Here is a 51817-nt window from a genome sequence, read left to right on the forward strand (position 1 = left end):
ACCTGACATCATATCATCATCTGGAATCATCTACGGATGAAACATTCATATCTCACATCATATCATTGTTCGGAATCATTTATGGATATAACATACATACCTCACATCATATCATAATTCATCACACTAGTCATCATGACATATTTAATCAGTCGTAGTCATTCCTTATTTATCATCTCAAGAACATAATCAATGGCGTGTTAATTACTTAGCCTAAGATAATCGTTCTAGGCTACTCACATAATTCTCATAACTTTCACTAGTTTAGACATAGCATTTCTAGACATATTTATCACATACACATTCGTATTAACATTATTAGCGTAGGCATAATCCTTCTAGGCGTATCACATCATTCTCACATATTTTCTAGTCTAGGAATTTTACCTCCAGACATGCTTATAGCTCATACATAGCTTACATTATGCACTATCATTATTGAAGCATATATGCACCCTAGTTATTATGCTCCTATGCATAAAAGTTTTCCAGTCACCTTGATAATTCAAAGGTTCCTCAACCGAGCTTCAATCCTTAACCTCCAATCTTGTTTTTAGCTCACAAACTAGTCAAATAGCTTTAAATTTCCTTTAGGCACATCAAAACATTGCAAACCCATTAAATCCCAACTTTCGAAAAGCGCTAGCTTTTTTCAAAAATAGCCAAATCCTTAGCATATCAACAAGTAAACTTAAATCATTCAACAATGAGCTAATCCATACCTTAGAAGTGAGATTATGTATTGTTTACCCCAAATATTCAGCTAACTCAAGAGAGTAATTTTTCCACCAAAGTCGCATCAATTTGAGTCTATGTTATCAACCTTTCAAATTGAAAATCAATTGATCAAAGTGCTCAATCTTACCTCTAAAAGCATTCCTCAGCTCATATTTACTCCAAACAACTCTAAGTGCTTCAAAAATTCATTTTTAGAAGCTAGGGTTTGGTTTTAAAATGTGAAAGTGAAAACTCTCACTTTTAGCACTTCAAATCCATGATCTAGCATTAAAGTGTGAAGGTTTTGAATGAGGTGAAATGTGAGAGAAATCAGATGAAAGAATGAAGAAATAGGAGAAAATGAAGGATTTTTCGATTTTGGGGCTTTTAAACTTGATTATTGCTAACTTGGCACCTCAAGATCAACTATGGGAACTTGGTACTCAATCTTAGACCAAATTATTTACCTCAAATCTCATTTTTTTCCCTAAGATTGACTACAAGGGTTCAGTAAACGATCTTGGGCTAGTGTTATTAGTTACCCTTAATCTTTAGTTTGCAGATTCGATCCTTTTTGCGTTGGGATCGACTTTTGGGGTCTAAATTAGTAAAAATCGATTCGTTTGAAGCTTAAACTCATTCCAAATCTTCCCCACAACCTCCAATCATTCATGTTTCACTTAAATTCAACACAAAAGTCCATCATGCACACCAATTCTTATTCATGCCCTATGTCACATAGCATATCAATTAACATGGCATAATTTGCATACATATCATACTCATTTTAGTGCCAAACATATGTATTATATCATTCATGTACCAAGCATATGCATGACATCATTTTAGCTTTTACATACTCATACATTCTTTGACCATTTCTCTATGGACATAGGCATTCATTGAATTCTTAAACATATACACCAAAGGTTCAATTTAGCTCATCAATTGGTTTGGTTCACCTTACACAATTCATATAAAAAATGACGGGAGTTACAATTTCCCCTCCTTATAAAAATTCATCCTTGAATTTTGTTTAATTAAAGCATATCAAATCAAGGTTTAACTTTAAAACCATCATCAAACTAGGTTCTATAGGTTCACTCTAGTAGTCGAGCATAATCACAATATTCGGTATCCATAATTTGCTTACCTCGAAGTGTTTCATCAATACTAACTATATTTAATTCATACATCTCCCATCTCAATGGCACATGATTCACCCCTAAGGAGTATTCACATTTGTATACATTGTACTAGGCTCATCCTCAAAGTCGCATCAAAGTAATTATCCATAGGCAAATATTAGTTGCCAAGGCATCATAACAGTTTCAAATAATTTTCATCTGAGCCTATTCAAGGCTATGTTATGTCATACACAAATTAGATCATAATCTTTGAGTGGTCTTCCCTAGACATAGTCACATCATCGACCGGAGTAATCTCCCAATGGTTGGCATCACCTAAGGTAATCTCCCAACGAGTGGTATCACGAAACTGTAAGTGGGAATCATAGGCAGATTAAACCATAGCCCCTGCATGCACACACACATAGTCACAAGGTAACAGGATCCGCTCATCCTTAAATTAAATGAATGTCCAAAACTCATTCCTCGAACAAAACACATTTTCATAATGAAAGCATCATGCCTCTACATATCCATATGTCCACAACATAGTGACAATCACATGTATTGGTCCTCATTATTAATAAACTCATTAAAGTTCTACATATCTCAGAAATCAAGGTTTGTTGGCTATATATACATCAACCATTTCCTTGTGAAGGTAAATATGGCCTCCTAGCTGTTTATACATGTGTAATGTCACATTAAATCATGCACCAATATCCTGTCAACCAATTTGCAATCAATTCCCTAATTCCTAGTATCATTATCTAATTGATTTAATCGCACCATATCTAATAGCCAATATAATCACATATCACCTAAATGTCTAACAGCTCATGCTTTTCAATGACATTCACAAGCAAATACATATATTAACAAGTATATAAACCATTTATCAGCCTAGCTACATCCATCTAGGTAATCACATTCACATAGATACATACACAGTTCTCCAGTTTAGGCATGCTCATCTAGGCCTACATTCATAATATAGTACTAGTGCAGCACATATTCTATGCATTATGCACCACATGCATTTAATGAATCCCACTCATAAAACTAGGAGATTTCTAAACATGCTTCAAATTTGAGCCATAAATTAAAATCATGATCTCCCACTATTCAAAATCACTTTAGAATATGTCAATCACTGACAATAACAATCACAACTCAAATTTCAGTCAGGTCACTCATTTGAGGGTAACTAATCATCAAACTGCCATTTTGTGGCTCACATCTTTCATAGAATTCCAATTGAGGACTTAAACGATCAAACTCTTATCTTCAAAGCCACTCATAACTTCAACAATTCAATTTATGCTCAATAGCATTTCAACTCATTGGCCCCGGTGGACATTATTATCAAATCTCCCAAAGTGTCATTGTCTTTAATCTGAACCATACAAGACTAACTTAGCTACTTGCATTGATTATCCTTTAATTCATTGTGTGCATCATGACATCATTCATGCTTCCCCCACTGGTTAACCTATATACCTCATCAGTGTACATAGATGCCTCTAGGCCTTTCATATTGTGCTTTACATACATGCAGAGGCATTCTTAATCTCATTCTCAACCACTAACTGTAGCCATCAATTGAAAAATCCCTCAATGGAATAATTGCTTTCATATTATACACATGGGTTCATAACTTACACAATTCCAAAAATATGCTTACATACTCGGTAAGCTTCCAATAGTCCATGAATATGTATAGCACAATTTACAAATCTTGCCTTTCTTTGTTAGTACACACTTCACATTTTTTAAAAGCCAATATCGCTAAATCAGAATTTATATCAGGGACTTAACATATAACTAGTGCTCTTTAAGCATGTAGAATGCAATTCTTGTGCATTTCACATATTTTTTCTAAACTCCTTGACACAGAACATCGGCCATAAGTACGACTAGAAATTTTTTTAATTGTCTCTTCCAACTCACAAATCACAACACCAAATGCGATGGGTCACAATCCAACAATTGCCTTACTTATCAGGCATTGCACAAGTGTGGGGAACACTTTTCACGTTTTCATGTCTTGCCTCCACAGGCATATCAAGATCAAAACATCATTGGGTCGATACAAAGGAAAAAAATCATTACCTTAGATCAACATTCTCAAATTACCCTATGAAAGGTGTTCAAAGCCTGTATTCAAATCCATAACTTGTGGTCCAATGCCTAAAGCAGTGACCGTACTCTCTCTATCAAACACTATGTTGTATCATGTTACCTCAAACGCAACTTTACAGTGATAACACCACAATTCTAGGGTTCTACCCTTTGCGATAAATTGTAGCTCTCCTTATGGGCATATACTTTTATACTACCCGGCTGCTCATAAGCCACTCATGGCCATCCAAATATGGCCTCTTTATTATGCTTAACATTTTATTATCAAATATAGCTTCCACCTTAGTAATCCACCTCATCATTTAGGCTCACATATGATATTTCAATCAGAATCATTGATTAAACAAACCTCGGGAAGCTTATTCAAACAACATTGCCCATCAAACGTACTTAAAAGAGCGATCTTCCTTAGATAATGTCAAATATTTATTTCATCATAACAAATACGTCTAGTGATAAAACCACTTATGCCACATCAAAGTCATCATCCAGTGCCGAAGCCACTGATGAATATCAAAGTCACAAGGCAGGATTTTTCGCTCCACCAAACTCGTGTTTTACACGCCATCATTCTTCCATAAAGCCAGCACTTAATTTGCTGTGATAGGGCTAAACACGCAAGTCAAACATGCACACCAATTCTGATTCATGCTTTATGTCACATAGCATATCAATTAACATGGCATAATTTGCTTACATATCATACTCATCTTAGTGCCAAACATATGCACTATATCATTCATGTGCTAAGCATATGTAGAACATCATTTTAGCTTTTACATACACATACGTTCCTTCACCATCTCTCTATGGACATAGGCATTCCTTGAATTCTTAAACATATACACCAAAGGTTCAATTTAGCTCATCAATTGGCTTGGTTCACCTTACATTCATTTCAAAAATAGGGGGTGTTATAGGTATTTATCTTTATTGGTAATATCCTTTAAACACCATATTAAATTTATGCTTAATAATGGCTCACATTCATGCTTGAATGATGATAGATATGCTTTTTACTGTACTTATTTGTATATAAATTTGTGAATATATTGGCATGATTATTTGCATATTAAATTTATTTGATTACAGATAATTGCATGATTACTTGATTATTTAATTGAATGAATATGTGAAAATACTAGCATATAAAGTTTCACACATATCATTAAATCATATTCACATTATATATAGACTTATAAATGTTTTGTATTTGACTATGCCTATCTACATATATGCATATACAACTTAAACTAAAAAAATAATATGTCCACACCTTGCTTATAAGTGTACATCTAAATGTGGCATTCTTGGTTTATTGATTGATGATATACTCTTTATTAACTCACTTGAAAATATATGAAATGGAGATATATCTTGATTTGCTTATGATATATTATATATTTTATAATGCCTTGATTGAATATCTTACATGGAAATAAATCTTTGTTGAAAAAATCTACATGTGGCACTCTCGATGTAACATCCTTGATTTTGATATGGACTATGAGATATGTCAACTAAGCCATTTAAGGAGTTAATTTAAAATTTGATGTATGTAATTGAATGTTTAGGAATATGCCTATGTGTGCAAAGAATGACTTTGAAATTTATTGTGTATTTGAGGATTTTGATGATAAGCTGAATATGCTAAGTGTATAAAAGCATGCACCATGACGCCTGGGCAACTTGTTAGGAAAATGATTGATGAGTCTTAAAGTTTGGAGTTTAAATGGAGATGTGATTTTTTATTTGAATATATGTTCAAGAATCTTGAGTTCCAGGAATGATTTAAAGTGTTGGTTTGACTGAAATTGCATTGGAGACTAAAAAAAGTGAGTTTGAAGGCTTGGAAGAGTAAAGAAACTAAAATCTAAGTATGCTTTATCGATAGATACAAAATATAAGGCATGGGGAAAAACAAATTGAAAGAACATCTATCAACAGAAGCCGTGTAACTATCGATAGATGTTCACAAGAGGATAATATGAATGATGTTGGCTATAATCTATTCATAGACTTGCAGAATCTATTCATAGATAGCTACATGGGATGAATTGCATACAAATTGGGAAGCATCTATCAATAGACCTATGGAATTTATTGATAGATAGCTAAATGAGGAAAACATGAAAATGTCTAATGCACCATCTATCAATAGACTTGACAAATCTATTGACAGATGAAAAGTTAACGCCAAAAAGAATAGTGATCAATAGATGTTTTCCATCTATCAATAGATGTGTTAAAATGCAGAAATAAAAAAAAGGCCTCACTTTCTATCCTTTGGAAACCCTAAACCCAGACAAAATTTAATGTTCATTTGAAGTGGATCTGATCTTGCAAAATCATTATAAAGGTAACTTAAAACCTTTATACTAATTAAGTTTTGATTTAATCGGTTTATAACTTTCAAATCCATTTGGTCGAACTCTAATGATAATTTCCCCTTAAGTTGGCCGATTGATTGAGCTGGAGATTCAGGTTTATTTGGCATCAAAGGTAAGATTCCAACTACCCTAAACTTTAGAACCTAAGGAAAATGTGAATCGTGAAATGTGGATTGGGTAGTTGGAAATATATTAAGTTATAATTGTTGAAAATGTATTTAAGGATGAGAAATGATTATTATTTTGATTTGTTCAAGGGGGAAATGCAGCTTTTAGAGCATAATTGAGTCAAAGAACCATGTGAAGCAAGAAAAGCTCAATTTGGCTATTAGAGGAATGCCTACTGTCACTGTGAGTGGGCTTTATTGTTTGAACTAATGCATGTGATGCATAACACATTGTTAATGTGATGCCATGGTATTTGGATGCTATATACAAATGCCTAGATAGTTATACCTAGGCTAGTAAATTAATTATATGTGGATGTGTGTGTTCCTTAGTGCAGGTTACATGGTGGTATATGTTTGAAACCTAGACTAGAAGGTCTAGTTATGTGAATGATATGAGATTATGATACATGTCTAGGAGTAGTTTACTCAAGAGAAGCAGCCTCTTGGAGGATTATGAGTGTTTGATAGCTTGAATGATAAAAGTCATATACAAATGATATTTGGTTGGCTAGCATTTGAAGCTCATTGAGTGTGATCTTTGATGTGAAATGATATATATGTGATATCAATGGCATGATGGCCTTGATTGTGGATATGTGTTCTGTCTGATGTTGATTTGTTGGTGGTTGACTGGAGTCCTACCTTTATGACTATGTTCTCTGTCGGATGCTTTAGCTTTGAGCATGATTTGATTTGTTCTTCATTAGTTGCTTTGGCATCATGTGTGATTCGACACTCTAACAATTGCTTTAGTATTAAGCATGATATGAACTTTTTACCGATCACTTTGGTGCTGCGTGTGATTTGACTCTTCGTCAGCTACTTTAACGTTGGGTGTGATTTGACGTTTCGTCAGCTGCTTTAGTGCTGAGCGTGACTCTTCGCTAGTTGCTTTAGCATCGTGCATGATTTTACTCCATCAATTGGCCACTATATGTGATTTGATTAACTCTAGGGAGGACCACTCATTGATTGTGTTTCAATTGTGGTAATGAGTTGTGAATATCATGCTATAGGAATTGAATATATGATCATTGAGGAGTATATGACATATGATTGATACATAAAGGTAAACTTTGAGGTACGCTAAAATGAGTTTGATTTCGATATTGTTCCTAGAAATTGTGAGGTGCCTATGGAACTTAGTTTGATGTTAGTTTTTGAGGTAAACCTGATTTGATATGCGCTACCTATGGAGATGTAACAATATGGTTATGATTAGTAAGTTTGGAGAATAGCTTTTAAAGATGATCTTGATATACCTTTATTTCTAGAGATGTTTGTTAAAATAATTTTAACTGTATTAGGGACACATTATATTTTTATCTACACAGTTATATTCAAATTAATTATTCTTATTCACTAAGCATTAGATGACTCACCCCTTTATTTGTACCATGAGCAAATAAATAGGCCACAGGACTTGCGTGGCTAATGTCATGTCTAGATTGAAAAATTTTGGCATTTGGTAAGTTCCTTATCCAATGGGTCCAGTATGTAAAGATCATATCGAAATAGCTTCCGCTTCTAGTTTTGTTTTCCCAGCCATGTTTAACTTGGGATTTTTGTAGGCACAGTGCTGCCATTACTTGTATGAACCCATTTTGTTAACCAATGTTTGGCCTGTAAATGAAATATTTAAGTGTCATGTATGAACTATGTGCCAAAGGGCAACTTATATGTAATTGAATTTGAGTTATATTATGAACATATTAATGTGGAAACCTTTGGCTAACAATTGTGTGATTTGATTGGTTCACTAGTTTGAGAATTGCTTCGGTCTAACGAGCCTTGCTTGTTGGACTCATAAGCCGGTCATGGCTCTTGGGTTTGGTTCATGATATGAGCAACCTTCAGCTAGATGAGTTGCTTGGATCCCTACTCACTTATGAGATACAACCAAAACATGAGAGAGTAAAAGATGAAGCAGTTATAGCATAATCAAGCAAAAATCACATCACTTGCTATGAGTGAAGAAAACTAGGACATACCATATATGAATGTCCAAATGTCAAGCTCAGTTATCCAAAGATTTCAAAAAAAGGGTAATGGTAGCTACTTGGAGTGATGAGGATGAATCTCAAAGTGAAAAAGATGAGAAAGTTGCAAATCTTTGCTTTATGACTCTTAATGATCCCAAGAATGAAGACAATTATTTGAAATCAAGTTCACAAGAAAATGCATTGACATACTTTGATCTCAGGCCACATAACCTGCATTAAGGAGCATATTATGGACTTAGAAGCAAAAGAAGGAGATGTGATCTTTGGGGACAATTCAAAAGGCAAAGATGAAGAAAGTTATGCTATCATGCTTATGACCATAAAATTTATGGAAACAACCTCTAACAATAAGCAATCAATTTTGAAGCCTCTTCTATTCAATGGTGAAAACTACATCCATTGGAAAAACAAAATGAAGGCAATTGTTCAAGTGAATGACTGTTAGGTTTAAAGGATAATTCAAAATGGTTCCATTCAAGTTAACAAATAAAATGAGTGAGTAGGACACAAGTGACTTGTATGTGTGACAACTCAATGCCAAAGCCATGCATATCCTTTTCTCTACACTTGGAGAAAGAGAATACAATAAAGTATCTATGTGTGATAGTACCAAAGAAATATGGGAAAAATTAAAAGATTTGTATGGAGAAGAAAAAGAATTAGAAGAAGAAGATTGTGAGAGCAAATGTTCAATAAGTGACAAAAAAACTAGAGAAGAAAAGTCATGTAAAATCCAATTCTTAAACCAAGAATGGAAGGTAAACTCTTCAACTTGTGGATTATTTTCTTATTCATTTGAAGAATTGGAAGATGCTTTTAAATAACTTACTTGTGAGTTTGAGAAAACAAATTTGAGACACAAAGAAAAGATTTCAAATCTTAATGTTGAAAATGAGTTTTTGAACAATACAAAAAGTGATTCGAAAAATGAAAATAAAAGATTGAAAATATATTTTGAATTTTTCAAAAGAGTCTTGATATTTTAGAAAAAGAAGATGAAAAATTCAAAAATTCTTTTGATATTTGCAAAGAGAAAAATGATTGAGTAGACACCAAAAATTAAGTTCAAGAATAAATAAATTCTTATTTTTATTTATATTATTAAATGTATTCATAGATTATTTTATTGTTTTATGCATACATTCAAGAAATATCTACTTGCAGAACATTGCTAGCCTTCCAACACCGTGGCACCGACATTAAATGAAACAAAATTTTGACCCTCCAATCTTCTAGATCAAAGGGCCATTGAGAGGGGTATAAAAAAGGCTCTTTTTTAGGCAAAAAAGAGTTTAGAGATAGCAACAGCATAGTTTTAAAATGAGCCACTTTTTTAGGCAAAAAGAAAGCTTTCCCAAAGGAGAAAAGAAGAGGAAATCTTGAAGAGAAGCTTAACAAAGTTGCACCAAAAGAGTTTTCTCTCACTAGTTTTATTTCTCCCTTTCTAAATTGCCTTGTATGAATGCTTTATTTTGCTAAGATTTTGTCATGGGCTATGGAAATATTAGGCTAAACTTTCCTTTCTAGGATTATGGTGGAGATTAATGTATAGTTTGGATGCTTGATTGACTATTACTTACCTTTTTATGGAATATTAAATGTTTATTTAAATTTGAGTTTGTTTTCCATTTTATTGATTAATCACCAATAGGATTTTTTTTGGTTTTTAGATAAGACTTGACAAAATTAATCTAACATGACCATGGTTTGGATAGTATATGATCATTGCAATTAGGAATTAATTGTGTGATTTGTTAAAAGGGTAGACATACACTATTAACCATATACAGTAAATGATAGGACCTATACTTAAGAAACTTAGCTTAATTAATTAGCTATAGACATATAAGGAATTAAATTAAGTTTGATCATTGTATGATATCTCGACAGAGAATCATACATGCTTAAGGATCTTAGGCTAGCATTAGTTTTCCATAAAAGTAGGTAATTAGACAATCTTAAGTCTAAATGAAATATTAGTGTAAACCATAATCCTAAGTCTTCCTCCATCGTTTTTGAATCAATTTACTTGCATTTCTAGATTAATGTGTTTTTTACTTAGTCAAGTGAGTAGTTTTTATTAAGTATCAATAAACTAATACAACTCTTGGCAACCCAAGCGACAAGGAAGGTAGAATCCCATAAAGAAGTATAAATTGCTAAAAAGGACTTTGTGTGTTGAAAGTAAGAAGAAGGATCCAAAGAAACTTGGATACCAAAAATCCAATGAAGATGATTCTTGTAGGTAAGCTAAAGCAAGGAGAAGCAAAATCTTGGAGATTGAATGTTCCTTAGACACACAAAGGAAAATGGGTGACTTCCATACCAAAAGTCGTTTATATGTCCAATTGAGAATTGTGATTGCTTGTTATCATCTTGTTTTGATTGTAGTAACCTAGTTTGGCTTCCCAAATTATATGCTTTTCTTAAATGAGATTTTAGTTGTCTATTTTTGCTTGAATGCAAAAAGCAAAATTTGTTGTTGTCTCTCTTGAATTTTGTTGATAAATCTTGATTATGTAAAATTTATTTGATATGACACATGTTATAAATTACATGATCTTGAAAGTAGTAAGAGTCTTTGAGTCTAAAGATTGAGTATGTGCTTATATTGTGTCCTGAATGTGTTCCTTTAATGAGGTTGAAAGTCAATAATCCCTTGATATAATCTTAATGATAATGGAGGATTAATTTTGCTCATGTCTTGTGAAATGAATTTCATATTAATCTTGTGAAGAAAAATAATTTTGAGCATGATCTTGAATGAAAAACGATTGACGTTACTAATATTACAACAATAGGAGCTTATGAGTTTGATTTGCATTCCTATCTCTTTAGTAGTCTAAATAAGGAAATTTGAGATTGGAGAGTTGAATTTGTGATTTACTTGTTTCTAATATTTAGTAACCTTATGAACAACTTTGACCTAGTATTTAAGACTTGTTGAAAAGTTCAAATTAGTTAAAAATGAACTTGATGAGTTTTGTTTAAATAAAATTGGTAATTTTTTGAGAAACAATAAGCTTATATGAGTAGTGTTGGGCACTCATGAGCTTATAATGATTTAAGAATTGGAAAAGTTGATTTCATGATGAAAATACATCTTGATTTGTTCCAATTAAATGTGCGTGCCTACTTGCAAGCTTAAATGGTTACAAGGGTGCTATTTTCAATACATAAGTATGACACTTTACATATTGACCATCATAATGAAATTTGGAGTATATTCTTCTAACTATATGTGAGACGTGATAATATTTTGTTGATGATGAGCTAGAGACAATGATGTTGGAATCCTAATGAACTGTTTAAGTTCTTAATGAGCAATAAATTTGATAAGTTGAGGAAGAAACAAGTACCACTCATCCTAGAAAGGAGAAATTATGCAAGTCTTGAATACAAGAGAAATGATCAAAGACTTGGCATGAAAAGTGCTAGATGATACAGCATTCCAACAAGCGTCTCATCGAGGTTTGACAAAGATGAACAAGATGAGTTCTTTGATCAAAAGCTTCATAGGCCTATAATTAGGTCATTGCTTTACTTAACCACAAGTAAACTAAACATAAACCTTAGTTTAGGATTGATCAACATGCCTTAGTGTTGTGGGTTTAAATCTTATACGAATTTAAACAAACATGCAAGTGCACATGCCATGAACAAGTAATAAAGTGATAAGTACAAGTGTCGATCTCACGAGGAGTTGGCTTTAATTCTTCACTATGTACTAAAATTGGGTCAAGTTAACCTTATCCAAGCTAACCAAAATGTGGAAAATGATTAAAAACAAAAAAATTAATTAAGCTGATTAAAGAAATGCAAGGTAAAATAATCTAGAAGTAGTATTTTAAAATTCTAAGACTATGGTTTCATTCAACATTTCACTTGGATTGTTATTTCTCTAATTACTTAATTCAATGGGGGTTGATGCTAGTCTAGAATCCTAGTGCATGTAAAAACTTATGTCTAGGTATTTGTACAATTTTCTAAATTAATTAGGTCTCTATATGTCTATAAGATTCAATTAAACTAGATTCTTTAAGCACAATTTCTACTTAGAGTATATGTGGCATCTAGGCAAATGTCAACCTAGTTGTTAATCTTGGCACTTAATTTCTAAGTGATATGAACACATATTATCCAAACCTAGGTCTAATCTAAACTAACTTCGTCAAGTCTTATTTAGATACCACAACCATTCAATTGGTGATCAAGCAATCAATGGTCGTTAAATTCATATTTGAATAAACATTAACATAACTATTCAAAATAAGTTAAAAAGCAACAAATAATCCAAGTTATATATAGAAATCCACCAAAATCCTAGGCGAAAGCTATTTAGTTCATCATAGTTACTGCAAAGTTCAATAATTCTAGAAAATAAATAATTTCTACAGAAAAAGATCGAGAGAGAAAGGAAAACTAGTGAGAGAAATGATTTGTTGCAACTTTTGGAACCAAATCTCCTTGGATTTCTACCTTGTTTTCCTCTTGTAGAAAGCTTCCTTTTCTAGAAAATTTTCTCTACCTTCCAACCTCTGGGAACCAACTTTAAATGGTTTATTTATATCACATAGTAAATGCCTAGTAGAATAATTTGAGCATGTGCAGATTTTAATTCTTGTGTTGGTGTAGTGGTGCTGGGTGTCTAGCCCTAGGATCTTTGTCCTATGCATGTGGTGGTTGAGGGGTGGCCAACGCTGCGGCGTTGGGTGCTCTGTTTTCTATTCTATAGTCTATAGCAGTCTATCAGCTTCTAACACAATTTTGACCATGATTCGATTAGAACTAGATGAAGTGATAAGCATGACAGTTGTAGCCCTTCCTCTTAGCTTTCCAGTGGTTCAAGATTTACTGCAATCAAACTTTTGTAGCTTAAGTTTCACTCAAAACATTGCAGTATGTTTACGAGACACCTCAATCCATTTTGCTTGGTTCATCATCCATTAAGTTCTCTTGCACATAAAAACCTTCAATAACAATAGGACCAAGTCAATAATGGCTCAAATTGGGATTTTTAACATGAAATTAAATTAAAATCGCTTGAATTAAAATAACTAAACATACATGAAACTTATTAATGAAAAACATGAAAACTACCTGAATGCAACTAAAAAACACAAGGACTTAGCTCTTTTATGCCCAAAAATAGTGCTAGATATCTATATGATAGTATTATTACACACCAAAACTTAATATTTTACTAGTCCTTGAGCAAAACTTTAAAATAAAGAAAAGAAACATGAAAGGTGAAATCAATTAACTGCAAGTCTATTGCACCAAGTCAATGTTCAATTTTAATTTCCTCCTCAGTTAACTTATTTCCCTACTCAAAGCAAAGCATAAGTATTGCTCAAGTTTATATCTCAACTTAATTGAAAGCATGGGTTCAAATGGATTCCCATGTGTATGTATAGTTTCTTACAATGAATATCATGCCATTCAGATAGCTTTATGCTTGTACAAAATTCAAAGTAGTCATGAGTTTTATTTGTTTGCTTTTCATGTTTATCTCCATTAATGTAGACTAGCACTTACTCAAGGATCTTTAGGACTTGATCAAGCTTGTAATGTATGGCTACAATCAAGGTAGGATGTAGGAAAATATGTAGTTCAAATCACCCTAAGTGCATAATCATTCTAGGACCTATAATGAGCTTTATTTTTCACTTCTCTTAATCACCCTTTTCTCTTTTCTTCAACCTTTTTCCCTTATTAAACACTTTATTTTATTTTTTTATTTTTCATCATCATCTTCTTCTTCTACTTCTTTTCTTTTTTACTCACAATTAAACACTCCCAAACTTATTTCTTTTTATGTTACAAAGTGGGGTGAACAAAATTTTGGGTATTTTTCTCAAGAACTCCACCTTTTCTACCTTTTATCTTCATTGCTTACACTCTTTAAAATAATCTATGTACATGTCAATTAAAATTCTACTATACAATTATATATATTAAATAAATAATATATAAGCAAGGCAAATATCGATCCCATAGAGAATTGATCTAAAATTTTACTAAATACTAAAATTAGAATACTTTAATCTTATCCAAACAGTCAATATCAAATAACTAAATTAATTAACTAAAAATAATTAACCAAATTTTAAACTAAAAAAAAATCAAAATAATAAAAACTTGAGTAAATATCAAATCAAACAAGCCTAGGATTACAATATCCCTCACACTTCATCTAAATCTTACCTCTTTTCCTTAACTTATTTCAATAGCTTGAATTGCTAACCTAAAGTCTTAAATTATTTATAAGAGTCTCTGAACTTATCTTATAAAAATATCTATTTTAACCAAAACACTATATCCCTATGTGAATTGAAATTAAATCAAATTCATTAAGTTCAGGCTCTAATCTAGCTACATATAGCCTATAGGTATATCCCTATCCTATACACAAATCAATTAATATGATCATATGCTATTCCAATTTTAGTTTACTCTAAACTCCTTTTCCCAAATTTGTTTAGGTTTCTAGATCAATTTAATTAGTGGCCAAGTAATAAAAAGCATTAAAAACAAATTGGAATATACAATTCAAATCCCATTAAAGATAAGTAAAAAAGAGATTAAAAATTTAGATTACATGTAAGTTCAATTGCAATCCTAGAAAATGAAAATCAGCTACACATAATTGCAAAGATAAATAATATTATATAAAATTCAACCATTGATAGTAACAAGAAAAATAAAAGTTTAGGAAGAAAACAAAAGAAATATTGGCAGCCTTGCTCTCCAAGTTTCAGCCTCAACTTCTAACTTCTTGAATTTCCAAAAGTTGTCCAATCCAATGTCTTTTAAAAATATCCTATTTATACTAACAAGCTTCACCTATAAGTCCCTAAATTAACCTACTAATTCTAACTATTGGGCTTAATAGTGCAATGAGGGCTAAACATCAATTGTTAGTCTTAAATTGCCAATCCCACCATAATACACCTAGCCATTTTCTGATGTAATTTTCTTTATCTTCAAAGTAGAACTGAGCAAAGTGATTTCTCTTAGCTTTTTAATGGTCTAAGAATAGTAGCATTTGGAGCTCTGTAACGTGAGTTATGGTCAAAACACTAAAGTATATACAAACAAACTTCTGGGTCTTTCAACAGCTTACTTTCAAAAATTAAGCCAAATTTCCTTTAACCTATAAAAATATAAAACTAATAAATAATAACCAAATTAAAGAAAATAAATATAAAATTAAAATAACTCACTTAAAAATAAATTAATTATAAAAACAACTAAAAATAATTAAATTATAATTGAAATTTAAGGACTTAACTAATATTTAATAACAAAATTGGCATAAAATAATTCTATAAAATAGAATTATTAGTACATAGGAATGATAGGTGTTAAAGTGGAAGTTATTTAAAGGCTAAGGTTAATTAGCTATGTGTTTAACAAAGCAAAGGGAAAAAAAAAACCTAGAAAAGGGGTGACTAAGGATAATAGTATAGCAAGGTAGGCTTGTAAAGCTCAAACAATCAAAAGATGGCCTAAGTCATTTCCCTAACTAAGTGTAGCCTAGGATTTTGCCTCAAGAGAAACTAAAATAAATTCTAGAACTCAGAACTTTATTCAAAAATTACACTCATATAAACTTTCTCTGAATGTACACAATCATTCAAAGCAGGAAACATGTGCTCAAATTATGGGAAAATCACATTCTACAATAACACTTAGCGAATGAATTCAACATAATACTCAAACAATATTTACCTTCACTAAGAGCACGTGATAACAAGATAACTATTTTTCTTCATTGGATAAACGAACAAAGAAAATGATACAACTAGCTATAGCTAATTCTTTTTTTCACAAAAACATGCAACAACTTGAAAATTGATAATCTAACTAAACATCAATATTCAAAAACATTAAAGCTCAAGAAATAAAAAACAAAGTCTAAACATAAACTTTTCCCCCCAACCTTAAAACTAGCATTGTCCCTAATGTTACTAAAAGTAAAGAAGAGAATACTCCCCTGATCTAGTCTTCCTCCTTCTCATCATCATCAGTTATGGGATCCTCTAGCAAGGATCGAAAAGTGACCATATCCATCCCCATATGTAGCGTACAAGCCATCAACATCTGCTTTTTCACCTTCGTACACTTTACCTAGTGCGCCATTATTCATTTAAGACACTCCATTCTTTGTGGTATGGTAAGGTTCGTAGGGCGTGGTGGAAGTCGTGCTGTAGAAGATGAACTCACACTAGTCATAGATTGCTTGTGAACTAATGAATGATGCCAACATTTAAAAGAGTTCTCGAATGTAAAACTTCTGCATTTTTGGTCCATTGAACTTTGGCTTGCTTGCACAATGTGATGATGAGCGATGGGTACCAGAGACAATTCCTAATTGAACAAGTAGTGTAGACGATATTATTGAAAATTAATTGACCAACATTAATGGACTTTCTTAAAATGATGGCATAGAGCAACACTGCTCAATGCTTAGTGATGTCACTAACATGTTTAACCAAAAACATTTTGGCTATAATGAAGTGATACCAAACCTTGTAATTATTTTTCATCACAGTAGCCTTAAATGACAACGAAATCCTCTTAGATGTTTTCCATTATGTGCCTAGGTTGCAAAGCAGATTAATGACTTCATTGAGGTCCACATTTCCATCCAAATATTGACCATACTCATCATTTTCAATCTTTGACATGTCGTAGAATCAGTAGATGGTCTAACTATCAAAAGGTATTATTTTTTCTTTACAAAAAGCAACACCATCATCGTGCTCGAAGGCATTTGCATAAAATTTATGCATTACTAGTATAACTATCACCTCAGGTTGGGCACAAAAGTTTTCTCATTTTCTCTTCAATGATATTCAAACTATGCCTAGAATGAACAATATGCACAATGATGCTTCTTTTCGCCATTGGAAACTTTTGAATTAATGACAAAGTATGACACACAAATGCCTTAACTGACACAAATTTTGTTGAATCAAACCCCTTGCTGCTACTACCTATAGCCCTTTTGAGTGCCATAATAATTCAAACGCAAAATTCATCTTTAAACCACAAATTCTAATTACACCAAAAAATATCAACAATTATCTCAATTCTCCCTACCAACTGCTTCAACAATTTGAGTACCACCAAAAATCACCAAATCAACAAAATCAAAATAAAGCCCTTCAATTGAGCTCTTTTCACTATTATCAACTATCAAATTCTCAAAATCTACCGCATAGATCACCAAAACTTTAAGCACAATTAACACAATATCAAAAATATTGAAGACCCATCATTAATTACCAACAAAACTCTTCTAACATAATCAATTCTCTCAAAAACAAGAATTCTTGAAAGTGCTGGCATTGACTTAAAACAAATCTGCACTTTAATGGAAGAAAGTTGTTAAAACTCTTTAAATATTGTGTTTTTATGGAAGAACTTGAGTTTTTGGAAGTTTTTATGAGTGTGTTTGAGAGATTTTTGGTTTTGGTAGAAAGAGACTTGAAACATTTTAGCTAGGGTTTAACTAGGGGAAAAAGAGGAAGAGAAATGTTTTAAACAAGGGGAGGCCCCCCGAAACAGCAACATGGCTCTAAAGAGCCAATATCGCAATGCTATGCTCTCAAGTGCAAGGCCAAAATTTTATTTTTTCTTCAATGCCATGACACTAAACATACTCTTTTTTACTTCTTTTTTTTGCAATCTTCAAACCTTTGTTCCTTTCTTCAAACTCAATGGAAGAAAATGATAAAGGACCAACAAAAGAGGAAAATAACATAGAAAATCTAGTAAATAACATTAAATTAAAGGTTAGAAAATAAAAAACAAGAATTTAAGGAAACATAAAGAAAACTCTTAAGGAAAAATGACTAAGTGTGGAAAAACTTGGGTTGCCTCCTAAGAAGTGATTTCTTTATAGTCATTAGCCACACTCTTTTCAGGCTTAGTTAGAGGTTGGAAACATTGATGAATGAACATTGATGATCAATATCACTATCCCAATAATGCTTCAACCATTGCCCATTCACCTTAAACTTCTCATTGGTTAGACCATTAATAACTTCCATTGCACCATATGGAAACGCTCTTAAAACAAGAAAAGGTCCTGACTGCCTTGATTTTAACTTGCATGGAAATAGCTTCAATCAAGAGTTAAACAACACTACATATTGACTCAGCTCAAAACGATGCTCCAAAATTCTCCTATCATGCCATTTCTTAGTATTTCCTTGTAAATCTGGGTATTTTCATAATCATTCAACCTAAATTCATCCATTTTGTTAAGTTGAAGCAATCACTTTTGACCAGTCACTTCCAAATCAAAATTTAACTTTTTAACTACCTAATAAGCATTGTGTTCAAGCGCCACCAAAAGATGACATGGTTTTCCAAAAACTAATCGATAAGGAGACATACGTATTGGAGTTTTATAAGTAGTCTTATATGCCTAAAGTGCATCATCCAATCTCTTGGCCCAATCCTTCCTTGATGGAGACCAACTTTTTCCAAAATTCTCTTGATTTCACGATTGGAAACTTCACCTTGTCCATTTTTTTATAGATGATAGGTAGTCGCAACCTTATGTGCCACTCCATGTTTAGCAAGAATTGTTGAAAAATACTTATTGCAAAATGACTACCTTCATCACTCAATATTTCCAGTAGGGTGGCGAATTTAGTGAAAATGTTCTTTCTCAAAAAACTCAACACGAGTTTTACATCATTTGTAGGCAATGCCATGGCTTTTACCCATTTTGACACAAAATCAATAGCTAATAAGATGTATCGATTGTTGAAGGAAGAGATGAAAGGCCTGTGAAGTCTATGCCCCATACATCAAAGATCACTACTTCAAGGATATTGTTTAGTGGCATCTCATGGCTCTTTCAAATATTTCCCACTCATTGAGACCTATCATATTGAAAAGCAAAGTTGTGAGCATCTTTGTATAAAGTTGGCCAATAAAAACTTGATTGAAGCACTTTTGTTACTATTTTCTCCCTTCCAAAGTGTCCCATATGATTTAAAGAATGAGAATGCCTTAAAATGATTTCAACCTTTTCCTTCGAGCACACCTTCTTAAACTTTTGTCAACACATTGCTTAAACAAGAAAGGTACATCCCAAACATAATATCTAACATCATCAAGAAATTTATTTCTTTGATGAGAATTTAAATTAGGAGGGAGAAATTTACTTACAATGTAATTCACATAATCAGTATACCAAGGTAAGTTCTTTTGACCAACAAGTAATAATTGTTCATTAGGGAAATTCTCATTGATCAAACTCAAATCCTTACGTTGATTGTAGTTCTTCAGTCTAGATAAATAGTTTATTACTTGATTCTCTGTGCCTTTTTTGTCTCGAATTTTCAGATCTAACTCTTGTAGCAAAAAGATCCATCTTGTCAAACTTGACTTGGCATCTTTTTTGGTAATCAAATGCTTAATTTTAGAATTATCAATGTACATAATAACTTTAATGCCAACTAAGTAATAATGAAACTTATCAAATGCAAACATAACAGCTAACTATTCTTTTTCAGTGGTGGTGTAGTGCATTTGAGTTCAGTTAATGTATTGCTAACATAATATATAGAATGAAAAAACTTTACTTTTATTTGGCCTAACACTACACCTACTGCAAAGTCATTAGCATCCCATCAACTCAAAAGGAAGACTTCAGTCTAGAACTATAATGATAGGTGCATATATCAATATTTTTTCAATTCTAAAAATGCACCATGACATGCATCATCAAACTTAAAAGGGACATCTTTCTCTAAGAGATTGCACAAAGGTTTAGAAATCTTAGGAAAATCCTTAATGACCCTCTTATAGAACCCAACATATCCTAAGAAACTTCTAATACCTTTAATTGAAGTGGGTGGTGGAAGCTTGTCAATTGTCTCAATTTTTACCTTATCCACCTCTAACCCTTTGCTTGAAACTTTATGGCCAAGCACAATGCCTTTTTCCACAATGAAGTGGCATTTCTACCAATTTAGCGTGAGGTTTGTTTCTTCACATTTTTCGAGGACCCTAGCAAAATTGAAAAGACAATCAATAAAATTATTACCAAAAATAGAGAAATCATCCATAAATACCTTAAGACATTGTTCAATTATATCAAAAAAGATGGACATCCTACATCTTTGAAAAGTTGTAAATGCATTGCAAAGTACAAAACGCATCATCTTAAAGGTAAAAGTGCCATAAAGGCATGTGAAATTAGTGTTCTCTTAATCATCAATAGCTATTGCAATTTGATTGTAACTAGAATATCCATCCGAGAAACAATAAAACTTCTTACCAATTAGCTTGTCCAACATTTTATCAGTACAAGGGAGTGGGAGGTGATCTTTCCTTGTTGCTTGGTTGAGTTTTCAATAGTCGATACATACCCTCCAACTAGTCACCGTCCTTGTGAGGATAATCTCATTATTAGAGTTAGGAACCATAGGCATCCCACTTTTTTTCGAATTACATTGATTCAGGCTCACCTAAAAGCTATTCGAAATGGGGTAGATAAGACCTGTGTCTAGCCATTTGATAATCTCCCATTTTAACACCTCATTCATGATAGGGTTGATTTTTTTGGTACTTAGTGGAGGCTCAGTGATCTTCCTCCAATAGGATTTTATGCATGCAAATAGATGGGCTAATCCCCTCTATGTCAACAATAGTCCATCTTATGGCTCTTTTAGGTTGTCTCAATACTTTCAAAAATTTCTCCTTTTGCAAGTTAATGAGGTCAAAAAACAATAACTAGAAAAGTAAATGAAATACCAAGGAATGCATACCTTAAATGTGAAGGTAGAGGTTTAAGGTCCAATATGGAAGGCTCAGTAGTGGATGGCTTTGTTGGTGAAGATGAAGCAAAAAAATCCAATGATTCAAATGGTATCCTCAAGACACAAGGTAATGCATCTAAACAGTTCACATATTCCACAAAATCAACATCATCCCTCTCAAAGCTAGCAACTAGTGATGGCTCCCATGGGTCATGAAGTAATTCTCATCAAACACCTCATGAGTGACACTATTCACAATACTCACCACAAAGCATTCATCATGTTTATTGGGAAACTTTAAAGCTTTAAAAATATTGAAAGTTACCTTTTCGTCTTGCACTCTCAAGGTAAGCTCTTTTTTTCCATATTAATGAAAGCTCTAACAATTTGTAGAAAGGGTCTCCTAAGTATGAAATGTACCTCATGATCCTCCTCCATATCAAGAACAATGAAGTCAACCGAGAAAATGAATTTATGGACCTTCATAAATACATCTTCCATGATACCTTGACAATAACTGAGAAAACGACTAGCAAGTTGTAGTGTCAATGTGGTTGGCTTAATTTCCCCTAATCCCAACTTCTAATAGATTGACAATGGCATCAAATCAATACTAGCCCCCAAGTCATTCAAGGCCTTAGCAAAAAATAATACACCATAGTGCAAGGAATAGTAAAGCTACCTAGATTTTTGAGTTTCGGTGGAAGCTTCTTCTGAATAATAGCGTTGCACTCCTCAGTGAGTGCCACTATCCCATACTCACCCAATCTCCTATTCTTTGTCAAGATATTTTCTAAAAATTAACATACGAAGGCATATGCACCAACGCTTTAGCAAAAAAGATGTTGACGTGGAGCTCTTTGAATACCTTTAGAAATTTTTGAAATTAAGTGTCCAACTTTTACTTTTAAAAACATTAAGGAAATGGAAGAAGTGGGAGTGTTACCCGTACAGCCTTGACCTACACTTACTTGTCTAACTTTCCAACTTTTGATTCATTCTCAACTGGCTTCTATTGTGGCTTTTCTTGCTTACTATTACTACTAATTTCTTTCCCACTCTAAAGGGTTACTGTCATACAAGGTTCCTGACCTTCCCTCCTCGGATTAGGTTTAGTATTACTCAATAAGGTCCCTTGAGGCCTAATATTGATAGCATTAGCTAATTGCACCACTTGAGTCTCAAGATATTTCAATGAAGCTGCCTAACTATGAATAAAGGCATCTGTCTCAGCCATATATTGCATGAACAGCTCCTCCATAGATGATTTCTTTTTTAACACTAAGGGTCTAACTTTCCATGGAAAACTAAGAGGAAAACTCAATCTTAGAGCTGATAAAGACCCTTGATTGTTGTTATAAAGGAAGTTGGGGTGATTCCTCCATCTTAGATTATAAGTGTTTAAATAAGGGTTGTTTGGCTACCTATTTTCCACAAACTGAACAAACTTCGTACTCATAGGACATGATCACTAGAGTGCCCATAACCACAATAATTATAAGTAATAAAGGGACTCTATATTGAATGAACTCCAAAATAATCAAGTTTCTTAGTGAGAACAGTTGCCTAAGTGGTCGATGCATTAATAGCATCCAATTCATGAACACCAGCTACCTTCCCTAGCAAGGCCTTCTTAGAATGCCACCAATAGTTGTTCAATGCCATCTCTTCCAACAAGTCATAAGCAACATCAATTGACTTTGCATAAGAGCACCACCAACTACGATATCAATGGTAGTTTGAATTGGATTCAACAGCCTATTATAAAATGTTTGCACTTAAAGCCACTTAGGTAGACCACAGTCTGGGCATCTCTGAAGCAAGTCCTTGTACCTCTCCTATGCCTCATACAGTGGCTTAGAGTCTAATTGTGTGAAAGAAGTGATATCATTCCTTATCTTAGTTGTCTTGGCAAGGGGAATAACTTGGCTAGAAACTTATGTGCAATGCCATCCTAGGTAATGATGGAGCTGATGGGGAGAGAATTCAACCAAACCTTGGCCTTATCCTACAGTGAGAAAAGGAAACAGCCTTAATTGAATGGCATCATCAATAACTCTATTATGCTTAAAGGTGTCACAAATCTCCAAGAAGTGTGAAATGTGAGCATTCAGATCATCATTTGGGAGGCCTCCAAATTGCACATGCGTTTGGATCATTTGAATGAAGGTCGGGTTAATCTCAAAATTCTTGGCTTGAATTGTTGACCTCTGAACCCTCGGATAGAGTCCTTGAACCAAAGGAACCGCATAGTCTCTCAAAGATCGATTATCCACCGCTACATGCTCTTACACTTGCTATTCTTTAGGGTTTTCAGCCATTGTTTCAAATTGATCGAAGTCTTGGGAGTTTTGTCTTAGTAATCTCTAAAAAGTTTTCTCAATTTTTAGATTACATGGTACAAGTTCCAAACTTCGCACTCATCTCATACAATGACTTTACATACCTAAAAATAAAAAGAAACAAAACTTGAATTAAGACTAGCTTCAATTGGTACTAATATTATCAAAAGAATCTCAAAACAACTCCCTGGCAATGACACAAAAAACTTGTTGCGGGCTTAAATCCTATGCAAATTTAAACTAATATGCAAGTGCATGTGCTATGGACAAGTAATAAAGTGAAAAGTACAACTACCGATCCCACGAGAAATTAGCTTTAATTCTTCACTTGTACTAAAATTAGGTCAAGCTAACCTTATCCAAGCTAACCAAAGTGCGAAAAATGATTAAAACCAAACTAATTAATTAAGGTAATTAAAGAAATGCGAGGCAAAATAATTTGGAAGCAATATTTTAAAAGTCTAGGATTATGGTTTCATTCAACATTTCATTTGGATTGTTATTTCTTTAATTTCTTAATTCAATGAAGGTTAATGCTAGTCTAGAATCCTAATGCATGTACAAACTTATGTCAAGGTATTAGCACAATTGCCTAGATTAATTGAGTCTTTATATATCTATAGGATTTAATTAAACTAGGTTTTCTAAGTACAATTTCTGCTTAGACTATATATGGCATCTAGGAGTATGTCTACCCTAATTGTTAATCAAGGCAATAAATTTCTAAGTGATATGAACACGTATTATCTAAACCCAAGTCCAATCTAAACTAACTTTTTCAAGTCTCATTTGGATACCACAACCATTCAATGGTCGTTAAATTCATATTTGAATAAACATTAACTTGCTCATTCAAAATAAGTAAAAAGCAACAAATAATCCAAGTTATAAGTAGAAATCCACCAAAAGCCTAGATAAAAGCTATTTAGTTCATCATAGTTACAGCAAAGTGCAACACTACAAGAAAATAAATGATTTTTACAGCAAAAGATAGAGAAAGAAAGGAAACACTAGTAAGAAAAATGATTTGTTGCAACTTTTGGAACTAAATCTCCTTAGATTTCTCCCTTTTCTCTTTTTATAGAATGCTTCCTCGTTTAGAAAATTTTCTCTACCTTCCAACCTTCTGAGGCCCACCTAAAATGGCTTATTTATATCACACATTAAATGACTTAGCAGAACAATTAGAGCATGTGCAAATTTTAATTCCTGTGCTGGCATTGAGGTGTTGGGTGGCTAACATCACAGCACCAAGCTCTTTATCCTGCTCATGTGGTGGTTAAGGGGTGGCCATCGCCACAGCGCTAAAAGCTTTGGGGCCATGGTGCTAGGTGCTTTATTTTCTACTATGCAGTCTACAAAAGTCTTTTAGATTCCAATGCAATTTTGACCATGATTCAATCCAAATTGGGTAAAATGATACATGTAAAAGTTATAGCCTTTCTTCTCAGATTTCCAATGGTCCAACAATCATAGTGATCAAACTTTTGTAGCTTGAGTTGTGCTTAAAACATTGTAGCATGTTCAAGAGACACCTCAATCCATTTTGCTTGGTTCATCATCCATTGAGCTTTCTTGCACATAAAACCTTCAATAATAATAGGACCAAGTCAATGATGGCTCCAATTGGAATTTTTAACATGAAATTAAATTAAAATCACTTGAATTAAAATAATTAACCATGCATGAAACTTATTAATGAAAAGCATGGAAACTACCTAAATGCAACTTAAAAACATAAGGACTCAACTCTTTTTATGCCCAAAAATATAACCAGATAACTTTATATAATTAAGTTATCACTTAGATATATCTTGTTGCCTGATGTTGTCACATATTGATTGTTGAAATGAACTTGTATGCTTAATTGTTGCATTTGCATATCATTTCATGCATAAACATCCCCTAAACCAAAAAGAGATAAGTGTTAAACTTATACTCTCTCTCTAAGTGCACTATACACTTGTTTTGAAACAAAAACTTCAAATTTTCAAAGCTATTTGAATGCAATAATGGATCTCTTAATTCCATAGAATCAATTCTCATACAATACATTAGTCAATTTTAACTCCCTTAGCATTCAAGAATCGATGTTTGCAATCAAAGAATCAATTTTCAAATTTTTGAAAGGTTCAAGTCATAAACTTGATGCTTTAGAATCGATCTCTGCTCACACAAGAATCGATCTTTAAAGAAAGAGAATGCTTTTTATTGTTTTTCAAATACCTAAAATCGATCTTTCATCATACAAGAATCGATGCTTCAAAGATACAGGAAACCCTTAGAAGTTTTCAAAGTCTAGGAATCGATCTTTCCTCTATCACAAAATGATTCTAAGGATTCCAGAATATTTTTCAAAGTTTTGCAAGTCAAAAGATCAATGTCCTATACTCTTGAAGTCAATTCTTAAAGAATTGTAGGACCTTTAAAAGGGGTTAGGACACAGGAATCACTTTCAGAAACATCAAAAGTCGATTTTAAAAAATTTAAAAGCAAAATGCTTGAGCTTCATACTTTAAAAGGTGATTCTTCTTCACAAAAATACTACCCTCGACCTCCAAAATTACGATTCTTCTAAATCCTTTCTCCAAACACTTTGATTCTTTAAAAAGCAACCTTTGAGCATTAAAAGGGTTGAATCTTTTTACCAAAGTCTTTTATTTTCAAGGAGATAAATATGAATTTTCACTGTCATTTTGCAAAATGTAAAAACCCATTTTCTTGAGATAGAAAAAGTCAATTCAAAGTATAAAGCATTGATTCTCAAACCTTAAACTCTTGATTTTCCAACTCCAAATAGACTTCAGAGTCAATTCTTGATGCTTAAACCTTAGTCCATGGCTCTCAAATAATGAGAAAGGAAAAGGGAAGGGCACTAACAATTTCTTCAAAGGCCTAGAAAACTTAAACACCCAATCCATTCAACATCAACTTCCCAACCAAGGCCAATGATCAGGAATATGATGATGTTTATGTTAAAAGAACCGTAGTTCACGATAAGGTTATCAATTTAGACTAGTTTAAGAATGATCTCACATTCCCATACATTGAGAATCTGAGAAAGTTAGGATAGTATGACTATTTAAGTATGAGGAAACCTATTTATGAGAAATTGGTGAGAGTTTTTTACTCTAACACAACCAAAGTTTATAAAGGGGATGATGATTAAAGCATAATAAATCACAATAAGTCCTTCCTCACCTTTGTTGCTGGAAAGGAGTTGATCATCACACCTACATTGTTGTAAAAAGTACTGAGGTTGAAGCCCACAAACGAGAATGCAATCACTCACATGGTTGAGGAAAATACAATTTTTAAAGAAGAATTGCATGCTAAGTTCATGGTTTATCCTGTTACAACTCTTAAATTCCCAAATAGCTCTGCTAGGCTCAATGTGAATGGCAGAATCTTGGACTTGATAGTGACACACACACTTAAGGCATGTGGGTATAATCACTCATCGATGACAGTTGAGGATATGTGGTTTATGCACCACATCAAGAAGGGCACTCTAATTGATCTAGCTCAGTTTATATATAGAGACATGGAGACACTAGCCAAAGGACCAAGAAACAACTTAGTTTATGGAATGGCCATTTTTGAGATGCTGGAAATATGGAAAATTGAGACATCACTCAACAATGTTGTGATGTAAGACAAGGTTAAATATCTGGACCAATCATCCCTTAGCAGAATATAAATTGAGTATTTTGTTGTCAGCAATGAATGGACAAAGAAGGGTGTCCAACAAGGAGCTCAAGTGCAAGAAGAAGTAACACTAGAGCCAATGTCTGATGCTCAACCTTCAGAGCTTGCAACTTAACCTCCTTCTGCATTCAATGTGCCTCCATCACCATTAAATGTTCCTTTAGTAGTATATGTTCCACCTCCACCAGTTGAATAAGGACCGTGAGCACTACCGAGCATGGTGTATTATGGAGAAAATGGATATCAAGACTTATGTGCTTAGATGGACAATCAAAAGAAGTCATCTCAAGAAAAGATTATTGCAATTGACAAAAAGATTGAGGAAGTGGTAGTTGAATATGCTCTCACGTTTCAAAATATGTTTGATCACTACAGCTACATTCCTAACAAAATAAATGAAGCAATACTTAAGCTTCAAAAAGAAATGGTGACTCTTTCAGAAAATCAACTACAACTCTCCAAAAACTAAAAGATCTTAAATGAAAAACTTTAAAAGTAAGCCTCTACACCACCTTTATCACCATAAGCATAGCATTGGCATTCATACATACTCATAAAATATTTTGATTTATTTTGTAGGCTGCTATGTCTCATTGTATATGCTTAATGTTCAATGAAATTTCTCTTATGTCTTATCACTTGTGCGACTAATCTCCTTGTATTTTCCTTAAGCTTTAAATTTGTCTTCATACTCTATTTTTGAACTTTTTTTTGATATAACAAAAAAAGGGAAGAATATTTTGAGTCAATTTGCTAGTTTTCTTAATTCCCATAGTTGGATTTATACTGAATTTTCTCAAATCCTTTAAAGGTAAGCATAAATTCGAGAGGAGTTCTTCATGAGCAAATTTAGCTCTTAATGTCATATCAAATAAGGAAAGATTGTTAACTTTAAAATTGAGCTTAGTTTTGAAATGAAAAAATTCAAGGATCTAAATATGCTTTGAAACTAAGTAAAAATGATTTTAAGCTTCAAGAACAATCCTCAAAGAGTTTTGAATTTGTTTATGACAGGAAAAACCATTTGAACACTTTAAATCTCAGGTTCTAGCTATTAGAATCAACTTCTGATAATAAAGAATCAATTCTCTATAAAACAGAAAGCAATATTTCTTTTCTAGAATAGAAAAAATCAACTTCTTTGAAAAAAAATATCGATTCCTAAAGATATAGAAGCTACTAGAAGAATAAGAATCAATATTAGAATAAGTAAAGGTTGATTTCTAAGAAAGCAGAAACAACTTAAAAAGTCATTGAAGAACAAGAATCAACTTTAGTACCCGATTCCTAGAGTTGTAAAAAGAAAAATCAAAAACTTGGAGAAGAAAAAAAGATGGGACAAAAGGACAAGAACGGAGCGAGAAAAAGCAAATTTGAATTTTGATTTTGGTGCCCAATAAGAAAAAAGAATCGATATTGGAGAGGCAAAGGTTGATTCTCAAAAAATCAAAAAGCTGTCGACATTAGGGTGTGACGAAAAGAATCAATATCTCAAGCATGCAAAGATTAGTTCTTGAAAAACAAAAAGCTCTAGACCTAAAATGAGACAAAAAGAATCTATATCTCAAGCATGGAAAGATTGATTCTTAGAAAATAGAAAGGCTTAGGATATAAAAGAATTGATATCTCACATATCTATAGATTGATTCTTGAAGTCCAACTATCGAGATTCAAGTGGTCCTAACATTCAGTAATAAAATAAAACCGCTACCCTAATGGGCAAAAATCAAAAGGCACTATAAATACCTTTGTGAAGGACATCATTCAATGAAAGAAAATAGCAAGAAAATCATTTCAAGAGTAAAAGAAACCTGAGATTTTTAAAGAGCCTTCATCTCTCAATTTTTATTTTTCTAAAATATTCTTATCCTTTTATGCTTAATTGAGCTCATCAGCCTTTTAAGATCTTAAGCTGTGTAAACTTGTAAAAATCCACTATTTAAAGGTTATACCTCCATTGCAAAAGGTAGTGCAAAGTTATATCTCTATTGCAAAAGTTATACCGTTATTGCAAAAAGTTAATGAAAGGTTATACCTCCATTACAAAAGTTATACCCTTATTGCAAAGGTAGTGTAAGGTTATGCCTCCATTGTAAAAGAAAATGAAAGGTTGTAACTCCATGAGAAAAGGTAGTGTGTCAAAGGTTGTGCCCAAACTTGATTTATAAGGTAGTGATTAGTGGATACAAACTCCTTGTACTATCAAGGAAGAAGACACAAGCTTTGATTGTCGAACCTCTATAGAATCATGGCTGATTACTCTTTCCTTTTTTCATATTCTTTACTAGCTTCATACTTAATCTTCATAATTTTTCATGCTTTGATTTTTAAGCTTTCATTTAAAACTTTGTCTTGAAAAGATCAAGTTTTTATTTATGAAACCAATTCACGCCCCTCTTGGTTACTTAAGCTTTCTATATCTAACACCATAAAAGCCTCTTTTGGATTTTATCCAATTCATTTTTAATCCCTTAAGGTAATTTGAATAAGGACATGAAGAAAATAGGTAAACAACTTAGCATAGATTTTTATTAGAGTAACTCGACCTTCCATAGACAATATTTTGGATTTCCATCCATCAAATTTCACCTCAAAACAATCCACCACCAGTTTTCAAATTTTCATTAAGGCTTGATCAGCCGCTAATGGAATATCCAAATATGAGGTTAGGAAAGTGGCTGTCTTGTACCAAATCTTTGCTACCCATTTTTAAAATAAATCAGCATTGACACCCACTCCAAAATGGTTACTTTTCTGAAAATTATCTTCAATCTAGATAGAATTTTAAAACATCTAAACACTCTTTTCAAGTTAAGCAAGTAGTTTAAAGCTGGTTCATCGAAAAGTAAAGTATCATTAGCATATTGTAAATGTAAGAAACTCATACCACTTTTCGCCAATGGGAATACCGCTACATATATTCTCCTCTCTTTCCTTAGCCATGAGACAACTAAAAGCTTCAACCACAATATTAAACAAGAAAGGTGATAATGGGCACCCTTGCATTTTAAAAAGTTTTGTAGGTGATCCATTGAAGAGAATTGATACCAATTCTGACAAGATATATTCCACAATCGATATACACCATGTTCTCTCAAATCTGATTTTATTCATCTTGAAATATGAAAAATCCCAACATACACCATCATACACTTTTTTAAAATCTATCTTCAACAACACCCTACCTTTCCCATTCTTACGTAGCATATCAATCATTTCATTCGCAATAAAAAAGCGGTCCATGTAACACCCTTAATTTTCAATGTAAACTAAGAATGATTTCTAAAATATGTGGAGTCTTAAGGACATTAATGATATGATATGCATGCCAAGTGTTTGAGAATGTAAATATTAACACTTAGGTGAGATTTTGATGAAATATGTGGTAGGTTCCATATGTTTGGTTTTGATCTTAGTTTGATATTATGTTTGTGAACTTATATGTGCATAGGATTAAGTTAAATGAACAATTTGAGGTATGATATTAGGAATGATTTTGGGGTGTTAAACTTGAATTTTTGGAAGTTTTGGAAGCTTGGAACTACCTACAGGGATGAAAATATCTATACATACCTTAACGTATCGATACATTCTTGGCAGGATAAACAATAAAGGCTTTAAGAGGATTTTTAAATGATACATGCAAGAATGTATCGATAGATTTGGTCACAAATGAATATGTATTGATACATTGACCAAATGTATCAATACATTTGAAGCAAAAAGCACCCAAAGCATTCTGTCTAAAATGTCTCAATACATTTATTCGAAATTAAGGCAAACGTATCGATACATTACCCAAATGCATCAATATATCATAGAGGAAAGGTAAAAAATTAAAAGGAGCGTCGAGCCATTTCACCCCAACTCTTTCTCCCAGCTTTTTTTTTACCTTTTTCTCTTTAGAAACTCAAAACCCTAAGGCCCCAAATGGATTTTTGAAGTGATTTAAAGTTATTTGGAACTTAGGAAACCATTTTGGAGGTAAGATTTAACATTTTTATCTATTATTTTTCAATTTGATCGGTTAATAACTTCAAATCTGACTTTTCTTCAGATTTGGTATTTTTCCCTATTTGGCTTAGATTGAAGAGTTTGGAGCTAACACTAGTGCAATCCAACTTCTAAGGTTTGGGCTTAGCTCATTAATGAAGGATTTGAGCTTGAATAGTTAGATGGCTAAGATTTAGTTAATTGTGTGAAAAGCTAGCATTTTTCAAAAACCATGAATAATTAATCTTTTGATATTCTGATGTGTTTAAAGGGAGAAATGAAGTTAAATCAACTCATTGGTAAGCTAGATAGCAATTGGAGGCTAAAGATCAAAGCTTGGTAGGGAATGCCTCCTATTGTCACTGTGAGTCAGTTTACTTTTTAAAAAAAATGCATGTAATGCATGACTCATGGAAGATGTGCTACACTAGTACTAGATTTTGTACATAGGCCTAGATGAATGAACCTAGGCTAGAGAACAATCTATGTGTATATGTATATATGTATCATTATGTATTATGATGTGAGCCACATGGGTGGCCTATGTTGTGTATGTCTCGACTAGGAGACCTGTAGGCTATGTTGAACCCTTAGGAGTGGATTACCCTAAGTGATTGATATGTCAAGACGATTTGCTTGAATAAGGCCTTGAAGACTTAACTGCACCTAGAATATAACCGAGCTTAAGATGATTGAAGCTTAATAAATGTGAATTGAGGTTTGATATAGAAAATGTGAATGATAAAGGCATGATGGCTTTAATTGTGGATTTGTGTTTACATACAAGGGATGAATTCCAGATGTTGATCTAATTTATGGATGAATGGTGTTCGATACCCCATGACTATGTTCTTGCCTCAGGGACTATGGTAAATAGGAGCAGTGGTTGATATCCTGCCTATGATTCTCGCCTATAGTGTATGATGCCATCTGTTGGGAGATTACTCCTGATGATGATTGTGATGGCATCTGTTGAGATTACTCCAAGTGATGACAACATCAAGAGTTTACTCCGATCGATGGTTTGTTCTCTACCCGTTGCTTCGGCAAGCACGTGATTTGTTTCTCCGCCAACAACTTTGCCCTAAGCATGATTTGATTCTCCATCAGTTCGCCACTAAGGGTGATCTGATTATGTCTAAAGGAGGACCACTTGTTGATTTGATTTGCATAAGATGTGAGATAGCCGTGGAAGGTATAGATAATTGTGATATGATTATGATGTGATACTCCGGCGACTAAAGTGTGCCACGGAGAATGATTCGAATGACTTGATTGGCTTCGAGGGTAAACCTATTGATATATGTGATGATCGTTGGAGAGATTGAAGATGTTAATATGCCCTTACATGGGAGATTATAGGGATAATGATATGCCTTACATTTAGAGATGTTTGCTAGAACATCTAGATACAAGGATAGTGCATATATTTTATCAGTGAGTTTAATATATGTATGACTCTGTTATCTACACCACTCACTAAATACTATAGTACTCACCCATTTGTGTACCATGTGCAGATAAATAAACCATGAAGAAGAGTGGCAAAGGTCGTTTGTAGACAAACCGATTTTGGTATCCAATAAGTCCTCCGTTTCAGTCACTTTGTTAAGTTCATCACCATCTTCCACATATGGTTGGCTTTGATATATATAGGCATAACATGCCATTTAAACCTATTGTTATGTACAAACCTGCTTTGATGGACAATGTATGGCCTTTTGAATATTTATATGGATTGTATGCCAAGGATAATGTATTTATGTTTGAATTTGTCATAAATATTTGATTATAAATCCCTTCGCATATGTGTAATATGATTTGAACTCTAAGGCTTGCTTGGGTTTAGTGGGCTTACTTGCTGGGTTTGTACACTAGTCATGGCCCCTAGGTTTAGGTCATGACAGTCTAGGATTTGTCTACCCTTAACAAAAGCAAATTGATTCTGCCCAATTATTTGCCAACACCTTAGCAAGTATCTTATAAATGCTACCCACCAAGCTAATCGGACAGTATTCACCTATTGTAGTAGGATTTTTTACCTTCAAAATTAAGATGATGAAAGTTTCATTAATCCCATGACAAAGGCTTCCGCTATTGTAAAATTCAACAAAAAAAACCCATCACCTCATACTTAACAATTCCCCATTGCAATTTAAAAAAAAATAAAGTTCTATTCGTACAAACACGTCACCTTCTTACCATCAAAATCATGCAAAATTCCCCATCCCTTTGTCTCCATGAAAGGTTCTTCCAAAGCCTCAACTAACTCCTTTTTCAATCTTCGTATTCCACATTTCTTGTCAATAAATTTCATAGTTTTCTTGTTATCATACAACTGCATAAAGTGTTTATTAACTGCTTTTTTGATTTTAGATGGTTCCTTAATCAACTAACCGATCACCTTAAGACTAACAATTCTGTTTGATTGCCTTCTAGCTAAAGCAATGGCATGGAAGTACTTTGTATTCTTGTTGTCTTCATTAACCCATTTAACCCTTGACTTTTGTTTCCATTGTCTTTCCTCTAGTCATTACATTAACCATAATTTTACTATTTTCTACATTTCACTTTTTCCAAAATCCCCCTTTGCTTTATACCATTTGACACCTAAATTATGTAATTCACCTTCCAAGATCATTATTTTGTGACGAGTCTCACTACACATCTAAATTATGCAATTCACCTCAACTACCAATCTTCAATTAAAGGTATTAAATTTTTAGTCCCTATCAGAAAAGAAGACTACAAGTGTTGCCTACTTTCACCTCCCCTCATTTATCTTTAGTCAATTGTTTAAACTGTTCTCATCTAACCAATAAAGACCTTAAAAGGTTTAGGTCCTTAATTAGTGTCCTTTCCTCCCAAGATCATTGGGTTATGATCAGATATTAGACATGCTAGGTATTTTTGCACAATATCAATGTAACAATTTAACCAATTAGCATCTACAAGAAATCTATCTAACCTACAAAAAGTAGCTTCACACCTTTTACTACACCATGTAAATTTTCTACCAGACATAGATAAGTCAACCAAAGCAACATCATTTATAAAGTCTACAAAGGCCTTAGCAATCTTGTGACTTCACACCTTCCAATTTTTTCTTCCTCATTCTTAACGGTATTAAAGTCACCCCTTGCATCACCAAATATCCCAAATCTGAATTTCTTGTAGAACAATCAACCAAAACTCACTCTTTTTTACCTCATCATTAGGTGCCACTGCTTCTAAATAAGCCATGTACCTTACCAATAACTAGAATAAAATTTTGATGTAAGAGCTGGTCTTCCATAATAAAGAAATCACGTCACCACATAGTTAGTGGACCCTCAACACATTCTTCAGATTCAACACAAAACCCACTAATCTTCTCTTTGAACCCAAGTGATTCAAACACATGACAAAACTTCCTATTTAATTTAGTCTTTTGCAAAAACACATCATTTAGTTCAATTTTTTTAATTACACGTCTAAATGACTTTCATTTTTTTTCCTCTACACAAACCTCTGACATTCCATATAACAACAACCATTAAAAAAATTCCACTTAAAGGTAGAGCTCATACCCATTCATCTTGCATGACTGTCTTCTTTCTCTTCCTCCTCTTCCTCTGGTTCCCTCATTATTTTAATTATGTCTTCCCTTTAGCCCATTAATTCCATTCTTACATTGTTACTAACATTTCATACCACTTCGACCTCTAATAGGTTGGCATCAGAATTTGAGAAGGGTTCCCTTGTTATGACATTTACATCAAAATGCTATATATTGCTGTAAAGGTAATTCGCCTCATTTCCCTTTGAATCCTAAATGAATAATATTAAACATGCACAAAAGATTTGAAAAATTGCATAAAGAGGTAGCATTGGGGAAATGAAGCACAATTGTCCAAAAATAGCCAAAAATCAATCCTAAGGAGGCACTTGTGCCCTATGTGCCTCCTTTGCACATAGACCTTGTTTGGCTATGTATGTTACTCTTCTTCAACCTCTAATTGGGCCAATCAAACCTAACTAGAACAAACTCAACCCGTTTGATTCTCATACTGTTACTTGTCTAAATTATGGTGGTTTAAGCAATTTTACCAATTAAAACTATTCAAAACTCAATTAAATCATTGTTTTATGAAACCATACTTCAAACTCCATTAAAACAAAGTAAATCGAGATTAATCTATGAATTACTTTGAGTTTCATACATATGAAAAAACTTAATTTGAACTTCTCATTAAAGCTTGATTTTATGCTTCAAATTCCTTTTATTTTGGCTTTTATTACCATAAAATAGATGCCAAACATATTTTACTATATTCCTTTATGTTTATTCAAATTAAAACGCATCAATTTGGGAAATTTTAGACAAATTCAAGCCCAACTCAAAGACCTGCACCTGTGGGTATAAGTCCAAACATTGGCAACACTTGATTTGAAGAAATCGATGGGTTTAATTAAGCTTTATGACCTTAACAACAATCTTAATTCATCAAGAAATAGTAACCTAAAGGTAATTTTACAAAAACTACATAAAATTAAGTTGTTCTTGGCTTAAAATTGTTAAAACTGGTGACCCTTGGAAAAACCAAATTCCTCATTCACGATTTCAATCAATTAAACTAATTTAATTTAACAAATTCATCATATTATCGATAATTAATCATCAATCAAACATGCAGAATTTAATTGCACTATATGTAAGAGAATTATGAATTTTAATGGTGTAATTACACAAATTCAAGAAACTACACAAGACTTAACATGTAATCATGATTTATGTAATCAATATATAATTTTTTAAGGTTCTAAATCCTAACCGTGGTAACACTTGTACCAATTGTTAAACTTTATATGTAATTAATTTATGTTGAATCTAACATTCACCACAATAAGATTTTAGAACACAAAAACTGTACCTAATTTTTTGTCCATGATTTGATAGCGAAAATGATACTAGCTAAATTAACTATTAGGATTCAACACACTAATGATATGTTTGGTTCACATAATAGAATAAAAGGAAATAGAATGACTATTATCTTGAAAAAAAAAGGGTGAAAATAGCTATTATATAATTTGGTTCACAAAATAGAATAGGATAAAAATTGTTATTGTGACTTATTCCAATATGTGGTTAGTAAAAATAACTTTAGAATAACAAAAGAATAGATGATAAAAAGACAAAAATATCTTTTTTTATAATATTGAATTTATAATTTAAAATATTTATTATTTTAATAATTTATTTAAAATAGTAATAAATTGTTATTTAAAATTTTAATATGATTATTTTTTTCATTTTTAGACTATTAATAATTTATATTTTATTTAAATATTAATAATTTATAATTAAATATTAATAATTTATAATTAAATATTAATATCATTATTTTTATGTTATTCTTTAATTGTAAAATATTAAAAATTTTAATTTTAATTTTTAAATTTCAAATATTAATTTTTTATAATTTACATGAGAATTTAGTTTAACTTTTTAATTTTAAAATAATTAAGTTTTTTTATAAATTTATAATTAAAACTTAAACTTTTTTATTTTAAATTCATTTTAATTTTTTTTTCTTTTTTATTTTTTTTCTTCTCGTCAATTGACCACATATGTGCTATGTGTTGGAATCAAGCTAGCCAAATCCGGTTGTAGGAATCTAGTGAAGGAGCATTGGATCCGGTGCTCTTGTGGCCAGATGCAATTAAGGACGCCAAGTCTAGCTTTTTTGCAAACGATTTGGTCGAGAAATGCCAAATCAGTGTTGCGTAGAACCAAATCCAACTACGAAGGTACCAATACCACCTGCCACCAGTGCCTACAACTGTCGTTGTTGCCACCCTCTACTATCCTCCATGGTAAAGAAAATTTAGTAAGAGAAAGAGAAAGGGAGATGTGTAGAGAGAATGAAATTGTAAAACATGAATAAATTATTTTTATATAGTATGATAATTTTTAAAATGGTATAATGCTCAAAAAAGCCCTAAACCATTCAAAAAAAAATCAAATAAACTCTTATTCTTTTATTACATTCAATCAAACCCTTATATTTTTTGGATCAAATAAACCTTTATGACAAATAATTGACTAATTGCTATTAGTTAGTCAAAATATCATTTATCATTTTATATTCACATGGTATTGACATGACATTAAATGTGGAGGGTGAAAAATATCAAATGATCATATTATCATACAAAATTAGTATATTATATCATCATCAATCTTGATTTGTTAGCTTGACACATTATCATTAATTATGATATGTTAGCATGCCACGTTATTAGCACGTAACATAAAATGACAAATGATATTTTAATTAAATCAATCATTAGTTATAAGAATTTATTTGGTTCAAAATAAAAGTAAAAAAGCTTGATTAAACACAATAAAAATATAAGAATTTATTTAAATTTTTTTAAATAGTTTAGGGGTTTTTTTAGATATTATGCCTTTTAAAATTGATTAAGGGCATTTTTTCCCATTAACAGTTTTAACTTGCTCCTTGTGTCTAAGAATAGCCATTACCAAAGGGCGGGGGACTGTTATGGCTACTCCCGTCCTACTTGAATGGCTAGTCTTTAGCTTTAAAGAAGGATTAGTAATAAGGGGAATGGCTATTCCATTCCCTCCAACAAAACATGCTTTGAGATCTTCCTCCACCTTAATCAACAACTCTCTGGTGGGTGAGATTCTTAATATTTTGTACAGACAAGAAAAGAGACAGTTTTATCTTTATATAATGAATATCTAGTCTCATCTATCATAAGATTTAAGGTTATTTACACAAACCTATACTATTAATTAAATTGACATATAAATTGAAACCTCCCACTTTATTAGATTATATTATAGATTGTAATATTATCTTTTTATCATAATCAAATTAATTAAGCTTGGTTTTAATGAAAAATAAATAAATTAAATAATACAGTCAAGACATTAATTATTGCTCATAAAAAAACACATTACTTATTCAGAAAAATTCAAACAGCTATTTCTTGGTTGATTGGATTCAATGACTATGAAAGCTTAAGGTGTGACATATCAATTTTCTTTCAGGCTCTTCCTCTGGTTTTTTAGTTTACCAACACGAACTTGGCAAGACCATATCAAAGAATTATTATTATTATTATTTTTAGAAATTTGTTAAAGGGTATTAGAATAATTGAGGAAGTGGGGTATACGTTTACTTAAGTCAATGGCTTTTAATAAAATACAATAAACAGAAGCAGCCTAACGTGTTAGGTGATGGTATGGGGGCCATGGTTGACCTGAGGGCTTTGTCTTCCTTCAACGAACGCATGCGCTCTCTCTCTACTGGAACCAAAATTACTTTTTTCGGATTACTTGTTACAATAATATCCTAATCAATGGACTCTGGAGTTATTAAATTCTTAAATGAAATTAAAATGTTGTCATATGTTTACTTAGCTTAAGATATTAATTTATTAATACATTTAAATATAACTTAATATATGTAACAAGTTTTTAATTCCATTTGTAGATTTTACACCTTGAATTACAATTGATCCTACCAACCTTTCACATTAAGTACACATTAAGCACGCATTTAAATTTTTTTTCTTTTTCAAATTTTAATTGTTGCGTTGAGCATTTAGAGGCAAAAATTAAAGTTTTATGACATGTTAATAACACTAATAAGATGATGTTTGGTATGAGATAATCTCTTAACATTTAACAAAATTTATTTGCTGTAATTATATTATTATGTGTCGTAACTATTCGAGAATATAATATAAGAAATAATTTAAAAAGTGATTATAGCATTGTTTTGAGATATGATTTAAATTCTATTTAAAAGCACGGCAAAGTTTTAATATCGAAGTGGAATAATGTTGAAAATTGTTTGACACTTAAACAGTTGAGTTTAAGAGATTATCGAAGTGGAATAACATTTGAGAAAATTGTTTGACACTTAAATAATATCGAAGTGGAATAATGTTGAAAATTTTTTTAAAATTTAATTATAAATATTATGTATACCCATAAAATAAAAGAAATTTAAAAACTTTATAATTATTAATAAAATTAAGAAATACATAGCATAAATTGACAAGATGATTGCATTTTAATTTAAATTCTTAATATGTATAAATATTTTCTGAAATAAGATGTATATTCCATAATAATTTTCAAATATTTGATATTTTCAATTTATATTACGTTTAGAATTAAAAGTTAAGATACTCACTTTCAAAGAGTTTCAGACTCTAGGTTTCGGTTATTAAAAGAGACACTGAATAAGAGAAAAAAAATGGCTAAGAGAAAATCTTTTGTCTTTAGTCAATTAATTATATTTTATTTTATTTTCCTCAAATATGAAGTTCTAGAAAGCTGCTACAAGCCTAAAGCCACACAAAGAAAAGTTTGACTTTTTGAGCTATTACCAAAGAAAGAACAGTGTGCTGATGGATGCACATGTGCTGCGTCGTCGGTCGATACACTTTCAATAATGAATTAAATATAATGAATTTATCTATAAATATAACTTTGTAATAATATTATATTATATTATATGGTACACTATTTTTGTAAGATAAAGACAACTATGCTTAACAATGAAAGCACTTGGAAAATTTACGAGACAATCAAAAATTTGTGAAAAGTGAGATCTGACTTGTGTTATTAAAGTCAGGTGTAGTATGTATTTGCGGCTGCAATAACATTCCCCAGTGGACATTCATTGCCTTTGGCGATTGCAATCGAAAATCCTAACTGTTTGCCTGGAGCTATGATAATGAACGATGTCTGGAATGATTAAATCGTTAAAATTTACAAAAAAAAAAAAAAAAACAAACAGCTCAAGTGGGATCATCACTTGATAAGAATTGCAAATGCCACAAGTTTATCGAAAATGGAACCCACCGTTGAGGTTTCGGCGATGCTGGTTCAAAATCCGGCGACAGATATGCATGCTTATGCATTAAAAATGAATTTATACTTTCATGATCCACCTGAAAATTTCATGAACAACTTCGCTTAACCCCACATAGGGTTGACTAGCATCTGGTGTGGGATAATGAAATTTGGTCAACATCACAAAGAAAGTGACCAAATTAGTTTATCTTAGAGTTTGCTAATACAACTGAGATTCACTACTTTGTTCAGCAGCCACAAATGAAATTAACTCGTGATTCTATCATCACATTTAGCGATACCTATTTTGTCAGTATCTCTTTGTGAGCTTTGAATGAGAGAATCACATTCCAAACCAAAGCAATGAAATTTGCAGCAAGGACCTGAAAATGGAACAATGATGGATTTTAGCAATAGGATAAGAGAAAAACAAATCAAGAAGCCGAAAGAGAGATGATAGTTAGGGATTAGACATACGTCCAGTGTTTAATTCTTACTAAAAAGCAAAGCTAGCAAATAGCTTAAGCCCCAAATGACCATACACAGGCATGGAAACTTCTTTCAGCGTATTATAAGTATACACATCCAAAAGAACCAAATGCATCGAGGGTTCTAGCTTGCTAATAGATTTTCTAAATATAGATAACTATAATTAAAAACAAACTCTATCTATCGTCATGTAAATGATCATTTTAATCTTAATAATCTCAGACCATTGCCCTGCGCTAAAGCTCAGTGGAAGATAATAAACAGGCATCTTTCAATCAATGGGCTTGACATTTGGGTTTGAAATTTACCTTTGTGGGACATCAAGATTGACAAGAATATAATTGTTTTGGGACAAAGTAAGAATAGAAAGAACATCAAACCAAAGTAAAGTAAGAGAATAAGAAAGAACACATTCATAGTAATTAACCAAGCAAGCTTCTTCAAAGCTTCTGCATCAAAACCACTAACATGACTCGTATCCAATGGCTAGATATAATGATTGGCACCTTAATGTTTTTTCTAATTACTTCATCTCAAATTCCATCAGCCCATTTAACATGATTTACAATTGAGTCATTCCAAGTTAACCCTCTCAACAAGGAATGACCCTAATTAACAATCATATTCATAGTGCCTGACATTGTTTTTAGCATGATTCATTCCTCACCTCCTTTAACCAATCAAGAAAAATACCAGTTTAACTCAATTTATATCTAAGAATTATTTGAAATTAACAAACTATTTGAAAACTTTACTCTCATTAAGAAGAATTAAATTCTGCCAAAATATATACAATATAAAGCAACTTAGTAGTAGGTTGATTTTATGTTAATAAACATTTTAACAGATTAATCATGTTAATTTTGAGTTAGACATGTCAAGCCACACAATCTTTGTTAAAGTGGTCATGCACATTACGTTACCAATTCAATAACCCAGTCAAGTTTACGTTAGACAGTTCTGATTCAATGGCCCACCAACAGGTAAGCTTGGTAGGAAGCCTTTTCTTCCTCACTTCGCAAATTCCAAATCATCCAGTCAGCGTTAAAAATGATAAATTATAATAGGATGAAAGTTTAATAAAATGAATATAGCTCCACCTGAAATTGCTGTGGGACAAATCGAAAGTTGAGAAATTGGAAAGGTATCCACAACTGCCAATTCGCAAGAACAGCAGAAAACCACTCCTACAAGGTGAAACTTTTCTGTTAGAGAGAGAAAGTGAGAGAGCAAAACTGGGGAAAGCCATCAAAAACCAACTTCAAGGAATGCATAAATATTTAAGGTAAGACATGTGGCCATGTATTAATACCACCTGTTGAAGTTTGGGTACAACTTGCGAAGGCCTTCCTTCTAGTGTCACCAATGTAGATAAGAAAACTCCAATAAAAATAGGAGAAAAGAGAAACTGCAATATATTGCACAAGAGTTAGAGAAATATTTGAATGTTTTGCAGATGTAGTAAGAGAGACAGCTCACCTGATCTAGTAAAAGCCGCAGGAAAGCACCTGATGCTCCAGGCAATTTAACCAAGTTACTTAGACATAAATACCTGCGAAGAACCAAGTATCATGTATTGAAAAGAAAGAAATCTGACAAGCAGAAACAAGTCATTTTTAATTACAATAATCATGGTGCATATGATGCCCCAAAATGAAATCCTCATGATACAAGTCATCGATCTTATTAAACCTCTTCAGCAGTAACTTTGATAGAAAATGGGAAGATTTGTTAAGCATGCATAAAAGGATCGCATTGTAAAAGTAAACAAACAATACAATAAGAAACTACAAACTAAATTACTAAAACAATAAAGCACTAGAGATAACTAATAAAATAGGTAGACATGAGAACAAAGTCTCTATAATCATATAGACAAATTACAAACACATAAAGCATTAATTGTGAAGCATTACCAGAAATGCAATGTAGGGCCCACTAACACCAATCCCAATAGTGTAAACAGAAATGTCCTTTTCACGTCTAGTGACGGCACATGATCAATTGCAAGCTGAAGCCAAAATATTTACTGTTAAATCAAGTCATGCCTAATATTGTATTAATAATACAGTAATTTATGAATTAAACTGACATTTATATCTAAAAACTAGCCAACTCCATTTACATTAGTAATGAAAGATACATTAAAGAATGATTTAAACTGAGATTTGATTCCCAAGAAAAGCCGACAACACTTTCCAATTGATGTTCCATGAAAGCTCCCAACTCAGCTTCCCATCATTGGACATCCAAATTGAGGCTTGGGAATCAACCTTAGAATGCCTCCAAAACACCTTTGGAGGCTGCTTCCAGCATAGCCCGCCACCCTTATTTCCATACTCTCCACCTTTAAAGCACAGTATACTTCTCTCTTACCGTGAATCATCCTGTGAGATTGCCACTAAGACAACAACACTGCTCAGGCACTCTCATCTTTCTTTCTTCCTTTCTGTTTTATCTTCTCTTTTCTTGTTCCATCTCAGAGATTTCTCACTTTTCTCTCTAAAATCTTCCCAAGATACTTGCCTTTCTCTCTCCTCAACCACAAGTTATTGTCAAGCCATGCTGACATGTTTGTAGGTTTTTTACCATGTCAAACACAGATCCCAAATCATGTTCAAGATTGTGTCGTGAGAACATGCAGGACGTCATGTTTAACGAGTCCGAGCAACTTAGCATAAAGGCTCGCTGATTGCTTGGCAATAAGGAGTTGAAGCATAAAATAAAAATGTAAAGGCCAAATATGCAGTATCAATGGATGAAAGATTTAAGAAGACAAAGCCAGACCTTAACCAGCCAGCTAGAATGCTTAAGGTCACAGAATACACCCCCAGCTCAACAGCAATGAATATGCTAGTTACAAGCCAATAGAGGTGCCGTTAAAGTCGAAAATGAAGCAAAATAGGAGACAAATTCTTTTAAGTGGCAGCAACAAAGGATTATTCAAGGGTTGCTGAAATAAGGAAAGGAGATAGAGAGCCCAGCCCCTTTGTTCCTAGTGCAAATCAAGAAGAATTGATATTGCCAACATTAGTTGTCCCAACAAATGACTTAATCATTCCAGAGGAATTCAGTAATTCAACAATATATAATGTCATCCTTGCTGCCATCTATAGAGACGAGCCAGCACTCTCAATTGCTTCAAAGCTGAGAATAAAGGGTTAGCTCAAGGAGTATTACTACTACTTCATTTCCAAACTAGAGGTTAAGTTTTTCCCGACAAGGAGAGTACAATGCTACCAACAAAAGGTCAAGAAAAGTCAGGATAATGTTCCATGAAAATCTGGAATAATCCCCTATGTTTGACAGCAGACTAATTTAGGACCTTATTTGAGCTGGTATAGACATTAGTCTCATGTTTGTCTGCTTCTTTATAAAATCTGGAATGTTGTTTTCTTTTTCCATTCAAATGTTAAGGGTATTCTGTTGAATTTCAAAGTATGCAAGAAATTACAAATTTTGACTTCATCTACTCATTAAAATTTCTTACTTTACCATGGTCTACTTTTTTTTTTTATTATCATGCTCTTTACTTTTACTTCAGCAGTTGTTTTTGTGTAGATCCCTTTATGGACTCTTATTTTGAAGATAAGTAGAACTTGTTATATAAGCATGCAACTTCTTTCACTAGGTGGGTCTTTGGCCTGCTTTTAAATTGGCTTCTCTGCTTAAAAAGCTAAAGCAAGGCATTTGCCACAATTAAAATAACTTATCTCAGAAGCTCAAAACTACTTTTAGATCCTTGAAATTTGATGCCGCTATTTATAGCTTCTTAGAAAGAGGTAATAAAACTTTTTTCTTCCTGCTTTACCCTTCAAAATTTCCTAATATTACAAAGCATCAAACCAAATAAATCTTCGTCCAGTCAGTTCTTTTATAGTCTTTATTTTTCCTAATTATCAAACAAAATAACGTGGCTTGAGATATTCAATCACTAGGAAGATAAGTATATGAGCAATTTTTTTTTACTTGATTTATTTTGGCTGTCAAAAATTAGATTAATTAGTTTTATTTTATATTCATATTTGAATCATTATTCTTTTGTTTTATGTTTTCTTTTTAATTTTTCAGAAAGACAGTATAATATTCCAAACAAAAAAAGGCCTATCAACCTTCCTAACTATAAAATGTGCTTCATCATTTTAATTATAAATGTACTTTCTTTAAACTTTCTTTCTAGTAATTTTAGTACTTAGCATTTTCACAGAATCATTATTGAATAGCTTTCTACATCCTATTGCATCAAGCTTACGAAATGCTGTTTCAGCTTTCCTTTATAGAACTTCTCGAACAGCTCTACTCCAACAACACTTTTGCTAAAAGCTTCAGACAGACCAAACAGGCCCTTGACAGAGAAAAAGTTCATGAGAATTTTGGATGCTATTATGATGTAGTTTCTCATTCTATAAAACAACCCTAACCCTAAGTGTAAAGCATAGATATCTTTCATCTTTTGCTTTCATTTCCAGCTTCAATTCTTATCAAATTGTTTAAATTTTCATTCATTATGCCTAACGAAAAGCACATGAATGCAACCATCAAATGTCAACCATAAACCATCTCACATTCCCTAAAAGGCAAGAAATTTTGCCTAATTTTATTCAACCTCCGTAATACATCATATTATCTCCTCTTAACATTGCTTGTGAATAATTTATTTATCACATAAATACATCACTTAGCATAAAAAAACAGCAAAGCAATCATTTTGTTGCATTTAGTCAAAAACGACAATGAAATCAAGTGAAACTAGGAAACGAGATGGAAAACCAGGAGGAAAATTGTACACACTGCATATTCATTGTAGGTGGCACGTAGAAATTTTACCTGGCAAATTAAATCTCCTATAAAAGTCAAAAGTGCAGATGTCACAGCTTTTGTGAACACGGGATATTTTGCTAGAAGAGCTAAATACCTGTAAAATAACTTAAGCAAATCAAATACTTGGGGGTAAAGTCCATCACCTAACTAAAAGATAACAAATAAATATTTTGGCAACCTCAAGTAGGACTTTAGCATAAAAGTCTTGCAAAAGGATTTTTTCATTTTCATACTTGAGATGTCCTCCAATAGGGTTCCATAACAACAGAACAAACACACTGCTCAACTAGCATCACATAGGAAGTTAATGTTTTAAGAAACTTAAGTAACTGCTGCATATAAAACAAAGAGATTATTATCAAAAAAGTTTCCACTATTTTTGCCCTCATAAATGTGTGAAGCAATCAGCTCAAGCATCCCAATGAACTTTAGGTATGAAGCTTAAAAATTTTTTTTGCTCTTGTTTATTCAATTTTATGCAATATTTTGCAGAACTCACATCTGATAGAGAATGTAAAATTTAATCACAAAGTGTCCTAAATCATATACATACGACACTAAAGCCTTGTGTGCGTGTTTGTGTGTGTGCCTATATATATATATATATATATATATATACTTTAATTGTTTGTGCAATTTAAGATCTTGGCAAATTTCTTGAACCTTCTTTTTGTGTAAAACTAATTAGTTCACCATATGTTAGTTTTTCGTAGGAATAATTCCCTTAAAGTTTTCTCTAATTTGGTTTCTTACCTTTTCTCCTAATAATGTAGAAAGACCAGCTAAGAATTTGTTTGGCCTAGACTTCTACCAATAGATATTTTAACAAAATCATCATGATATTGGTTTATTTTCTCTAATTCTGTATTTCTTCTAGGGGATGGATTTACTGCTTTAGTTCAATACCCTTTCTCTAGGAAGGTTGACTGCATGCCATTTAATGGCTTTTGAAATGACTACATTTCACCTAGTCATGTAAGTTTGGAAGAATTCATTTGTGTTCATGTTAGGGTTATTTGTCATGGACAAGTATGTTGTTGACATCAGTATATATATATAACCCAATGATGGCTTTCAACAATGATAATTGGCACTATCATCTACCCATATTTTTTTTTTTGTATATTTATCCAACCAATTTTTGATAGCCCGTCGGTAGCCTAGGTATCATCCTAGAGGAGCCAATGACCCATTTGGTTGTCACTTAGAAACAGCAAAATCTTTACAGACTGAAACGAGCACTTGCTCAAAACCCGACACAAGCTAAGCCAGATTGACGTAGTCAATAATTGAAACATGACGTGCACCAATTGTATTTGTCAAACGTTGTAGAGCTAGTATTTAAAAATAAAGATCAGGGTCATTGAGGAATTTGTAGAATTCTTTTATTATGAGTGAGCATTTCCTCTCTTTCTTCTTTTCTCTCTATTCTAAAATGTCTCTGAATACATGCACAGCATAGGAACAGCACCAATAACCTGCTTTATTCTAGTTGTGCAGGTGAGGTTGCCCACATTCATCATTATAATCAAGGTATCCAAGACGTACATTGTGAGTTTAAGCCACAGAAAATTTCAAATCAAGCAACCTAATAACAAGCATTTCTATGAACATTCACCAAAAGAATAATATAACCAAAACCCCGCACCATTGGTATCAGTAAAATTCTGATTCTATCAAATTTGAAAACAGCAGAAAAAAAACGTAAAGAGCAAAATGACACTATTATAAATTAAAAAGGCCGTAGTTCAATACCATGAAAGCAAGGACCAATCATTTCTTCCACCATTTTCGTCGGCGCCTTCACCTTTGCCACCAGAATTCTCACCACCGGAGCCTCCGAATCCACCAATCCCACGGGACCCACCATCCGAAACTGCTGAAACCCGGAAACAATCAAAACCCAACTGCCCAGCTCCCGTTTTGCGACGACCCAACTCCTTAAACCCATGACTAGAACTCAAAAAATATGAATAGGGGCGGCTGTTAAACCCTCTTACCAGAAATCTAGTTCGGCGTGCAGAAAGGCACAAGTTTTTGGAAGAAAAACTCATAATACTGTACAAGCGAGGGAATGTGCGGGTAAGTGCCACAGAATTCGGGACCATGCTGGCAATTCTCAAACGACTTGAAAAACTTAAAAGAGTGGTTTTCTGCTTTATGTCTATGGCTGTGGTAATTGTTACAGTCTTACGGACAGTTGCGGATGGATAGGCTTCGCAAAGTGGAATACACGGGGCATAGCCTCCTCGCTAGTTTTAAGTTCCAAAGTTTAAATTTTCAACTAAACTGGCCAGCCCAGTTATATTTTTGACCGCCAAGAACTTTTAGGTTTACCACGACTTTTTTTTTTCTTTTCAATTTTGATCAAAATCAGACCAGCTGGACAGACTGGTTGAACTAGGAATCGATTGTGTCTGGTTCGATTATGATGTCAAACGTTGAGAAATTGAACTTGTCAAAAATCGATGATCCATCGATTGAATTGATTTGGTGGAGCTTTTAATTGGTTAAATAAGGTTTTTTATAAAAAAATATTTTTATTTTTGAAGATGAAATATTTGAATAATTCCATATGAGTAGAATTGTTGAGAATGAGTTAGTTTCTATAACGTTGTGAATCCTCGAAACTATCGTGTGATGCAGGTGCATAACAGGAATCGTGTAGGAGGGACTTCAATAAGTACATTCGGGGTTTCTGCAGTAATAAAAGTTGCTGGCAACTTGTTTGTAGCCTCTCAATATTGGGACAGTTTAATCTCTCTGCTGAAGATTGTTTTGTCCAGTAGCTATGGACTGCATCTAGTCAAATTGTACCTAGGGGTTATTCATTGTTATTTTTTTTCCTTATAATTTTTATTTCATTGTAAATAAGGCTAAAGCTTATTTTAGCCGCGGCAATTAGCAATAACAAGTTATTCGTTTGGACAACTTTTAGAAGCTAAACAAGTGAGTAACCTATGGTTTGCAACAACTAAAGCTTTGTGGTTTGCTGACCTCTTGATTTCGACACAGGTCCAAAAGTATATTGTTCTTCCTCCCTTAGTTACGGTTCACATTAAAAAAACTCGAAGGGTGATCGTTCAAATTTTTCGTTGCTGGATCAATATGATTGCATGGCTTTTCCTTCATGGTCTTATTAAATATCTAAACATGTATTGAGGCGGTAGTATTTGATTAGAGAGATAATCAAGATAGGTGAAATAAATACTAAATGTGTGCCCATAAATTATAACCCAATGGATCCATGTTGGGGAAAAGGTATTGATAACTTTACTTTATAGAGTTATTTTGTAACTTTAGGGTATTGAAATTGACTAAATCCTTGAGTTTGGATTTGAAATTGTCACTTTCTACTTGTGTCTTTTTAATTTTAATTGTTTTAAGTAGTTTGATTTTAGTTAGATTTTATGTTGATTAATTCATTTTTTTATATTGGTAACTTGGTTTTGTTTGTTCTTAAAGGTGTATGTTCGAAAGGATTTGAAAACGGTGAAGAAAAATGAAGCCAAGCCAAAAATCAACAAGTTAGGCATTGTGGCCACCGAAGAGTGGGCGTTGCGACGCCAAAAAGATGAGGTAGCTGCACATGGGGCAGCAAGCAAGGTGCTCAGTGCCAAAGAAGTTAGGTTGCGGTGCCAAGGCAGTAGAGAGTTGGGTGCTGCGGCACCAAAAAGTGAAGGCCACAATGCCAGTACGTATATATATATATATATATATTTTTTTTCGGATTTGATTGAAGTAAGGTTTTTTGGAGGCTCTTTATAGGCACCTTTGGAGCAATTAAAAAGCAAGTTTGAACTAGGGTTTCTCACAAAGAAAAGTAGCCGTCAAGCATACAAGAAGGCAAGAAAGATTTTGAAAGATTGATGATCCGACAAATCTCTAGTTTTCTTTTATTATTTTTTTCTTAATTTTCTTATCTTGTAATTGATGGTTAAATTTTTTTGGATTATGTTTTCAATATTTAGAATGAACTAAATTTATATTTTTAGGAATGCAATTGAACTCAACATGTAGTTTGGATTTTTAATACTCTCTCTTTCTCATAATTAATGATAATTGAATTATTTATTCCAATCTTGTGTTTCAAAATCTAATTGACTGATCACCAATTAGATTGATTGGGTAGGCTAAATAACTTGGAAAAGGGAATTTAGTATAAGTGTCCGTTAAAATTCTGCTACGCAAGTATACATATCGAATAGACAGTATATTAGCAAGTAGAGTATCGATCTCATAGAGAATTCATCTAAAAGTTTATAACAATTTAGTTTTATTCAAATAATTAAATCTGAATTCTAATTGAACTAAAAATTACGTAACTAAAACTAATTTAATTAAAAATTAAAGCAACAAGATAATTGAGCAAATAGCAAATCAAACAAGCCTAACATTACAATATCCCTCACACTTCATCTAAATCTTACCTCTCTTCCTTAACTTATTTCAATGGGTTAAATTGCTAACCTAGAGTCTTAAATTATTTATAAAGGTCTCCCAACTCATCTTATAAAAATATCTATTTTAACCAAAACACTATATCCTTATGTGAATTGAAATTAAAACAAACTCATTAAGTTCAGGCTCTAATCTGGCTACATATGGCCTATAGGTATATCTCTATCCTATACGCAAATCAATTAATATGATCATATGCTATCCCAATTTTAGTCTACACTAAACTCCCTTTCCCAAGTTTGTTTAGGTTCTTAAATCAATTTAATTGGTGGCCAAGCAATTAAAAGCATTAAGAACAAATTTGAATAAACAATTCTAATCCCATTGAAAATAAACAAGAAAGAGATTAAAAATTTAAATTACATGTGAGTTCAATTGCAATCCTAGAAATATAATTTAGCTCATAATATCTAATAAAGACAACATCCAAAGGAATTTAGCCATGAATTCAATTCAAAGAAAATACAAAAAACACAAAGGTAAGAGAGAAAACTAATAGTTAGAGCTTTGTGATCTTGATTCTCCCTCCAATTCTCTTGTTTTCTTACTTTGTCCTTGGCTTCAAATTTCTAGAATAGTTGCTTGTTGCCTCCTCTTCAAAATCTCTGAAAAAAGTCTCTTAAATAGGCTCCAAATAACCTAATTTTCAAAATCTTGTCAACTTCTTTTATACTTGGAAAGTCGCCCAGCGCTGCGACGCTACTTCTCCAGCGCTGCAGCTAAACTCTCTGGAAATTTTGTATGTCTGCTTCCTTTCATCAATGCTACAGCCTTGTTCTCCCAGTGTTGTGGCAGTCTATCAACTTCAAACGTGAGTTTCAACCTGAGATGTTCCGAACTGGATAAAGTAATAAACATAAAAGTTTTATCCCTGTCTCTTAACTTTCCAATGGATAAAGAATCATATCAATTGGACTACTAGATTGAAAGATATGCTCCAAATACCGCATCATATACAATCCTTACGTACTGTTGCAATGCTTTGACTTTGGCAAATATTTTGACCATGATCCAATCAGAACTGGGTGAATTGATAAAAATAAACATTGTATCCCTTCTTCTTAGAATTCTATTGGTCTAAGAATCACCTCATTTGGAGTTGTTTAGAGAGAGATATGATCAAAATACTGAAACAGATATGAATAAAGTCATCTCCGTACTTGCACTGATTCTCATCAAATGAGCCTTTTTCATCAATTTTCTACAAAAGCCATAAAAGAAATTAGCAATGACTACTCTTAAAGTAATTTAAAACAAAACAACATAAAATTTAACTAAAATAACTTAAATTAGTCACTTAACAAGTAATCAAACTTAAACTAGAAAAACACCTAAAACGCTAAAATCCGAACCTAAAATCTCAAAGATCTAGCTACTTAAGCCCCCAAAATGTGTCAAAATAACTCTATATAATAGAGTTATCACACCCCCAAACTTAAGATTTTACTAGTCCTCAAGCAAAACGTAAAATAACATGCAATAACTTAAACATGAAAACATTTAACTAGAATTCAATTGCACCATTTCATTAATTACCTTTAATATCCTCAATAGTTAATCCATATTCATAACTTTAGGCAATACATAAATATTATTCAAGTTCATGTCTCAATTCAAATGCAAACTCATCATTAAGTGAAATTCCATGTGTGTGTGCAATTTCTTCACTTAGAATATTGTAAAATCTAGATAAGTTTATAGTCATGCGAAATTCAAATTAGTAATTAACTTCATAAGTTTGCTTTTCATCCCTCCCTCCACTAATGTAGGCTAACACTATGTTAA

At 32.6% G+C, this 51817-nt stretch overlaps 1 protein-coding gene across 1 annotated transcript; it reads right to left on the bottom strand.

Annotated features, from left to right (window-relative positions):
- Positions 1-40293: 40293 nt before the first annotated feature.
- On the bottom strand, positions 40294-47833 carry LOC110426562 (Peroxisomal membrane 22 kDa (Mpv17/PMP22) family protein). The gene is made up of 7 exons (XM_021441809.2): positions 47327-47833; positions 45578-45665; positions 42667-42761; positions 42230-42302; positions 42066-42158; positions 41851-41937; positions 40294-40644 (listed from the first exon to the last, which is right to left on the bottom strand). Exons 1-7 carry the CDS (start codon positions 47677-47679, stop codon positions 40564-40566), a joined length of 870 nt encoding a protein of 289 aa, XP_021297484.2. The 5' UTR covers positions 47680-47833; the 3' UTR covers positions 40294-40563.
- Positions 47834-51817: the final 3984 nt, after the last annotated feature.

The sequence above is a fragment of the Theobroma umbraticum genome, unplaced genomic scaffold (genome assembly GCF_002168275.2).
Source record: "Theobroma umbraticum cultivar Fairchild unplaced genomic scaffold, ASM216827v3 scaffold_89.0, whole genome shotgun sequence".
In the NCBI taxonomy this organism is placed as follows: Eukaryota; Viridiplantae; Streptophyta; class Magnoliopsida; order Malvales; family Malvaceae; genus Theobroma; species Theobroma umbraticum.

Excerpts from the sequence above, each read along its gene's own strand:
- LOC110426562 (XM_021441809.2), bottom strand. The coding sequence starts at position 47,679 with ATGGTCCCGAATTCTGTGGCACTTACCCGCACATTCCCTCGCTTGTAC. Across the intron at positions 45,666-47,326 it reads GATTGGTCCTTGCTTTCATG|GTATTTAGCTCTTCTAGCAA; the intron begins GTATTGAACTAC and ends GTTATTTTACAG. Across the intron at positions 42,159-42,229 it reads TGCGGCTTTTACTAGATCAG|TTTCTCTTTTCTCCTATTTT; the intron begins GTGAGCTGTCTC and ends AATATATTGCAG.